The sequence below is a fragment of the Saimiri boliviensis genome, chromosome 6 (assembly GCF_048565385.1).
Source record: "Saimiri boliviensis isolate mSaiBol1 chromosome 6, mSaiBol1.pri, whole genome shotgun sequence".
In the NCBI taxonomy this organism is placed as follows: Eukaryota; Metazoa; Chordata; class Mammalia; order Primates; family Cebidae; genus Saimiri; species Saimiri boliviensis.
The window spans coordinates 117,965,892-118,037,980 of NC_133454.1; the positions used below are offsets into that span (position 1 = coordinate 117,965,892).

The window sequence follows — 72,089 nt, forward strand, 5'->3', positions numbered from 1 at the left end:
AGGCCAGTGAGTACTACTCATATGAGTATTCATGAACAGGCCACGAGCTCACCTCTGCCAAGCTGTGTGTCTCCTAACCCATAGAACAGGAATCTCAGGGCACTGGTCACACCACTGTTCAGCCCATCACCTGAAACAGCAGAGAGAGCCTCATAGTAAACAAAGATCAGGTACACACATACCCATCTACTTGTGCCACAGCTGGCCCTTACCCATAAGCACCATCTACTGGTCTGTAGGCCAAACTGCACAGCCTGATATAAAACCTGCCTAGAGAAGTGCATAAATAGCCAAAGACCCTATCCAGCATACTCTGCAGTCACACCCCCTAGGGAGGGGAGGAACATCAAGAAAAAATATATAAAGAGACAAAAAAAATTCTATCTGCATGAAAATAATTACAAACATCAGAAGTGTCAGCCTTTCCAGATGAGAGGGAAGCAGTGTAAGAATTCTGAGCTGTGAAAAATCTGAATGTACACCACCACCAAAGGATCACACTAGCTCTCCAGCAATGGTCCCTTCCCAAAATGGAAAGTCAGTAATGAGAGACGAGGAATTCAAACAATAAGACCTCATCTTACACCAGGCAGAATGGCTATTTAAAAAGTCAATTTTGCGGGGCAATACTGGCCAACATAATGAAATACCGTCTCTTCTAAAAATACAAAAATTAGCTGGGCGAGGTGGCGTGCTGTGTAGTCCCAGCTATTCAGGAGGCTGAGGCAGAAGAATTGCTTGAACACGGGAGGCGGAGGTTGCGGTGAGCTGAGATTGTACCACTGCACTCCAGCCTGGGTGACAAGAGCAGACTCCATCTTAAAAAAATAAAAAGTCTATTTTGGTGAAAATGCAGAGAAAAAAGAATGCTTATATTCTGTTGGTGGGAACGTAAATTAGTACAACCTCTATGGAAAACAGTATGGAGATTTCTCAAAGAACTAAAAATAGAACTACTATTCGATCCAACAATCCCACTACTGGATATCTACCCAAACGGAAAGAAATCATTATATAGACAAATGGGACCTAATCAAACTCCACAGCTTCTGCACGGCAAAAGAAACAGTCAGTAGAGTGAATCGGCAACCAACAGAATGGGAAAAAATTTTTGCAGTCTACCCATCTGACAAGGGGCTGATATCCAGAATTTACAAAGAACTAAAGCAGATCTACAAGAAAAAAACAAACAAGCCCATTCAAAAATGGGCAAAGGATATGAACAGATACTTTACAAAAGAAGACATACAGGAGGCCAACAAACATATGAAAAAATGCTCATCATCACTGGTCATCAGAGAAATGCAAATCAAAACCACATTGAGATACCATCTCACACCAGTTAGAATGGCGATCATTAAAAAATCGGGAAACAACAGATGCTGGAGAGGATGTGGAGAAATAGGAACACTTTTACACTGTTGGTGGGAATGTAAATTAATTCAACCGTTGTGGAAGACAGTGTGGCGATTCCTCAAGGACCTAAAAATAGAAATCCCATTTGACCCAGCAATCCCATTACTGGGTATATATCCAAAGGATTATAAATCATTCTACTACAAGGACACGTGCACACGAATGTTCATTGCAGCACTGTTTACAATAGCAAAGACCTGGAACCAACCCAAATGCCCAACGATGATAGACTGGATAGGGAAAATGTGGTACATATACACCATGGAATATTATGCAGCCATCAAAAACGATGAGTTCACGTCCTTTATAGGGACATGGATGAACCTGGAAACCATCATTCTCAGCAAACTGACACAAGAGCAGAAAATCAAACACCGTATATTCTCGCTCATAGGCGGGTGTTGAACAATGAGAACACATGGACACAGGGAGGGGAGCACTACACACTGGGGTCTGTTGGGGGGAAATGGGGGAGGGGCGGGGGGTGGGGAGGTGGGAAGAGATAGCATGGGGAGAAATGACAGATACAGGTGAGGGGACGGAAGGCAGCAAAGCACGCTGCCATGTGTGTACCTATGCAACAATCTTGCATGTTCATCACATGTACCCCAAAACCTAAAATGCAATAAAAAAAAAAAGAAAAAAAAAAAAAAAAAAGAAATTAAAAAAATCAAGAAGGGAAAAAAAAAAAAAAAAGAAATCATTATATAAAAAATATACTTGAACTCTTATATTTATCACAGGACTATTGTCAATAGCAAAGATTTGGAATCAACCTAAGTGTCCAATCATGAATCAATGGATAAAGAAAATGTGGTACATATACACAATGGAAAAATATTCAGCCATAAAAAACAATGAAGTCATGTCTTTTGCAGAACATAGATGGAACTGGAGGCCATTATCCTATGTGAAACGAATTACACACAGAAAGGCAAATACCCCATGTTCTCACTTAAAAGTGGGAGATAATGTGTACAGTGGACAATAGGGTGTGCCAGAGCAGACACTGGAGATTTGGAAGGATAGGAGGCTGGAGAGGGGGTGAGGGATGGGAAACTAAACGATAAAATACTATTTGGGTGATGGTTACACTAATTGCTCAGACTTCACCACTACACAACCTATCCACGCAACAAAACTGCACTTGTACCAGTTGTATTTATACAAATAGAAAAGGAGTGAAAGATTATTTCTGAATCAAGTTACTTATTTAAGGGCCTTTAAGAAAAACAACTTTGCATTCAACAGTTGGGCTGCACTATGAGAAAATAATTATTCTTCAAGGACATAGTTTATAGACGGCTACAATGAAAGACATTTAAAGCCTATTCTATGTCTATATTGTGATGGAAGTCTTTGCAATCTGTGTCATAATAATTAACTGTGAGAATTTTACTGTAGTCAGTGATATGGTTTGGATCTGTGTCTCATCAAATCTCCTGTCAAGTTGTTATTCCCAATTTTGGAAGTGGGGCCTGGTGGGAGGTGGTTTGATCACAGAGAGTGGATTTCTCATGAATGGTTTAGCAATATCCCCTTGGTGCTGTTCTTGTGAAAGTGAGTTCTCATGAGATCTGGTTGTTTAAAAGTGTGCAGCACCCCACCCCTGCCTTGCTCTCACTTGCTCCTGCACCTGCCATATGAGATGCTTTGCTTTCCCTTTGCCTTCTGAGGGAGAAGCTTCTTGACTGGAAGTTGCCTTAGGCCTCCCCAGAGGCAGAAGCTGCAATGCTTCCTATACAGACTGCAGAACTGTGAGGCAAGTAAACCACTTTTCTTTATGTATTACTCGTCTCAGGTATTTCTACTAGTCCTATTTCTCCGGACTAATACAGTCACTCACACTCATATCATCTTTATGGTGCACTCAAGGGTCTATAATAAGATATTTACATAAGAGCTTTTCTAGGTCATGAATTGTTAGTACTGGAAGGGACCTCAGATATTGCCTGGTTTGTACCCTATTAGATACTTGGGTTTCTAATACAGTATCTAGACATTAGGTTACCTTTAAGGCCCAGGGAATCTCATTACCTGCTGGCTTGGTTACTCTATTTTTGAAAGACTCAATTCTCTGAGAGCTCTTTCTTGTAATTGTCTGAAACCTGCCTCTGTGCACCTTTTATGCATTCCTTCTGTTCTATAGCATAAGACCATTTCTACATGAAATGCTTCAGAGGCTAAAGAGCCATTGTCATCCACTTCAACATTTTCCTCCTGGTTTATTTAGCTGCTCCTCACCTGATCTGATTTTGATTCTTTTCACAATTTGAGAAGTGGAAATGCTCTGTTTGTAAATATCTTCCTTAAAAATGTGCTTTATGGAGAAGATTATAGAAATGCCTAACATTAAAAATATCTGGGCATTGCCTATCTTGTTGTGAGCAGTCTATTTGGTATAATCAAAATCAGATTCACATATGGGTTGTATTTATTTGGTGGTCTCTTCATGTTTTGGCTAGCATTTGGATCCTGATGCTGAAATTCCTAATTATTTTTGTCATTTTCAGAGTATCAGAACATTTATGATTATCTCTTTGACAATGGTCCATTGTTCTAGACTGCTCATGTTGAGATATTTTATAAAGATCTTTTTCCATTTGAGAAAAAAAATTATTGAATTCACTCACTCACATTTAATTTTCATATATTAAGTGCCAAGCACCACATACAATGGTGAACAAAATGGTGGTCTATATTTAACTGGTTATTATATCCTGTTCAGAGAGGCAGAATCTGGTATCTATCTATCTATCTATCTATCTATCTATATCTATCTGTATATCATCTAATCTCTAATTAAGCAATTCTGTTCTGTGAAGGAAAATAATGTGTTATAAGATTGTGCAATATGAGACTCTGGCATAGTCTGGTGGCAGGGGATTCTGAAAAGATTCCTTTCCTTTTTTAGATGGGGTCTTGCTATGTTGCCTAGGCTAGAATGCAGTGACTATTCACAGGTGTGATTATAGTGCACGAAAACCTCAAATCCTAGGCTTAATTGATTCTCTTGCCTAGGCATACTGAGTAGCTTGGACTGCATGCGCAGGCTTGAAAATATTTATTAAAGAAAGTAATATTTACACTTAGATCTGAAGAATGGAAATTAACTAGGAGAACAAGGGCAAGCAGAAGGGTGGGGTGCATTTTCTGAACAGGTGACATAGTAGATCTTATGGTTTCAAGAGACTAAAAATTACTATACCAATACATCATCAACTTACTGTTTCAAGTTGTTAAAAATATGCTGCATAGGACGGAGGCAAGATGAAAGCACTTCAGCATTACCAAAAGAAATTTCTCTCAGGCTGTCACCTATTCATGGAGCTACACTCATTTCAGTGTCTCTAGGTCACTTTCCACATCATACCTTCCTTTGCCTTCTTACCTCTCCAGCCAGCACAGCCTAACTTGGCAAGGATGTTATGAGATGATACAGGATGTTATATTATTGTGAGAAATAATATGAACATGCATTCTGGAAGTAGATAGAGCTTAGGGTAGACCAGCTCCCCAATTGTCGAATTAGCATTATTTTAAGAAGGGAATTAGTAAATTTGGCATGAAACATACCTGAGCTAGAATCTGTCTACTACTAATAGTATTTTCCTCTGCACAAAGATCATTCCATATTATTTGGGGTTTCTCGTGTTTAAAAGATATAAATAATAATGCGTAATGGAGCCGTGATTAAATTAAATGAGATAATATATTTAGAACACTTGATGCATGAAACCTATTAAATTGCATAATAAATGCAAATTCTTTCCTTCTTTCTTTGAATCTATGAAAGAGGTAATATTAGTAATATCTGACTTATATCAAAGGATTAAATAACTTGCCATATGTGAGTTTTTGTGGATTTTTAATTAATTAATTAATTTTTAAATTTTATTTAATTTTATTTTTAAATTTCTGGGGTACAATTACAGGACGTACAGGTTTGTCACATAGGTAAACATGTGCCATGGTGGTTTGCTGCACCTGTCAATCCATCACCTAGGTATTAAGCCCAGCATGCATCAGCTCTTTTGAGAAGAGAGTTTTTGTAAACTCTCAAGCTTTGTCTAAATTTGTATTATTTATTTCCTCAACATTTTCTTTCACTGAGATTTGTTATGACTATTCTACTCAGAACAAATGAGCTTACAAGTTGATTCAGAAAAAAGCACTGTAAGTGATAGACTGATCTTGCTCTGAAGTCCTGAAGTCTCAGCTTCTAAAGTCATTATTCACTTTTCCTACTCAGTTGTCAGCAGGTGCCTGGAATGTTGCAAATCAGAAGACAGAAAAAGACTTTCTCTTAGCTCCAGTGTGATAGGGAGAGGATTTTACTGAACCAGCATTTCAGTTAGATTCATAAAAGACAGGGCCTAGCAGGTAATATCTGACTGCTCCGACAGATAAAGAGGAAAGACCATGAGCTTAAGAGAGACTACCCAGTGAGACTGAGCCTTTATGTCACATCTCAAGCAAAGGCCATGGAAGAAGCATATTGCTTTATCATCTATGGCTTGACTCCAACTGAAACTGGGCCTCCAGTTGGCCTCTCCAGTCAATGGAGTGTTGGAGAATGTTTGTCAAAGTAAAGGCCAGTCTTAAATATTTTAGGAATATTTTTACTGCTCAAAATACTTTTCTGACAAATACAAAGTTCCCTAAACACGGTCCTCTGAGCCTCCTATTTCAAGTTTATTCCCATTTTGTCTGTTACAGCAAGGTTCAGCCCAAGTCCCAAATTCTTATTGCCCTGGAAAACTGAGACTATATTTATATTTTATATGTAAAAGCTCTGATATCTTGGCTTAGATAATGGAACAATGGAAGACATTTACTTTTCTTTTGTTACTTTTCTCTGTTACTTTAAAAATAACTTCCTTATCATGGTTTTCCAGAATTTGAAGAAAGCATACATATTTACTCAACATACCATAAAAATTTCATAGATTTTGAGCATGTACCTGCCCAGATATTATCTTGACATATTAAAATCCGCTAATTTAAAAAATCTTTGTTCTTATTATATTTCTCTTTTTCTCATTTTCCTTGGTATATTAGATCTTTACAATGGAACATGTGTTTGATATGTACTATTTGAAATGTGATTACGACCCTCCTAAGGTGATAATTACACAGTCTTAAGGCTTACCCTTTAGAGTTTGGTTCACCATGATTGATCGATGATTAAACACATTTATGTGTAATATGATGTGTCTATCACTGTTCTAAGTTTTGGGATGCAAAGAGGAATAAGATAGACAAGATTCCCACTTTCATGAAGCTTATATTATAGCTAGTGAAACAGATAATAAACAGGTTAAATAAGTAAATGAGATATCAGACAGTGATAAACTCCAAGGAGAAAATGTAAGTTAATGGGATAGAGAATGATTAGAGGAAGAGGTCCATCAAAAGCATCTTCCTTGAAGAAGCGACATTTGCGATGAAATCTGTAAAGTAAGATAAAAACAGCCCTGAAATTGTGGAGAAAATCAGTTCAAACAAAGGGGAAAGGGAATAGAACTTGTAAAGGACTTGAAGCTGGAAGAAAGTGAGCCTGTCTGAAACAACACAATACTAAAATTTGATTATGCATATTTGATTATGAAGATCTTGGAAATCCTGTTGTCAGATATCTTTATGAAGCAACTGAGATCCAGGGAAATTACTTGATTTGTGTGAAGTGCCCAAAAAAGTCTGGCAAAAATAGAACCAACTCTGTTCTTCTGATTTTATCAAATACTTTCCTCTGACTATGCAGCAATAAAATCCAGTGACTCTTTAGAACCTTAAAGAAAGTCAGTAGAGAATCAGAAGATCCTTAGGAGAACAAGTGTCCATTCTTTTAAATAATGTAACACTGCTCTCAATAACTTATTAGACTAAGGGTTTAATATTTTGCTAAAGATTAAAATTAATGAGAATGATCCCATTTCTTCGTAAATATACAAAGAAAATGAAATCAGTGTGTTGAAGAAATATCTGCAAGCCCATGTTCATTGCAGCTCTGTCCACAATAGCCAAGATATGGAATCAATCGAAAAAAAAAAGGTGGTTGGCTGGATGCAGTGGCTCACGCTAATAATCCCAGCACTTTGGGAGGCCGAGGCAGGTGGATCATGAGGTCAAGAGATCAAGACCATCCTGGTCAACATGGTGAAACCCCGTCTCTACTAAAGATACAAAAATTAGCTGGGCATGGTGGCGCATGCCTGTAGTCCCAGCTACTCGGGAGGCTGAGGCAGGAGAATTACTTGAACCCAGGAGGTGGAGGTTGCAGTGAGACGAGATTGCGCCATTGCACTCCGGCCTGAGTAAAAAGAGTGAAACTCTGTCTCCGGTTACCAGTGGCTGGGAGCTGGGGAGGAATGGAGAAAAGGGAGATTTCGATCAAAGGGGATAAAGTTTCAGTTACACTGTAAGAATAAGATTTATTCATCTATTGTAGTATATGGTGACCTTAGTTAATAATAATATACCATGTATTTCCAAATTGCTTAAATAATAGATTTTAAACATTCTCACCACAAAAAATAGTAAGTTGGTGAGATGATGGATACATTAACTACCTTGATTTAATCTTTCTACTGTATACAATAGTCTTCCCTTATACATGTTTTGCTATCTGAGGTTTTGGTTACCCACAAGCAACTGAAGTCTAAAAATATTAAATAGAAAGTTCCAGAAATAAACAACTGAAAAGTTTTAAATTTGCATTTTGTTCTGAGTAACATGATGAATTTCTCCCAACCAGGGTGTCAATCATCCCTTTGTCCAGCACATTCACGCTGTACATGCTACCCACTTGTTATTCACTTGTTAGTTGTCTTGGGTATAAGATCAACTGTTGCTGTATCCCAGTGCTTGTGTTCAAGTAACCCTTATTTTACTTAATAATAGCCCCCAAAGCACAAGAGTTGCAATGCTAGAATATTGTCATAATTCTTCTGTTTTGTTGTTTATTATTGTTGTTAATTTCTCATTGTGCCTAATTTATAAATTAAACTTTATCATAGGTATCTATATATATTCAAAAGAAACATAGTATATATGGGATTCTGTCTATCCATGGTTTTGTGAATTACTGGGGGTCTTGGAATATAGGGGACTACTGTATACATATCTCAAAAGGCCACATTGTACCCTGTAAATATATGCAACTATTTGTCAATAAAAAATTAAAAAATAAGAATGAGAATTTTTTGAAACTAAATATATATTGTATTTAACTCAGTTGATGGCTGTATGTTTCAAAGCAATATTTCACATGATGAGTTTCTATTTCCTTTTTTTTTGAGATGGAGTCTTGCTCTGTTGCCCAGGCTGGAGTGCAGTGGCACAATCTCGGCTCACTGCAACTTCTGCCTCTTGGGTTCAAGCAATTCTCCTGCTTCAGCCCCCTGAATAGCTGGGACTACAGGTGCATGCCACTGTACCTGGCTAATTTTTGTATTTTTAGTGGAGAATGGGGTTTCACCACGATGACCAGGCTGGTCTTGAACTCCTGATCTCAGGTGATCCTCCTGCTGTGACCTCCCAATAGGATTACAGACATAAGCACCACACCCAGCTGATGAGTTTCTATTTCTATAGTTAACTATTGTTGTAAGCCTTTCCTTAGAGTTTGGTATAGAAGAAACATAATACCATTGAGATCTAAACTTATATCAAATCCTTTGTTACTTTCTGGGCTGTGATGGTTAGTTGTATGTGCTATCTTTGCTAGGCCACGGTAGCCAGATATTTGGTCAAACACTAGTCTAGACATTCCTGTGAGGTTATTTTTCAGGTGACAATAATATTTAAATCAGTAGATTTGGGTAAAGCAAATTACCCTCCATAATGAAGACTGGCTTCATCCAGTCAGTTGAAGGTCCCAAGAGAAAAAAGAAAAAGCTTCCCAGAAAGAAGGAATTTTGCTTCCAGACAGCCTTTGAACACAAACTATAATATCAATTCTTCCCATGCTGTCAGCCTGCAGATATATCCTGAAGATTTTAGACTGGCGAATCTCACAAAGTCATAAGCCAATTCCCTAGAATAAACTTCCTTCTTTCTCTCTCCCTACCATTGGCACTGCTTCTCTGTAGAACTGATTAACACAGTTTGTACCGAGAGTAGTTCTGGAGGAACAGAATCTTAGGGATAAGATTTCTGAGTTGATTAAGGGGTTTATAAAATTAGTTCTCCAATCTGACTGGATAGCAGAGAGAGCACTAAAGGTCAATGGTGTAATGTGGCAATAGGGATATGTAAAATATCACTATTGGATACATCCAGTCAGATATTTATAAGAGGCAAAGTTCTGGGTGAATGAGCATATAATACTTTCACATTCCTTTGTCAAACTAATGCATATTGTGAAATTGACTGTCTGCTTCTATTACATTATTGCACTAGACCAAGTGGAAAAGAAGAGTTCAGGAGTTCAAATTCTAAGATCAAGCACTGCATAAATGATGTGAAAAACTTGTATGTCTGTCCTAAAAAAGACCCATATCTCCTGTAGTGGTAGAACTGAGGTGTCTGATAATCAAATACAGAATCTCATGCTGTGAATTGGTGATTTACAATGTATATCGAATTCCCATCCTTGCAAGATGTGTACTGTTAAAGTGAGGGCATAAATTGCGAAGAAGTGGGCTCTAGAAAATTGGAACAGGGACATATGAGATGATTCTGATGAAGCTGAGAACACAGAACACCTGAATTCTGGTGAGTCTTTTGCCAGTAAAGCAGCCACTTCACCTTTGACTGAGATTAACTCTTTCTCTAGTGGCATCCCCTGAGGCAGATGCCTTACAGGACAACAAAACCCACTCCAACAACTCCTCTTGCTTTCATTTATTTACTTTAGAGAGGGTCTCACTCTGTTGCCCAGGCTGTAGTGCAGTGGTGTAATGCCAGCTTAGTGAAGCCTTGACCTCCTAGGCTCAAGTGATCTTCCCACTTTAACCTCCCAAATAGCTGGGAATACAGGCATGTGGCACCATTCCTGGCTAACATACATACATAGGCATGTGGCACCATGACCAGCTAACATATAACATGTATGTATATATATACATAATATTTTTTATAGAGATAGGCTTTCACCATGTTGCCCAAGCTAGTCTCAAACTACTCCTGGGTTCAGGTGACCCACCCACTTCGGCCTCCCAAAATGCTGGGATTACAGGCATGAGCCACCACACCTGACCCCTTTGTGTTTTCACCTTGACAGTCACATGAGCCAATTTCTTAAAATAAATATTTTCTTTTGTATATTGTTTTAGAGGAAATGTAAACGTACAAATTTGGAGTTAAGTGAATGATAGCAGTCTACACTTTGGGGAATTTTAAGGTTTTAGGAGACTTTTTTTAAAAAATGAGAATAATCTGTAGCAACTAAGTGCATCAGGCACAGAGAATTGATGAAAGGCCAAATTGTGAGACAATAAAGGTAAATCTAGCATTTGCATGGAAGTTTTACCATTATCACATGCCCAGGTGCCCCTTTCACTATCTCTGAGCCTTCAGGACTCAGATGTCCCTTTGGTACTGATCAATTTTTTCAGGGCACCTTTGACATCCTTGTTCCTAAGGGTGTAAATCAAAGGGTTGAGTAATGGTGTGATAAAGGTGTAAACAAGGGCAAATTGGCGGTCCTCATCTACAGAAGAGCTGGACTGGGGACGCAAGTATACCAAGGCACAGTAGCCATACTGCAGCAGGACCACGGTGAGGTGGGAGAAGCAGGTGGAAAAGGCCCGGTGGCGGCCCTCGGCAGAACGGATGCGCAGGATGGCGCAGGTGATGAACACGTAGGAGACGCAGATGAGCAGAAAGGGGACTGTCAGCACGGGAATGCTCACGACATAGAGGACAGCCTCGTGCACACAGATGTCAGCGCAGGCCAGGCGCAGGATGGGGGGCACATCGCAGAGGAAGTGGTTGATTTCCCAGCGGTGGCCGCAGAAGGGCAGGGTGAAGATTAAGGCGGTGAGCTGCAAGGAGAGGAGGAGGGCCAGGCCCACGGCCCCGCCCAGCATCTGCACGCACAGCTGGCAGGTCATGGTGAGGGTGTAGTGCAGCGGGTGGCAGATGGCCACATAGCGGTCATAGGCCATGATCGCCAAGAGGAAATAGTCAGTACCACCAAGCGTGAGAAAGAACATTTGGGCCCCACATCCAGCCAATGGAATGGGCTTCTGGGCCCCCAAAATGTTGGAAAGCATCAAGGGCACAACAACCGTGGTGTAGCAGATCTCTACAAAGGACAGGTTAGATAGGAAGAAATACATGGGGGTGCAGAGGGCGCTGTGTGTGCACACCACGCAGATGACGGCTGTGTTGCCACAAAGGATCATTAAGTAGAGAAGGAGGAAGAGAAGGAAGAGAAGAAACTGTAATTCAGGGACTGTGGTGAACACACGGAACACAAACTCCGTGGAGCCGGACTGGTTGAAGACAGGTTTCCATGCAAGCATGTCTTGTGCAAAAGGATAGGAAGCACAGAGCCCTCCTTGGCTGAGTTGCTTTATTGCCTGAGTAAAATAAAGAGGAAGGACTGTGTAGGACTTTGTTTCTGAGATGAGAATTACCTGTCATTGAGATTTTTTTTTTTTTGGTAAGACAGGGTTTCACTTTGACACCCGGGCTGGAGTGCAGTGCTGTGATCACAGTTTACTGCAGCCTCTACCTCCCAGGCTCAGGTGATTCTCTCATCTCAGCCTCCTGAATAGCTAGAACTACAGACACACTCCACTATTCCAGTTAATGTTTGTATTTTTTTGTAGTGATAGAGTCTCTCTTTCTTGCTCAGGCTGGTCTCAAACTCCTGGGCTCAAGCTATCCTCTAGCATAAGCCGCCCAGGGTGTAGGGATTACAGATATGAGTCACTGCACCCAACCTGTTACTCTAATTGTAATTAAATACATGGAATGATTTTCTTCATAAATCTTCATCCGTATTTTCTTGAAGAGAAAGAAACAGATTTCTAAAGTGCTTCAAGCATTACACTTTAAAATATAAGTTTAAGAGTAAAACTGTGGTTACTAGGGAAGTGAGGGAGAGGAGGTAGGGGAGATAAGTCAAAAGGTACAAACTTGCAGGAGTGTAGGATAAGTCCAGCATCTAATGCATAGCATGAGGATTATGGTTAATAATTGTAGTATGCACTGCAAATCTGCTAAGAGAGTAGATTTTAGTTGTTCCTACTGCAAAAAATGCTAACTATGTGAGATGATGGATATGTTAATTTGCGGGAATATACTAAATAATTCACCATGTATATGTATATCAAAACGTCATGTTTTATACCATAAATATACACAATAAAATGTAAATGTAACAAACATAAATTTATGGGATAGGTCTCTGTTTCTGCTAAAGTTTCATAGTTATATAATGGAAAATATCTATAGATACAATATTATATGATTCAATCATTCTTATTAATCCCAGTGTTTTGGTGTTATAGAGGACTGGGAACACAACTTTATTGCAATTTTATTCTGACATATTTTACGTATTTCTTTTTATTTATTGACGTATTTTCTGTAAGACTTCAACTGTCAATTCAAAGTTTGGAATTCAAATAGATTGACACGTAAAGGCATTTAGATGCTTGACAGGCAGTCACAAGAGTGAAGCTAGCTGAGATAAGGAAAGATGATGAGGAAACTAAAAATTCCATAGCAGAAAAAAAAAATCTCTGCTTTCTAAAATGTAATTACTTTCAGGCAAAGTTTTTATCTAAAATATTTGTTTTGTGACATAACCCAGGAGATGATAGATTACTATCCAAAATGTTTTAAGAAGAATACAGCATTCTGGTCAAGGAATCCTAAGCTCGATTGAGTTGTTGGAACTTTTTAGGTTTGCCAATGCTCTGGAATTCTGTCCTTTATATCTATGCTGAAAACAACTAAAAAAATTTAGTTGTTTAAAAAAATCAAAATTAAAATTAAATATTGGGTATTTGTGATACAAAAGAAAAGTATGGAATTAAAGTATAGTAAAACAGAGTTATATCTGAGTAATTATTTCAAATAAATATTGTTTTATAAAAAACCAAAAATTTCAAGTAAAGTTTTTGAAAAATGCATTATAAGAAAACAGTTTTTAATAGTAATCTGGATCTAATATATCAACTGATTTTGAAAAGTATGAAAAATGGGTAGGGAAGAAGGTAGGTAATATTGTGCTAATTTCCAAACTGTCTAAGAAATTATTCAGTATAAATTACAATATTGCTTAGATGTGGATACTTGTAGAAAAATTTATTCTACTTATATTATTTAACTTTTAGTATTAATTCCTTTAATAGTAAGCACAAATAGTATGTACTTTTTCAAATATATATATGTATGTATGTATCTATCTATCTTTCCCCCAAATAAGAAAAAAAAGAAAGAATGAAACTATTATTCAAAAGAAAAAAAGCAAAAATAGATAAGAAATTATATAGAACAAAAATATTTTTAAGAAAGTTTTCAGGAGAATAAAACATATCAATTATTAAAATAAATATTGATAGGCATATATCTCCTATAAAAAGATGTTCAGATTGATTTAAGAAGCAAAAGAATGTTATTAAGAGGCAAGAAATAACACCATGGAAAAGCTATTACCTCTTTTATTCAATATATTTTCAGAAAGTTCTACAAAATGAAATATGCCATGTCCTTCAACCAATAAATATGATAGATACCTAATTGTCCTTATGAAAACCTCAAGACAACTAAGAATTTGTTAGAAATAATATGGAAATTTCTTAATGATCAATAATTAAACAATTTCCATTTAGTCACTTTGTTCTCTTTCCCTCTATGGAACATGCTGTCTGTTGGGTATCATCAGGATACCCACTTCTAAACAAGAAAATTTCACTCCAGTGCATTTGAACACTTCTGTTCCCACCATTTGAGATTTTTGCTTGTGAAGTCAACTGTGTTTGTTTCCAACTGTCAATAAGCCAGTAGGAGTGATGGCTCATGCCTGTAATCCCAGCAATTTGGGAGGCAAAGGCAAGCAGATCACTGGAGGTCAGGAGTTTGACACTGGCCTGGCCAACATGGTGAAACCCTGTCTCTACTAAAAATACAAAAATTAGCCAGACGTGGTAGCACCCACCTGTAATCCCAGCTACTTGGGAGGCTGAGGCAGGAGAATCTCTTGAAACTGGGAGGCAGAGTTTGCAGTGAGTCAAGATTGCTCCATTGCACTCCAGGTTGGGCAAGGAAAGCAAAACTCTGGTTCAATACATACTTATGCCAAGTACTCTTAATATTGGAGAAGTTAATAATGCATGAAATGTTGTATACATGATTGAACTATGAATATGAGAGGATTCTTTCAATGGATATCAATGCGAACATTTTGAAATTATTTAATAAAAATTGGTTGCAAACAAATAACTTACTGATGAATTAGCTAAGATGGGCAGAGCTACTATATATGTTTGAGGGAAAAAATCATAAAAATCTTGGATAATGTAGCATGCATTTTATTTCATAAGAGTCTTTAAAGACACTGATATTGCAAATTGCAGACAGTGATTTGGGAATACAGAACTGGAAAAAACCACCTTAAACTTCATATGGAACCAAAAGAGAGCCTACATAGCCAAGTCAATTCTAAGCAAAAAGAACAAAGCTGGAGGCATCACACTACCTTACTTCAAACTATACTATAAGGCTACAGTAATCAAAACAGCATGATACTAGTATCAAAACAGAGATATAGACCAATGGAACAGAACAGAGGCTTCAGAGGCAACGCTACACATCTACAACCAACTGATCTTTGACAAACCTGACAAAAACAAGCAATGGGGAAAGAATTCCCTGTTTAATAAATGGTGTTGGGAAAACTGACTAGCCATGTGCAGAAAGCAGAAACTGGACCCCTTCCTGACACCTTACACTAAAATTAACTCCAGGTGTATTAAATACTTAAACATAAGACCTAACACCATAAAAACCCTAGAAGAAAACCTAGGCAAAACCGTTCAGGACATAGGCATAGGCAAGGACCTCATGACCAAAACACCAAAAGCATTGGCAACAAATGCCAAAATAGACAAATGGGACCTAATTAAACTCCAGAGCTTCTGCACAGCAAAAGAAACAATCATTAGAGTGAATCGGCAACCAACAGAATGGGAAAATTTTTTTTCAATCTACCCATCTGACAAAGGACTAATATCCAGAATCTGCAAAGAACTAAAACAGATTTATAAGAAAAAAACAAAGAAGCCCATTCAAAAGTGGGCGAGGGATATGAACAGACACTTTACAAAAGAAGACATATATGAGGCCAACAAACATATGAAAAAATGTTCATCATCACTGGTCATTAGAGAAATGCAAATCAAAACTACATTGAGATACCATCTCACACCAGTTAGAATGGTGATCATAAAAAATCTGGAGACAACAGATGCTGGAGAGGATGTGGAGAAATAGGAACACTTTTACACTGTTGGTGGGAGTGTAAATTAGTTCAACCACTGTGGAAGACAGTGTGGCACTTCCTGAGGGACCTAGAAATAGAAATACCATTTGACCCAGCAATCTCATTACTGGGTATATATCCAAAGGATTATAAATTGTTCTATTATAAGGACACATGCACACGAATGTTCATTGCAGCACTGTTTACAATAGCAAAGACCTGGAACCAACCCAAATGCCCATCAATGATAGACTGGACAGGGAAAATGTGGCATATATACACCATGGAATACTATGCCACCATAAAAAATGATGAGTCTGTGTCCTTTGTGGGGACATGGATGAACCTGGAAACCATCATTCTCAGCAAACTGACACAAGAACAGAAAATCAAACACCACATGTTCTCACTCATAGGTGGGTGTTGAACAATGAGAACACATGGACACAAAGAGGGGAGCATCACACACTGGAGTCTGTTGGGGGGAACTAGGGGAGGGATGGTGGGGGATGGGGAGTTGGGGAGGGATAACGTGGGGAGAAATGCCAGATATAGGTGACGGGGAGGAAGGCAACAAACCTCATTGCCATATATGTACCCATGCAACAATCTTACATGTTCTTCACATGTACCCTGAAACCTAAAATGTAATAATATATATATGTATATATATTATTACATATATATGTTATTACATATATATGTATGTATGTGTATATATATATAAAGTTTTAAAATGAGGGAGCATAAAACAGATAAAAGAAAAATTGAAGTCTAGGAGAATACAGTAAAAAGTGTAATAAAATTACAAAAAAAGAAAGAAAACTAATTTGCAATAATTATCTCACACAAAACACATACACAAAAGGCTTGGTCACTCATCAGAAGGTTAGGGGTAAAAGTGTTCACTTTTATTTTTTAAGTTAAATGAAAATTTTTATAATGTACACATTTAAAAAATTAATTTCCTTGTAACTGCTTTTTCAATTAATTGATCAAGCCCTGGCTACTTTGGTTAAAAGGGCTTTCACTCTATGTAAAACACAACAGTTTTTCCCCATATTGGCAATAACTAGTTAGAAAATTATAATAGCAAAAGTCACACAAATACAAAATATCAATAAATGTAACATGTAATAACTAATAGAAATTTAAGCCAATTGTTAAAGCTTTTTTTTGATGGTAAACCTCAATATTTTAAGAATATTATGTGTCTTCAAAATAACACACAATTTTGCCGAAAATCTGATAACAATTTCAAGATAATTTGTGCATGTGCATGCACATGTACTTTATAAAGTGATTTTAAAGTTTATCTGGAAGAATAATCAAATGGGAATAAACAGATGTTAAATAAGAATATTTAGATGTATGCTCATTTAGATGTTAAATGAGACTAAGATCTAAAGAAAGATGTTTAAAAAAGAACAAAAGTGAAACTTGTACTAAAAAACTGTTGCATAAATTATAATATTTCATAAATACATAATGTATTATAATGGCATCAGAAATAAAAAGTAAGTGCAGGAGTAGAGAGACAGTTCCATAAAACAAAAATACTCATGAATATATGAGTCTTAAATACACATAGTCAAGATTGCATAACAGAATGGTTAAGAGCTCTTTGCCATCAGACTACTTGTGTTTAAAGTAATCTTGGACACTTTACACAAAATCTTTATACTTCAATTTTCTCATCTATAATATGGAAATGATAAATGTACTTACCAATAGAGTTTCTGTGATGTTATGATGAAAACAAAAGGCACTTTAAAAAAGCCAGTGCCTATAAACATCCACTAAATGTCAATACTTACTGTTTTTCAAATATCCTCAGCTATGGAATAATGGGCTAATATTTGTTTTGACATTATTTTTCTGTTACTATAAACGGAAATTTATTTTGGATAATCAAAATGTATATTCTCAAAAACTGAAATTATAAAGGTAATAGAAGACTGTATAGTTAAGGACCAAATTAAAACCTCGTTCCAGCAAGCTTAATTATTAGAAGGTAGAATCCACCTTGAAATCTTTGGTTCTTGGATTTTGCACTTTTAACATATATCAATTGCTTTACAATTTAGTCAAGATGTTGCAGAGCTATGCATAGAAAAGACTAGTTGAACAATTCTGTTGTAGTGTCTGACAAAAATGCACAAACTCTGTATGGGTCTAAACTTGTAGGGGAGGGAGGCAGTCTTCTATGAACCGAGAGTTGAGAGGCCTCCAAAAAGATCTGCCTCAGTGCTACTCTAAAGACACTGGCACTGTGAGGGAATTTCTTGTTAAGCATTCCCACAAGAAAACTTACAGGCTTTCAAATCTTCCCACCTGCGTTTTAATCCTGAGTCTGCCACACACCAGGTCTCTGGCCTTGGGAAATTTACTTAGTAAATAAAGCTTACAAGGCAATTTTCTTAGCTATCTTGCAGAGTTAGTGTGAATATTAGTAAAAAATATATATATGGAAAGTGCCCTGTGCTGTGCCTAGCTTTTTTCCCCTGAAACGTTTTTTATTGCAAAATACATATAGCATAAAATTTACCATCTGAATCATTTTAAGTGCAGTTCAGCAGTGTTAAGTACATTTATATTCTTGTGCAACCATCACCTTACCACCATCTGTCTCCAGAACACTTTTCATCTTGCAAAACTGAATCTCTAAACTTGTAAACAATGACTCCCATTTCTCCCTATCCCCGGCTCTGGCAATCACTGTTCTACTCTCTGTCTCTGTAATTTTGACTATGCTTGAGTCCTCAGATAAGTGAAATAATACAGTTTTTGTCTTTTTGTGGCTGGCTTATTTCACTTAGCATGTTTAGCTTTCAATAGGGGCTTACCCCTTCATAGCCCCCTACTCTCTCCAATCACTTGAATACTATCTTATCTCCTTGAAATCATGGAAAATCCCTCAATGTGACAATCTTTTTATTCTTTCATTTTCTTAATTTCTGCAGCTGGCAGCTCAGAACTTACCTCAAAAATCAGTTATCTAGAAAGCATCCCTCATTCTCATCTTCCCCTCACCTTCAGGATAAGGTATTCCTCCTACGAACTACTGTAGAACTCTGCATTTATCTCAGTTACAAGACCGTTAGCCCTGCTTCAGGCTAATTGCCAACAAGTGAGCAAGTAGATAAGCAAGGAAGTTAGCCAGCCTTTATTGAGCATCTGTAATATGCTGAAATCATATTCTCAGCTCTGTGGGGCCACATGAAACAACATTATATTAAAAATAGTCCTTGCCCTCAATCATATAAAGGAGATCTGACATTTAATCAAATCTGGGAAAAATTCTTCTAAATTAAGGTTTTCTAAATTATCTTTTTAGAAAAACAGATATAAAATACTCCTGACAAATAGAAAGATAGATAGATCAACAGACAGATAAATGGAAAGATAGATCTATAGATACATAGATTAGCAAATAAAAGCATAGGTAGATCCAAAGATGCATATATACATAGTCAAGCACATTTGAGAAACACTAAAAATTCTCTTTGTTATCCACAATGAATATTAGCATTAAAAGCCTTTGAGAATTATGTATTACACTTGAGTAATATGTATAAATTTAACTCTTTAAAAAAACTTATTTTTGTATGAAATGATGTTTTCTTTTTCACACAGTTCAACTAGCTTTTCATAAAAGGCTCTTTAGATGCTGTGGAAAGCATTTCAAATATAATAATAAGTTACATTATGATATTTAGGCAGTATGTAAGCTATCTTTACGTGTTAATTCAGTTACACTTCAGAGCAACACTATGGGTCAGTTGTTTCTTGCAAATAAAGAGCTGATGTCCTAAGAGATTAAGTAACTAGTCCAAGATCAAACAGCTGGTCAGTGGTGGAGGTGAGATTCAGCTGAAACATATTGGATCTAGAAAATTAAGATCTGAGTTTGGGCTCTGTTGGGTAGGTCACAATCAAAGCTTCATTTTCCTCACCTGGGAAGTGTGGATACCCAACCCATTATGTTATTTGAGTTATTCAACTATTCTTCAATCGACCCAAGTGTTCCCTACAGCTGAAGGCAGGGATTGGCAAACTTTTGTTATAAAGGGCCAGATTGTAAATATTTTAGGCATCATGGGCCAAATCAGGTGGCTTAACATAATGTGTCTTCCTCCCTTCCTCCCTTTCCTCTCTTCCTCCCTTTCTCCCTCTTTCTTTTCTTAAAAACGTAAAACATATTCTTTGTTAAATGGCAGTAAAAAGGAGGCTGAATTTTAATTTTAGGTCTAACCTGCCTACCCTTGCTATAAAATATTATGCACTATAAGTTGACATCAGTTAGGAAAAAGAATAGTCAATTATTTGGTAAAAAGTAAAGTATCTGAAGATGGTTTCTTCTTTGCAATTCATCAGCCATCAAAGCAAATTTATACAGGCAAACTTTTTTTTCAGAAAGCTAAAAGTTTCTGCCATAGATGATTAAGGGAACTCATTCAGAATGAGTTAATGCTTTTCTGCCCTATGTATGATGTTCTCAGAGGATAAAATGCAGTAAGAATACATGGGCTCTTGATGTGTAAAATCTTCTAGATATATTTTAACAAGTGAACAGAAAGTTGAAACATCTACATAGGAACGAGAAAGACAGCCAGGTGTGGTGGCTTATGCCTGTAATCCCAGCACTTTGGGAGGCTGAGGCAGGTGGATCACCTGAGATCAGGAGTTTGAGACTGGCCTGGCCAACATGGTGAAACCCTGTCTCTACTAAAAATGCAAAATTTATCTGGGCATGGTGGCAGGCACCTGAAATCCAAGATACTCAGGAGGCTGAGGCAGGAGAATTGCTTGAACCCAGGAAGAGGAGGCTGCAGTGAGCCAAGACTACACCACTGCACTCTAGCCTGGGTGACATCAAGATCAAAAAAAGTAGTAATAATAAAAAGGGAAAGAGTAGGCTGGTGTCCAGGAAAAGAGGGAGGTTTTTTAGAAAGCTTTGCTTGGAATATAGTAAGAGAAAGAAGGATATCGAGAAAGTAGGAATACCATGGAATTATCCTAAACCAGTCTCCTGAATGGGAACACCAGGCTCCTTTTCTGCATTCTCCTTTTTACTCAGAGGCGATTTTCTGATTTAGCCTGATTTATCCACATAATTTCGTGCCCTATAAGATGTCTCTTTTAACAAATGAGTCTCCAAAGAGAAGAAATTTCCCTAGTGGCTTTCCTTAAGCCAAATCTAACTAAAAACATATTTCAGAAAAATTTCCTGGGTTAATAAACTGGAACAAACTTAGTGGGCAACTTTTCATGTGAAAATCACAGACAACCACCATCTGGAGTCCACAGGGAGATCCCCTCTCTGCTATGTAGTTTTGTATTAGGAGTCCTTGTTTTTACGGATACTGCATTTATAATGTAATATTACATTCCTATATATATTTATAATTTAAGGTCCCATGAAGTGTGTGGCTTGGCTTAATTATCACTCATTTGAGTGCATTTGCTTGCTGCCTTTGCCATGAGCAAGCACATTATTTCTGAATACATCCAAACTAAGTAGTCATGGTACTTTCAGCTTCTAACATTCAGATTATAAGTATGTTTCTATTATCTGTGGGGAACCTAGTTCCTGTCTCCTGTCACTATTGGGAAAATTAATTCCTCATTCTCTACTGGGATTGAAATCCTTATTCTCATTGACAATATTTTTTGAAATAGAGTCTCACCTTGTCACCCAGGCTGGAGTGCAAGCAATCTTGGCACTATCTCGGCTCACTGCAACTTTTACCTCCTGGATTCAAGCAATTCTCCTGCCTCAACCTCCCAAGTAGCTGGGATTACAGGCACACATCACCATGGCTGGCTAATTTTTTGTATCTTTAGTAGAGATGGGGGGTTCACTATGTTGGCCAGGCTGGTCTCAAACTCCTGACCTCATGATCCACCAGCCTCAGCCTCCCAAAGTACTGGGTGGGATTACAGGCATGAGCCACTGCACCCAGCCTTGACTACTTCTGTTTTTCAATATTTCATAGTCTTCTAATTTTAGTCATTAGTAATCACTGTGGCTTTAATTCTATTTCTGGTCTTCAGAAATTTTAATATTATTTTTGACTCTGGTGCTTACATAAAGTTTAATTATTTTCCATTATTGAAATGTATTTAGAGTAGAATTAGAAGGTTTCATGTATATTCATTTTATTTTCTCTATAAAAGAAACTGATGCTAGAATTTGTCCTAATAAAAATACTGCAAAATTAAGCATTTTCCCCCAAAACACTGAGAAATCTACCATATGCTAAAGCCTCCTCTTTTCTAAGAATATGTTTTCTCCATTTACTTTCCAATGAGGATCTCAACTCAAACTCTGTTACTTAAAAGTTGCATAAGGATAGTGTAATCCGGGAAATGTTTATTGCTTGTCTGATAAAAGATATGCATAGAAATTGAGAATAAGTTTCAGAACTTTTAGAGCCACTTGGCATTGCCACACCACTGATCCAGCAATCTTCCCTCTCATGTTGTTAAATATAGACCAGTTCTGGTGTGGCCACAACTCTGTGAGATGCATCTCATTTAGCATAAATGGGTTGGAGATTCTTCAATATTGTAAACATGTTCAATATTTTAAACATTGTAAAATTTGAGCTAGATTATAAACTAGATTTGAAAGCCAAAATTCAAACTTTCCAGAATAAAACATAAATTTACCATTTATTTTAAAGCCTAATTTAGATGTGACAAGAATAAATCATTGGATATTTTTGTCAAAAATAGTTATATATTTTCTGAACTCTATGTAGTAGTAAACAAATGGTCATATGGTTTGGCTATGTGTCCCCACCCAAAACTCATCTTGTAGCTCCCATAATTTCCATGTGTTGTGGGAGGGACTCGGTGGGAGAGGTTCGAATCATGGGGGTGGTATTTCCCATGCTGTTCTTGTAATATTGAATGGGTCTCACAAGATCTGATGGTTTTAACAGTGGGAATTTCTCTGCAGAAGTAGAGAACCCTCTTTGCTTGCTACCATTCACATACAATGTTACTTGCTCCTTGCTTCCTGCCATGATTGTGAGGCCTCCACAACCATGTAGAACTGAAGTTCAACAAACCTCTTTCCTTCATAAATTGTCCAGTCTCAGGTGCATCTTTATCAGTAGCATGAAAATGGGCTAATACAGTAAATTGGTACCAGTAGAGTACTGGGCACTGCTGAAAAGATATCTGAAAATGTGGAAGTAACTTTGGAACTGGGTAACAGGCAGAGGTTGGAATAGTTTGGAAGGCTCAGAAGAAGATAGGAAAATGTGGAACAGTTTGGAACTCCCTAGAGATTTGTTGAATGGCTTTCACCAAAATGCCGATAATGATATGGACAGTGAAATCCAGGGTTAGGTGGTCTCAGACGTAGATGAAAAACGTGTTGGGAACTGGAGCAAAGGTGACTCGTTATGTTTTAGCAGAGACTGCCCTAGTGATTTGTGGAACTTTGAACTTGAGAGAGATGATTTAGGGTATCTGGTGGAAGAAATTTTTAAGCAGCAAAGATTTCAAGATGTGATTTGGGTGTTGTTAAAGGAATACAGTTTTATAAGGGAAACAGAGCATAAAAGTTAAGAAAATTTGTAGCCTGACAATGTAATAGAAAAGAAAATCCCATTTTCTAAGGAGAAATTCAAGCTGGCTGCAGAAATTTGCATAAGAAATGAGAAGCCCAATGTTAATCCCCAAGACAAGGGGGACAATATCTCCAGGGAATGTCAGAGGTCTTCACTGCAGCCCTTTCCATTACAGGCCCAGAGGCTTAGGAGGAAAAAGTGGTTTCTTGAGCTGGGCCCAAGGTCCTGATGCTGTGTGCAGCCTAGTGACTTGGTGCCCTGCATCCCAGTCGCTCCTGCTGTGGCTGAAAAGTGCCAGGGTAGAGCTTAGACTGTAGCTGCAGAGTCCAAGCCTCAAGCCTTGGCAGCTTCCATGTGGTTTTGAGCCTGCCAGTGCACAGAAGTCAAGAATTGAGGTTTGGGAACCTCTGCCTAGATTTCAGAGGATGTATGAAATAAAACAGTTTCATTCTGACTTTCTAAAGATATGAATTAGACAGCCATATCTAACATCTTTGGACCTATGCTAGTACTTCCATGAAAAGAATAAATAAAGATATTTTTAAAATATTAGGTAAGTTGGAAGGGTAAAAATAAAAGCTAAAAGCTTAAAAGAAGAGTTTCAGCTAATTATATGGTATGTAATTTCTGTGTGTTTAGAGTAGTGGAAGAAGATGTTTTTCCCTTACTTTCTTTTCATTTGCTTAATGGGTCACTTAGTGATGAAATTTAATTTGGCCTTTATAGAAAATATTGATATATTACATAGCAGATTACCTTTATTGGGTTTCAAGTGTTCTAACTTTCCAACCAATAAAGTTTAACCCAATCAATAAGTTCAGGAATGTTTGCCTTTATAATGATGCTGATGCATACACTCATGATTGAATATGAAATTAGAATAAACTTTACTTGATGGAGTCATCAACTTTATGGAAATGGATTTTGTATTACAAAAAGAATGAAATCCTCTTGTGATATAACATTATGATATTCTCCTGTACCTACATGTAGTCAATATCTTTGCTATACTGTGCTTCCTCTGCTTTTACCCTTTACTCATGTAATGAATAACACTGTCTTGAGAAAGCCACTAATAAAATGTGCATATGTTAGTAAATCTGACTCCTAGAACATTAGGAAGGACCAAAGAGTTAAAGAGGCTATATGGTGTGTGCATGCGTTTGGGGACAGATGTCCCAAGAATATCATGAATCTCATTATTTGAAGTTTTTAAAATTGTCATTAGCATTTTAGTGCTGCTGGTGAGAAGGGCATGAAAGTCTTCCATATTTAACACATTTCCTTGACAACTCAGAGAAGAATGAGAGGAATCTGCTACTGAGGTCACAACATTAAACGTTGGTTTGCTGATCAGATTAAACAAAGCCAGACAGAGGAATCTGTCCTTATTGTGGTTTATCTGCAAGGTCCTTGGCTCCAGGAAAATGTCTCTAGGTGGAGGTTGAATATTAGCACAGGTTAAGAACTCAAAGAAATAGAGAAAAAAAAGTGAGGCAGTTCTGGAATGGAAGAGGAACAAAGAGACAGGATGGTTTGGTTCTCTCTATTGCTTTTGCTAAAAAAATAATAAAAATATGTTGCATTTAGAATGGCGATCATTAAAAAATCTGGAGACAACAGATGCTGGAGAGGGTGTGGAGAAATAGGAGCACTTTTACACTGTTGGTGGGAGTGTAAATTATTTCAACCATTGTGGAAGACAGTGTGGTGATTCCTCAATGACCTAAAAATAGAAATCCCATTTGACCCAGCAATCCCATTACTGGGTATATATCCAAAGGATTATAAATCATTCTACTCTAAGAACACATGCACACGAATGTTCATTGCAGCACTGTTTACAATAGCAAAGACCTGGAACCAACCCAAATGCCCATCGATGATAGACTGGATAGGGAAAATGTGGTACATGTACACCATGGAATATTATGTAGCCACCAAAAACGATGAGTTCATGTCCTTTGTAGGGACATGGATGAACCTGGAAACCATCATTCCCAGCAAACTGCCACAAGAGCAGAAAATCAAACACCACATGTTCTCACTCATAGGCGGGTGTTGAACAATGAGAACACATGGACACAGGGAGGGGAGCACTACACACTGCGGTCCATTGGGGGGAAATGGGGGAGGGATGGGAATGGGGAGGTGGGAAGAGATAGCATGGGGAGAAATGACAGATACAGATGAGGGGAAGGAAGGCAGCAAATCACACTGCCGTGAGTGTACCTATGCAACAATCTTGCATGTTCTTCACATGTACCCCAAAACCTAAAATGCAATAAAAAATGTTGCATTTATTTATTTATAGTAGGTTAAACATTCTACTTAGTGACTAAAATGTACTATCTCATTAAATATCACCCCAGTCCTATGAAGTAGGTACTATTGCTATGTACATTTCGCTGACTGGGTAACTGAAACAGAGAAAGATTTCCACAATTTGAACATATTTGAATACATTGTCTCATTTGGGGGACTTTGATCTTAACCATTGCATTAATACAATTTAAGAAGACTTCAAAGTGAAAAATTCATCATTCAATTTTCTTATGATTATAAGGCAGCTAGTGATCTTTTTTTAAAGATATTTGCCTTTCTAATGAAAATCTTTAGAGAAAAACTTTTCTTTTCCTACAGTCTGACCTTGCAAGTGAGTGCCTTCGATGGAAGACAGCATTATCCCTTCTGCTTATCTTCCTGTCAGGCCAATGGAGAGAGAAGAGGGCAGACCATTTTCTCCTTCTTTATCTTCACCAGTTAAGGTTTTCCTATGAGAATTGGGCACCCTGATGATTTTTTTGTCTTGATTGGTTTGACTCAAGCTGCACATTTTCCCTGATTTTCATGATAATCCAAGAGCCTGCAGGTTCCAGGTGGACTGTATCCTGAGATAAACATGCTGGGTTTAATTAGTAGAAAGAGACATGGTTTATACTTCAATGAGATAAGGGAAAATAAAATACTGTATGGCGATCTGAGAGGTGTCCTTCCTCTGGCCACATAGAGCGAGTAGCTCTTGAATCCTGTGATTAGCCATTAGGGATCCAGTTTGCTGCTGACTCGTTCTGTTACATCTCAATTCCACTTTTTCTCACTCACTCATCCATTTACTCATCCACATTATCATCTACTCGTACATTCCCTCATTCATTTATATAATAATTTAATAATTTAATTCATTTTCTTTTTTTAATAAATGGGCACTTGATGATTTCTATAGTATTAAAAAAAGAAGCTTGGTGGAGAATGAGAGGGCCGATATATGAGTTGATGCCAGTCCTCAGGAGTGCACAACTTCCTTTAGTTGCCAGTTCTATAGATCATTTTTTAACTTATGGAAAACTCCTTCTTGGCTGTGATTTTGACTATGCCTGATGGAACCCCTCTTGGTGACCAATGATGTTATTTCATTTCCCTGTATCTCACCTGAAAAGATATCCCGTCACTATTGATCTTGAGTTCAGTGTCCTGTTAGATGTCAGAGTCGCCGTTAATAGTTTGGGGAATAACTTGAGTTCATTTTTCTCCTCTCAATATTTCCATTCACAGATCTAATCCAGACACAAATTTCTAGTCTTATAAATTCATTTTTCATTTTTATTGAAAATTTACAGAAGCATATATGACAGGAAATGTTGCTGTCCAAGTGTTAGACATGGTCAAACTTCTGTCTAGAATTCAAATAAGAAAGAGATACTGATATGTTTTTGGATTAATTATTGCCCTCTGAACTCTGTTTTTGATCTTTGAAATTCAGGAACTAAATACATTTAGATTATACGGTATTCCCAATTATCCAAATTCACCACTGGAACTCTTGCAATTTTTAAGCTCAGGATCCAGATAGATGTGAATAGTGAAAGATACTACTATGGAGTTCTGGATTTCACCACAGATGTACTAAGTGAGATTATCTTGGATTAGATCCTAGGATTCTGCCTTTTGATAATCTCTCAGGGTGATTCTCAGATGCACTAATTTCTAAGAACGATGACTCCTTGCTGTGTGCAAGAATCATGGAGTTGTTTGGAATTAAAGAAATTGAGAATATCATTCTGGTATTATATACCTATGAGGTTTACCTGCAAAACACTTTAATAGTGTGTTGTAGTGTGGAATTCTATAATACCTAGGATTATAGTCTTAATCTTAAAATAGAAGTGACATTTTATTTCTGCTAAAAGACACCCAAAATTTTCTCCAACCTAATTATATTCCCAAAATATGGATAGAAGAGATCTCACGTGCGAAGGAAGTGCTCAGAGAAATGAAAGATGAGAGATAATTAAAATAAAAAATTATTAGACACTAGAGAGCCAATGAAATTTCAACATGGTTTACAAACTATTTATAATTTAATAGGATAAGCCTAATGAAGACTCTGCTTTTCCAGTAATCACCTTGAATGCACTCTTGACTTCTTTGTTCCTCAGGCTGTAGACTAGAGGGTTCAGCATGGGGATGACCATGGTGTAGAACACAGATGAGATTTTGTCTGTGTCCATGGAATGACCAGAACTTGGCTGTAAGTACATAAAGGTGGTTGTCCCATAGAAGATGGAAACAGTAGTGAGGTGATAAGCACAGGTGGAGAAGGCCTTCTTTTGTCCCTCAGCTGAATGCATCCTCAGGATAGCAATAAAAATAAAAATATAAGATTTCAAGATAATCAAGAGAGTGAAAAAGATATTAAATGCTGCCAATATGAAGAGCACAATCTCATTTGTGTGAATATCAGAGCAAGAAAGAGCCAAGAGTGGTGGAATGTCACAGAAAAAGTGATTAACCACATTGGAATCACAGAAGGAGAGATGGAAAGTAAAGGCAACATGGATGGAGGACTGAAAGAGTCCACAGATGTAGGAGCCAGTGACTAGCAGGACACACATAGAACTTGTCATGATTGTGGTGTAATGTAGGAGTTTACACACTGCAGCATGACGGTCAAAAGCCATTGAGGCCAGGAGGAAACCTTCAATAGTGGCAAAGGCTGCAAAGAAGAACATCTGGGTGACACATGCATTGTAGGATATGATCTTACTTCCTGTGAGAAACTTCACCATTACCTTGGGAGTGACAGCAGATGTATAGACACAGTCCACCAGAGAGAGGTTGCCGAGGAAAAAGTACATGGGGGTGTGGAGCCGGGAGTCCAACAGAATCAACATGATCATCCCAAAGTTCCCAACCAGAGTGATGAGATAAATGAGAGTAAAGATGATAAATAAAAAGATCTGAAGCTCTAGAACATCTGTTAAGCCCACGAGAATGAATTCTGTCACCTCTGAAGCATTTTCCATCAGAGCCATTTGGGAATTATCATGAGAGATACCTATGAGATGAAAATACACAGCATTATGCTAATTGAACACTATCATGGGAACTGAAGTGTGGTCAAGTCTCTTGCTCACATGTCAGCTTCCTGTCCAGTGCAGGAGTCTGTATGCAAGGTGCTGGACCGAATTCTGGGTAGGGGTGGTTTGAGCAAGGCCATTAATTCAGAAATGATGTGAGTACTGGAAAGTCTCTGCTGACCAGGACTGCGACAGTGGTCTGTGTTATATCTCTGGGGCACATTTCAGCTTTTCTAGTGTATGGTACACTCTATTACACTAAATCACACAGCACTCTTTTTCACAACTTGCTGTATCTTTGAAGCCCTCTTGTCTACATAAAAATCTTAATTAACAGAAAATGAAATACAGAAAATATTTGGTCATTCTTTGGTATATGATGCTGACAAGACCTGTCACATACACTTCCTATCTCTGATTGACTCCTCACTAATCTGTTCTTAGAAGCTGAAAACATGCAAAGATTCAGGGCCTTTCTCTAAGGACACCCACACTTTTCTGCCTAATTTATGTGGGCCCTTAATTTGGTGCTTCATTGGCTGTGAAAGGAAACTGCAAGTTCTGTGATGCACATTCGTACTGATATGTTGGTGTCCCTCAATAACTGAAAAACCAAAGGAGCAGTTTTCAAGAGGTTGAAGCAAAGCTCTAGGTGTTTTCATCTCACAATCTTTATTTTTCTTAAGGGCTGATGTTTTCATCTCCCACCTTCACCCATGTCTTTTCATTATTTATGAAGAGGGAGAATAGGGGAAGATAGAAAAGTCACTTCTGTTCCTTCTGGAGATTCTGTGCCCTCAATCAAGTCACAGACCTCCTGCTGTATTACACAGTGTATCTGGTGATGCTTACCTCCAGTGGTGGCTCGGGTGACAGCTTATTGTGTTGCCATGGTTATAGTATTGAGAGGCCCATTCAATTCAAGAGACCTTCTGAATCTGCAGTCTTGAGTCATAGTCACTTCTTTTGGTTTAATAATCTTTCATATTCAAGGCAGGTGATGATATAGCCCTTGTCTTTGATATTAGCCAAGGTGAAAATCACTCTCTATCTGTCCTGAAGGCTATTCTGCACTTATGTGACAATGAATTTGAAAGTTATTTGAAAATTATAAAAGGTACTAACAATTTTCATTAGGCAATCTGAGCCATTACTTTTTATAGCTCGGTGCATCTCTTCTGGGTTACTGCAGTACAACCAGCCAACAATACTGAGTTTCCAAACTTGAATGTTTCTAAAATAAATAACCTAATATTTGATATCCCCAAATATATGTTGAAGGCGTTATAACTCCCGAAATTCAGAAAAGGAGGTAAAGCCTTTGCACTGCTATGTTTATAGCACATTCTACATAAAAGCAAATTAGGAAGTGTGGACTCCCTTTTGAGTAAAAACATCATCCCAACCATTTATAGCAGACATCGGATTGTAACGAGTGTGGAAATTTGGGTGCTGTAGAGCACCTTAGTAGAGTGGAAAGAGCAGTGGACAAGGAGTCAGAAGACAGCTAGCTAGCAGGGTGCCTGTGGTAGACTCTAATTGCTCAAGCCTTTGTTTTCCTTTTGTGCATTTGTAAAGAAAATGATTAGACTTCCAGCACCCATTGAAATTCTAAATTGGCTGTGATTGTGTTTTGTTGATACTTACTTTTGCCCTAGGAACAGACAAATTGAGGATACAAAGAAGAGGGTGTGGAAAACCTTCAAGTCCAGACCATTGACTGGAAGTCCACATCTAGAATAGCATCAGGCTGGAGAAACTCTTTCCTCACCTGTGGAGCTCTATGTTGTGGGATAGAATCTGAGCTGTGCTCTGGCAAATATCAAGGCAGCAACATTGAACAATCTCACGAGAAATATTTAGATCCTGCCAGTGGATATCTCAGGAGACTCCGGATCCCAGGTTGGTCCTCCCCGTCTGACCATGACTGAAGATGGCAGAGGATAATTTGCATTTGAATCACATCTTGATTCAACATCTTATAAAATTTGTTTAGTCCTTATCTGCAAGTTCCTGGTACTGAAATATCATGAAAAAGTATAGGTGCATGGGATGGCTCCTCTTAACTCAAAACTGATCATCTACCCCCTAGTACTTGGAAAATCATTTATATTTTTATGCTTTTTTGAATTATTTATGAATTCAAAAGCACTCTTATGGCCTGAGAGTGCTTATGAAGACATGGTAAAATGGGATCTTAGGGAAGAGACTCCAATCATCAAATCAGCAGTGCCATAGCCATGTTAGGCAACAAAAATAAAAGGCTCATTAAAATCTCTAGCTAAGACAATGCCAGGATCTCATCAAACTTCCTCATATTTAGCTTTTTCTCAAATATCTTGTGATCTCCCCAAGAATTTTTTTCTTCTTCTTTTTTTAAATTTTTTAAAAACAAAATACTCATTTGTCTTACAGCTAGAGTAGTCTGGGAATCTTTTTCCTTACTTTTCAAACTAAAGTGATGAATCCATTCTTTCTTCTGCATAGTTGCCTCTGATCTCAAATTCCAGGGCAGAATTATCTCTCTTTTATCAATGCAGTCAAGTGTAGTTATTATAAATGTGAGTTGTGTGGTCACGTGGCTTGAGTTCAATCCTAGCCCTGTTACCTTTTACATTGTGACCTTGGCTAAGTTATTTAATCTCTCCAGACTTCAGTATGTCACCTATGTAAAGGAGATGATAATAGCTGTGTATCTCTCATAAGGTATTTTAGTAAACATGTAGAGAGAGACTGTCCCTTTCCTAGACAACCTGTGATGCACATATATTAGCAGAAGTAATAAATTAATCTTTGTAGTTTTAAATTATTGGAGTTTTGAGTTTATTTGTCATAGCTATGTAACTTAGTCTCCCTAGCATATGATATATAATAAGCTATGCACATTTTGTTGTCTATGTATTTTATATTTTTGAACAGATGACATGCTCTTGGGAACCACTCTGGTCAGTATGTAAACAGGGCTAAGCACACTAGTTGGGGTCCTTCAAGGATCACCTCTACACAGCTAAAAAACACTCAGAGAGACATAAAAACCTAACATTTTGTTATATTAACAGGGGATCACATAGTTCACCAAAAACTGTGGGTTGAGCTTGGCTGTCAGGAAAACAGAGGAGAGGACTCATGGGTGAGCACTTTTACTGGGGTAGTCATAGGTGGTGCAGTCATAGCATGAGGGAAGTATTTTTGTTGGTTAATTTAAATGTAACTCGGTCAAAACAAGGAAAGGAGAGCATAAAATGGATAGGTCATCACATGACATATTGTCTGGCTACATATGTTGAGAGGTGAGTGCTTGGTAGCAGACAATGACTAGATAAAAGTTTAAAACAAGCAGAGAGAATGCAGCTACTTTAGAGCCACTGAGGCAGCAAAGAATAGCTTTATATTACATTTCATTACTAGAAATGTATTTTATTCCTTTGATTGTGTCATGTTTTTCCGATTCTTTTTCTTGTAGCTTTGCTTTCGTGTCTGTGTTTTAATGAAAAGCCCCCATTTCCAGTCTTTACAAATTGGCTTTGACAGCAGGCTGAAAGACTAGAAGGTTGAATATATACTCCACTTTATCCTCCCTCCAGGAGAAAATTTTTAGACTGAGGCAATCTCAGTTGGCAATCTCAGTTGGTGCTGAGCTGTGACAACTTGAGAAAAGAGCTGATATGGTAAAGTGAAATTGCTCTTTTTACATGTTTCAATGTGACTGTTCTTAGTTTTGTGCTTGTCTGGGGGTACTGCAACTATTTAACTAGATTCTGCACTTCTCATAAAGTTATTTTGATCCACACATTACACATTACTGCTAAAATGGTGTTTCCGTGGAAGACAAACCTGAGCCTTTCTATTCTGCCATCTTGCTGGCATCTCTTTATCCTGACTCTTAAATTCTTCTTTGTATTTTCTATCTCTTTGCTCTCTGAACTGTATTTTGAATATTTAAAAATTATTCTATAAGATACTTCTCAATTTAACTTTATCTAGTTTAATATTTATCCCTTTATAAAAAATTTTATAAAACTGTTGTTCATGCATATTTTTTGTTAGCTTGTTTTATTTTCAAATTTCACATTGCTGTCTATTTTTGTTTCATTTGCTTCCAACTCCTAAATAAAATTAATCCATGCAGAATGTTCTAAAATGCACAATCTTAACCATCTTTCCAAAATTCTGTGTCACAGTAATTTTCTATGTATTAGTTTCCTTATCCATACAATTAAAAATAATATTTTCTCCCTACATAATAGATGAATGAAATAAAAGAGATCATATTGAGTACTTAGTGCAATGTGTGCTTCAGACTAAGTACTCATTATCCTCCTAGATAGCTTTGCACATATGCAAAGCTTTAGAACTTGTGATCACTTTATAATAAATATGTTCTATCATGTGCTCAGAATTAAAATATAAAGTGTTCCCAGCTCTAACACAAAAGGCATAGCTTGAATCTCTTTGACCTAATTCACTTAATGAGAACTGAGTCCTGACTTTATAACAGTTTCTGTTACGGGGGTAGACCCAGTAAACTCTGTAAGTAAATACCCAAATAGTAATAAATGATATAATTAAAATGTCTGTAATGTGTTATGAAATCACCATGAAATGTTCAGAATGTGCCAGAGCACCCTACATGAATTTTCTTTCTTCTATGAGTTGCCACACTGAGATAAAACATATATAATGTTCATCTGATTATTTTTGAAAAATAATTTCTGTATTCCACTGATATCCCAAGAAGCCAATGCACTGCCCACTGTCTTATATATACTTCTAGGTGTAAAGCAACACAAAATGGCCCTTTTTCATCTAGAAGTTCAGATATTCAGGCATGTGGATATAACTGTACTACAAAACACAAGGTCAATTATAATCCTAGCTCTGTTCATAAAGAGCTGAGTATAGATTTGCCATGGTTGCAGCTTCTTAATTCACATGAAAATGGCAGTATTTTGATAGCATAAAAGATATTAATATTTTTAATTCAGGCAATCTGAGCCATTACTTTTCATGGTATAGTTAATCTCTTATTGGTTACTGTTCCAGAATTTCTATTATGGTAATGTTTTATAATTCTCTTTATTAAATTTTTAAAATTTTTTGACACATTGTTTTCTTGGTTTCACTTAGTTCTTTCTTCAAGACTTTCTTTAGCTCTGTGAGCATATTTAAGATATTTGTCTTAATAATTCCAAAAAGTACAGGACACCAGTTAAAAATAAAACATCTAAATGAGCATAAAGATATATTCATGGATTGGCAAACTTCAAGATGATTCTTTTCCAGACTTTATGTGATCTCGACCAAACTCGTGAGCTTTTTTGTGTGTAAATACAAGCTGATTATAACTTTATGCATAACAGCAAATATAGCAGAATAGACAAAATAATTATAAAAGAACAAAGCTGCAGCATGTACACGACCTGGTTTCATGTCTTACCATTATAATAGCAGTCAGGACAGCATGGGATTGGGGAAAAGGTAGATACATAAACCAATGGAATTGATTACAGGATACAGAAATTGATCACAGGATACAGAAATTGATCCACTGGTAGATAATAAATTGAATTTTATGAAAGATGGAAAGACACACCAATGGAGAAAATATGCTATGTTTTGAGTATTTGTTCCTCCAGAACCCAGGTTGAAATTTAATCGCCATTTTGATGGTAATGGATGGTGTTATCTTTCAGAGATATTTAAGTCATGAAGGCTCTACCTATCAATAGACTAGTGCCATTATCACTGGAATGGGTTCACTATTGCAAAGGTGAGATTGCCCCCTCTTGCTGTCTCTTGCCCTCTCTTTGTTTTTCCATCATAAAATGATACAGCAAGAAGGACCTCACCAAGTGCTAGCCTCTTGGATCATGGAGTTCCCAGCCTCAAAAACAGTGAACCAATAAATTTCTGTTCATTATAAATTAATTATCCAGTCTATGCTATTTGGTTATAGCAGGCAGCACAAATGAACAAAGACGAAATACATTCTCTCAACAAACTGTGCCACACAATTTTTTGTCCATATGCAAAAAAATGAAACTAAATGTAAAGTGTAAACTGAAACTGTATGTTCCTATAAACCTCTTTGAAATTGTTTATAAAAATCTTTATTGAGAATAACAATTACTTAACCTTTAAGCAGATGATGATGAAGTAATTTAATTATATACAAATGTATGACATAATCTCATTGAAGGTAGGCGAGAAAAAAAGTTGATCTAAGTAATATTGGAAAACAGTGTGTTGACCAAAAACTGTGTAAAAGCAAAGGAATTATACAAAAATATGGTTCTGTTTTTGCTAAAATTGCTTCTCATTATGATGAATAATTATGGAACTGCTTTACTTGTATATTGGAGTCAAAATATAAGTCTATAAATAGGGATTGTCAAGAGCTAAGTTTCTAACTGTCAGAAAGGGAAGTCATAGATAAGAAAGGAGGAAGATTTAATGAACTGGATTGGAGTCAGAAATATTGATATGAAATCATGTTTAGCTTAATATCAATAGGATAGAGATACAAACACACATACACTTTCTAGATATAGAAATAAGTATAGTTATGTGCACATATTAATATGTATGCATTCTATATATACTAGCTCTATCTCTAAGAGGACCTAGAAGAAGTTAAACTCCAAAAGCTGCAGACACACCCTGCAGTGTGTTGTTGATTGAGCCAATAAACAAATGAAGGGAAGAGACAAATTTTGCTGCAGAAGAACTAGATGTAGCTTAGTTTCACAACACCCGGAGTGTGAGCTGGACTTAATGATTTCTTTCTAGAGTACAGAAAAGTTTTCAAAAGAAATCTACAATGGAGAAACTTAGTAAATTTTATCCAGCACATATGATTATGTTAACATTAGTGATTAAGCCATGTTGATAGAATATACTCTTAATGTGATGTTATGAGAATCGAATTTACCTCAGAGGTATTTCTCCCCCAAACCCATTACCCCAGTTAAATTATTAACAAAAATACTTCAGAAAATTTCAAATGGTAAGCATTCTCTGAAATTCCTGGCTAGTACTCCTTAAAATTGTCAAGACCATCAAAAGTGGAGAAAGACTGAGAACCTGTCACAGAGTATTAGAGATTAAAGAGGCATGACAAGTAAATGCAAGTAGATTAAAAGCGTATTAATGGAAAATTAATGAAATCTGAATAAAGTCTGAAATTTAAAATATAACATTATGGTAATCTTGGTTTCTTAGTTTTGACAAATTCCATAATATGAGATTATAACATAGGAAGAAACAGAGAAGGGTTATTTGATTCTCATGACTGCTGTGACAAATTGTCACAAATTTAGAAACTAAATGACACACATTTACTTCACACCTCTGAACTTCAGAAGTTCAGAAACAGTCTCACTGGGCCAAAATTAATTGTTGGCAGAGATATGTTCCCACAGGAGGCTGTAAGGTACAATCCATTTATTGCCTCTTCCATAAGACAGAAGTAAATATCTGTGTCGTACTATACTGCACCATGAACTCCAGCATCTTAGCACATCCAGGTGCAATCTTACAAACACTGAGATGTTCAAGCATCTGATTGTACAGAGGCAAAAAAGAAGATATAGGTGCACACTCCTATGCGTAGTTTTTATATAGTATAGCTCTCCCTGAGAATCAAAAGGCAAAGCATAAAAAATTGTGCATTATATTAACATTTTGAATTTGTTATCTTTTTCACTGATAGGAATTGTCATGTTTATATTTTATCAGGACGTTTAAAAAACATTTCAGTTAATTGTGCGATTTTTATGTATGAAGTAGTTTTACAAATATAATCATACATTATACTTTTATATGATCTGATTTAATTTCTATTTATGATTTACTAAATAGTGTTTATTTGATGTGTGACTTGCCACTTAATGACATATTATTTCAAACTAAAAATTATGAGATGATTCATTTAGTGACGAGATTCCCAGGAAACGATTGGATATAAAAGTGGGGCATGTAAGCACTGAGAATGTAGATTTAAAAATTTCAGCAAGGCAGAAAATAAGCTGTGCTTGTTGAAATGTGCTACATGCCTCTGAAGAAGGCTTACATTATGACTCAAATATTCAATACATTGATATGATTGGACTCAAAGCTTGACTATTTTAATCATTCACTTAACAAATAATTATTGTGAATACAATGAAATGGTATCTATTTATATACTGAGAAGGATCATGCAAACAAAACAAAAGTCACTTCTCTTAAGAAGTTTAAGTTCTAATTGGGGATGATAAATAAAAAGTGATCAAACAAACATGTAGTAGGGAATGTTGATAAGGACTATGAAGAATAATGCAAGTTGACAGAACAGTACACATTGTGAAGGTGAAGCGACTTATATAAAGATGATCAGGGAAGGCTTCCATGATTTGTTAACATTTGTTTGAGCAAAGATCTATGAGGAGGAAGAAAAATTTCCACACAGAGAGAACAGCAAGTGCAAATGTCCTGAGGCAGGGGTGTGCTTGGAGATGTGAATAAATATCAAGGAAATTAAAGTGAATGAATAGAGAAAAATGCTGGAGAAATGACAAGAGATAATGTAACTCAACTAAATTAAAAATGAATAAGCAATATTATTTCAAAGCCCTTTCAGAGAGAAAATATGTAGAAAATTGTTATCTCAGGCCATAAATAATGTGAATGTTAGTAGTCACGTATGGATACATTTAAAATGTATTCATTTTTCCTTCATTTTTTTATGCTCTGGCTATTTTATTCTTCTGAAACTGTAACATACTATATATGATTTCTTTGAGCAGTGTTTTGTAATTCTCCCTGTAGAGATCTTTCACCTCTTTGTTAAATATATTACTAGATATCTTTTGTTTTTGCTTTGTAAATGGGATGTGTTCTTGATTTGACTCTGAGTTTGAACATTATTCATGTATAGAAATACTACTGATTTGTGTAGATTGATTTTGTATACGGAAACTACTGAAATCATTAATCAGTTGTAGGACCCTTTGGTGGAATCTTTAGGGCTCTATAGCTATAGAATCATATAAACTTTGAAAAAAGATAGTTAACTGACTTCTTGTCCTATATAAATGTCTTTCATTTATTTCTCTTGCCTGATTGTTCTGGCTAGAACTTCCAATACTATGTTTAATAAGATTGGTCACAGTCAGTATCCTTTTCTTGTTCTAGTTATCAAGTGAAATGCTTCCAGGTTTTGCTTGTTCAGTGTAATGTTGCCTCTGGGTATGTCATAAATAACTGTTATTATTTTGAGGTATGTTCATTCAATGCCTACTTTGTTGAGAATTTTTATCATGAATCGATGTTGGATTTTATAAAAAGCTTTTTGCTGCTATCTATTGAATTAATCATATGTGTTTTGCTTTTAATTCTGTTTTTGTGGTAAATCACATTTATTGACTTGCATATATTGAACCAATCTTGCATTCCAGGGGGTAAAGCCTACTTGACTATGGTGAATTGATTTCTTGATATGCTGTTGGATTCAATTTGATAGTATTTTGTTGAGGATTTTTGTCTATGTTCCTCAGGGAAAAATCCATGCTCACAGATTAGAAAAATCAATGTTGTCAAAATGGTCATATTGCTCAAAGCAATCTACAGATTCAATGCTATTCCTATCAAACTACCAGCATCACTTTTCACAGAACTAGAAAAAAACTATTCTTAAATTAATTGGAACCAAAAAGGAGCTCAAATAGCCAAAGCAATCATAAACAAAAACAAAGCAATCGTAAACAAAAGCAACAAAGCCAGAGGCATTTTATTTCCCAAGTTTATACTATAAGGCTACAGTAACCAAAACAGCATGATATAGAAACAGACACACAGACCAATGGAACACAATAGAAAATCCAGAAATAAAGCCACTTACCTACAGTCATCTTATCTTCAACAAAATCAACAAAAATAAGCAAAGAAGAAAGAACTCCATATTCAATAAATGGAGCTGGGAGGCCTGGCTAACCATATGCAGAAGAATGAAACTAGACCCCTAATTTTACTATATGCAAAATTTACCTCAAAATGAATTAAAGACTTAAATGTAAGACATCAAACTACAAGAATTTTGGAAAAAAAACCTAGGAAACATTATTCTGTGCATTGGCCTTGGAAAAGGACTTATGACTAAGTCCTCAAAAACAACCAAAATTTGGCTAGTTGGTCCTAATTAAACTTGAGAGACTTTATACTGCAAAGAGACTATCAAACTAAAGAGCTTCTGCATAACAACATAAACTATCAATAGAGTAAACAGGCAATCTACAGAGTGAAGGGAAATATTTGCAAATTATGCATCTGGCAAAGGTTGAATATTCAGGATGCATAAGAAACTTAAACAAGTAAACAAGTAAAAATAAATAATACCATTTAAAAATGAGAAAAAGACACTTTTCAAAAGAAGACATACAAGCTACCAACAAACATATGAAAAAATGCTTAACATCACTAATCATCAGAGAAACGCAAATCAAAACCACAATGAGATACCTTCTCATGTCAGGCAGAACGGCTACTATAAAGAAATCAAAAAAGAACAGATGTTGGTAAGGTTGTAGAGCAAAGGGGACATTTATACGTTGTTGGTGAGAATGTAAATTCCCCTCATTTTATTTTCAGATTACCTATTGCTATTAGATAGAAATACCAATGATTCTTGTATGTTGCTATTATATCTTGACATTTTGCTGAATTGATTTATTAGTTCTGATAATTTTTAGGGGATTATTTATTTATTTATTTGTGGAGATGGAGTCTAAATTTGTTGCCCAGGCTGGAGTGCAATGGCATGATCTCAGTTCACTGCAAACTCTGCCTCCCAGGTTCAAGCAATTATCCTGCCTCAGCTTCCTGAGTTACTGGGATTACAGGTGTCAGCCACTATGTCCAGTGAATTTTTGGTATTTTTTATATATAGAGAGAAATTTTCGTCATGTTGGCTTGACTGGTTTTGAACTCCCTACCTCAAGTGATCCATCTACTTCAGCCTCCCAAAGTGCTGGGATTACAGGCATGAGCCACCATGCCCAGCCATGATTTTATATTTTAAATAGCAAACAGAGATTGTTTTATTTCTTCCTTTCAGTTCAAATGTCTTTGGTAGTCATAGGCAAAGGTTAAAAAAAGAATTCATCTCTGCCCTTTAATTCGAATCTATTATTATTCGAATAGTTATTTACTATTTATAAATTGTCATATGAACAAACTGAAATTATAAATGCTTGAAACATTAGTTTATTAAGAAACAGTAATGACTTATAGTTGGCTAAAATATAACAATAGATAACACATATTTCATTAAACTTCATGAGAAATTATCATTATTTTTTCTAACTTATGGATACTTAGAACTGTTTCTCAAGTAAAGACAGAAAAAATATTAGATGAAATTTTACATTCTATACACCATATAGCATTTCGACATTTGGAATCATGCGTAACATAGATCTAAGAGTGATAAAATAACTTTATGATAATTTTACATCATTAAAAGACTGAATCCAGAGAACATTTTGCCTTCTCAACAACCTTCTTGAATGCATTCTTCACCTCTTTGTTCCTCAGGGTATAGACTATAGGATTCAGCATGGGGATGATCATAGTGTAGAGCACAGATGCAATTTTGTCCGTGTCCATGGAATGACTGGAACTTGGCTGTATGTACATGATGATGACAGTTATATAAAATAAGAAAATGGCAATAAGGTGAGACCCACAGGTGGAAAAAGTCTTCTGATATCCTTTACCTGTGTGCATTTTAAGAATGGTGATCAATATGAACAGATAGGAAATCAAGATAACAAAAAGTGCAAAAATGACATTAAAACCTGATATAAGAACAAGAATCAGCTCACTAATGTGTTTATCAGAGCAGGTCAGAGTAATGACTGCTGGTATGTCACAGAAAAAGTGATGAATCACATTGGACATGCAGAAAGAGAGGCGAAGTGTGCCACCAATTTGGATAGAAGCATTCAGAAAACTGATGATGTAACAGCCTATAGCAAGACAAGCACACACACGTGTTGTCATGGTGGTGGTATAATGTAGGGGGTTACACACTGCTGCGTAGCGGTCATAGGCCATTGAGGACAAGAGGTAATTTTCCACAGTGGCAAAGACTGCAAAAAAGAACATCTGAGCAGCACAGGCATTGTAGGAGATGGTTTTGTCTTCTATAAGCAACCCAGTTAAAACCTTTGGAGTGACAGCTGAGGAGTAACCAATGTCCACCAGAGACAGGTTACTGAGAAAGAAGTACATGGGAGTGTGAAGATGAGAGTCCAGCAGGATTAATATGAACATCCCTAGGTTGCCAGTCAGAATGATGAGGTAGATGAAGGTGAACATGATAAAGAGGGGAACCTGTAGTTCTGGGGTGTTGGTTAGACCAAGCAGGATGAATTCACTCACCTCTGTATTATTCTCCATGGATTTTATTTTAGAACCACAAGATACTCTGCAGCAAAGAGAGGTTAAAAAAAAAAAAGAAAAAGAAAAAAAAAAGAAAAACCCTGTGATGAACAAAACAGAGTTGCACAAAACTGAAATGTATGTGTTATTTTATTACAGAAATAATTTGTTTTCTATATTTCCTAGATCAAAAATATGTACATGAAAACACAATTTAGTGGATAACCTATCTACACAGTAATAGAATTTTGAAGAAAGAGAGTCTTCATGGATTATCTTCCCAACTTCTTAGTTTTGTGTCTGAGTAAATGGAGTCATAAGAAGCGGATAATGAGTTGTCCAACGTCAGATGCCTGAAATTAATCTGTCTCCTAAATAGTATGTTTTTGAATCTAACATCTCAAGCTCACTTATAGTTGTCCCATGCCAGATGCCTTATATATATACATATCCTCATAGAATGCTCTCATTAATCCTATTATTTGATTAGTTATTATACCAATTTATATATGAAGTATCTTGGTTAAAAAAAGAGTTTGAAGATTACACAAGCACCAGTAGATAGAACCAAGCTTTAGACAAAATTAGGGTAGTTCCTGACCTAAATGCTTTTAATGAATTTGAATTATTTTAAATGTTACTGAATTTATATTTAATCATTCTCTCTATTATACCAACCTTAACATATGAAGTTGCATAGTAGAACAATGCACAAATAAATGCATAGTAAGTGAAGTGGAATAAATGCAGCATTAATGTCATGTACAACTGACAAAGCCAATTCTGCAGAGAAGATATAGCATTGGGTATACAATCTAGGGCTCTAGAAAGAGGTAGATTTGTATTAACTCATAAGACCTAACATTTACTACTTGGGAGACACTGGCCTTAATCTAACTTCCTTGAGTTTCATTTTATCCATTAGTAAAATAAAGATGGTATTAGGACTTATGTCAAGAGATTATTTTGAGAGCTAAATGAGATAACGCTCAGCATAACATGGGCATTCAGTACAGTCCTGATGAGTGCTAGCTATGATATTATTATTAGGACGGAATGATGATGTTGGTGTAGGAAAGGTAAAGATGATACACAGGTCTCAAGGTGTGGGTGGGTTTTGAAGTGTGGCAACTTTACTCTGATCTGTGTTTTCTTACACAGTATGTCCAGTCTTTCATTTCCTTCAACATATCTTACTCTATCCATTCTTTCCCAGATGAATGGCCATGTCAGCCATCCTGCATGAAAACCCAGGGATCTTCAAGTCCTGTTTTCTTTAATTTCTCTCTTTTTAAAAAATTATACTTTAAGTTCTGGGGCATGTGCAGAATGTGCAGGTTTGTTACATAGGTATACACGGGCCATGGTTGTTCATATTTTACCGTGTGTTAAAAAAAATCCCCTTTTACCTTAGACATTTCCTTCCTATCACTACTCTCAACACTCAGCTGGATATCAGATATTGAAGGTTGGAGGTTCGTAGTCTGGGGGGCTGTCTCTAGGCTGCAGATCTGTTTATGCACACATCTTTTTATTTGAATTTGAATCTGTTGGAAGGACATTCATTTCCTGATAACCACTATTGTCTATCATCTTCCTCCTGCCCCCAGTACATATCAATTGATACTTCTAGACTTCAAATTATTTGTTTGCCAAAAAACTACCCACGTAATTATATGAGCGATAATTTTTGTGTGTGTGTTTTTTTTTTTAAATACTATGTTCAGTGATGACTAACAGGTTCTCACTGAACCTACCTGGATAATCTAGGATAATCCTACCATTTCAAAACCTTAATTTAATCACTGTGCAGTTAAAAAAAATCATGTAAGGCCACATGTTCATGGGTTTCAGGAGTTAAGATATGACCACATTTGGGGAACATTATTAAGGCTGCCATACTGAGTGTGAATATTAATATATTCTAGGTAAATTATTGCTAGAATCAGAGATGGTTGAGATATACTCACAGATCATCACATAGCCAACTTCTTAATTGTATATATGAATCAACAGAGGATCAGGGAAAGTATTATATTCTCAAATTCACATATCTGGAATACGTTCATTTTCTAAATCAGATCTTCTAAAACTACTAGCAGCTTAACCTTTGTACTTATGAACCAGTTTGTTTCATGAATGATAGATAGATGATAGATTAACAGACATAGATATCACAGGATGGAGGAAGAGAGTATTTATACACACTTATAGAACCCCATTTGCTGTTAAATATTGGGAGATTAGAGGAGTTTTTCATCTTCCTCATATTCTGCATGTTTCTGTGCCTTTAATCACTGCAATGTCAGATTTTCTAGATTAGCGAGTATTGAAAAAGTGAGACTGTAAAGAAATGATAGTAAAAATGGAATAGGGATCTTGGTAATGTCATAATTTTTCCGAGGTCTATGGAAGTGTTGTTGCATCCTGTTTGAGGGAGCTATTCCTTCAATGACGAACCAATGCATAATAAACCAGATAAATTTACCACCCATTCAATCCCAGCATCATTTATCCTAAGGTTTTGTTATCATCTTAGGGAAAGCAGCATGGCATTTCATAAATATCACTATATTGTCTGCTGGTTAAATTTTTTCTTTCTTCCTTTCTTTTTTTTTCTTTTTTCTTTTTCTTTTTGTTTCTTACAATGAATGCTAGATCCATTTCTGTGTTTTAGAAAAAATGTTCAAACAAGTAGATCTGAGCTCAAAAACTTATACAAGATGTAGCTGCCACACTGCTTTTGCATCAATTACATATTTCACTAAAAGTATATATTGAATATAAAAGCTTACCTTGCTCTTTGAAAAGAAGAAAAAGGCTGTTCTCAGTTGTGAGTCTGAAATCAGAAACTTATCCTTAGAAGAATGCCTAAATAACATTGAGAAATTCTCTGTCATGTACTTTTCAAAAATGTTCAAGTTTTTTGAGGAATAAAGAAGTGGAGAAAGAATCATTAATGTGGAGTGCTAGCTCAAACATTTAACGTTTTTTAATGTTGTATCATTTTGCTGTGGTATAAAAGTCTGGGTTCAGTTCTTACATGTACCGTGTATTTTTCTGTGAACTTGAAAAACTTATTTGCCTTCTGCCAAGCTCAGTTTTCTTATTTGTAGAATATAAATGAGAAAATGGTTTCTTCCACGACTTTACACAATTGTATCTTTATAGAGAAATGGACAGTGGATCTATACAGACCTTAGTAAGTTGTTATCCCTTCAGCATGAACCAATACAGTTTTTATCTTGGGAAGTATTTTTTCTGCTTTTCATTGCAGAATCACTGCAAATTCTCAGTTTTGGTAAAAACCAGAGTGTGCACTAAATGTGATAGCATTCATTCGGATAAATACGGATTAAAGTGTCTCTCGTTAGAGTCTTCTCCATTTTAAATAATGTAATGTGCAGCCATACTGTGATTTCAGAGCCTAATGAGCCAGGAGAAAAGTGCACAAGCATGGAACTATCTAGGGAACAGGGTCCCTGTGAGGGCAATAGCTTTCCTTTATCTCACTTGTCTAGGGATGAAGCAATTAAACAGCATCCGGTGATGCAGTTTGTTATGTTGGGTCACATACATGTTTATTTGCCGTAATTGCTGTCATGCCTTTTTTCTCCCCAAATTTTATTAAGTTGTTATTACATACATGAGCAGTGTGTTATTTATATTTACTGTATTATTGATATGTATAATACATTCCAAATATTTATCTTGTTTTTTAAACCTTTTTAATTTCATTTTTCTACTTTGAATTTTGTGACTTGTTACATCTAACTGATAGGCAACTGAATTTGTAGATTGATAAACATAATTCCTGTTTTTCTTTCTTATGTTTACAATCAACTGACAAATATAACATAGGTGTCAGAGAAATGAAGATTAGAATATTCCTTAATATTTTTATTCAATTCAAAAATTTGATTCAGATATATAGGCTGATGAGCTTCTTTTCTATCTCAAATTACTATTTCTTAGCAAACATTGTTAGTTTGCTAAGACATTGTTAGTCCATTCCCTCTTCACCTGAGTTGTCCATGGGCAATCCAATGCTTATTGTGAAATAAAGAAAGAGGAATTTGCATTTTGCAGACTTAGGGCTTAGAATTTGCTATAAAAGTATGTTCATTCCATGTGTGAAACATTTAATTTCTCTGGTGTCAGCAATCAGTACATGAGAGATAGAAGTAGAGTGATAAGTACCCAATTCCTCTTTTTCAAGTGGTATAACTTTGAGACAGACTTGATAGTTTTCTAGTGGTTCCTAGTAGATTAAGGACGAGGTTTTTGTTTTTTTTGTTTGTTTGTTTGTTTTTTTCAGGCATAACCTATTCACTAAAGAAATCCTTTATTGGCCTCCTTTCCTTCTCTGACTCACTTTCCAATCATTTCATCAGTGCTTTCTGCTGTTAACTTGCAAATAAACTACTTGAATTAAAATCAGTTTCTTTAGGCTTGCTTCTGGGGTACCTAATCTAATAAGCATCCCAAGATGATAGGTTTTTCCTTTGCACATGCAAATCCTCTGCCATTATCCTTACTGTGTAAAGAAAGCTGGACCAAAGGACAGAAGGCACCTCTGCTGCAGAGAAGCAGGACCAAAAGAGGAACAGAAGGACAGACTGTGCTGTATGCCTTCTTCCAACTCCCAATTTGGACTTACTTTTTTTTTCTAATCAAAGGCCAAGTGTCAGGCTGATCATCATTACTTCATATATTTCTGTCCCTGGCATCTAAAAAGTTTGTTCTTGGCCTTGTTTTTTCACTTCCACAAGAATGTAATTCAATATTAGAATTTTAAAATTGTATTCTAACACAAATTGGTAGAGTTCTTTAATCCCAAGACTTAACTTTCTTCAATTTAGCAAAATTTTATCCATTTTTTTGTTTGAACATTTATTTTTTTTTCTTGTTCTTGCTATCCTTTGCATATGGAGTTTACATAATAATTTGAGTTCCTCAGTGTATCCTTCCTGTTTTGTCTTGCATAATTTACATTTCTTTGTTCTCTAAGTTGTATTTTGAATATTTTAAAGTTCTAACATATATGTTCATTCTAAACTCAATTTTGTCTAGTTTAATATTTATGTTAACCATCAGAGGATTTTATAAAACTGTTCTTAATATATATTTAATTTTTGTGATTGTGTTGGCTTGCTTTTTATATCTTCTCTTTCATGTTGCTGACTAGTAACCATTTTTTATTAACAGTATGTGTTAATGGTTTGTTTTATTGCAATGTTCCTTGTAATATTTATTTCATTGTAATATGTTTTCTTTTATTGCTGCCTAATGATTGTATTTCTGGAGTGCATGTGTTATTTTGATAAATGCATACAGTGTGTAAGGACAAAATCAAGGTAATTAGGACATCTTACCTCGCAAATTTATTTTTGTAAAAAAATATTTTTAATTTTTATGGATACATAATAGCTGTGCAAATTTATGGGGTACATATGATATTTTGATATAAACACCATACAATGTGTATCTTTTGGGCTGAGACAATAAGGTTTTAGGGGAAAACACACATTGGGGCCTGTCAGGGTGTGGGGTCTGGGGAGGGAGAGCATTAGGAAAGGTGTCTAATGCATGCTGGACTTAATACCTAGGTGATTGGTTCACAGGTGCAGGAAACTCCCAGGGCACATGTTTACCTATGTAACAACCGTGCACATCCTGCACATGTACTCCAGAACTTAAAAATAGAAATAAACATACAATGTGTAATGGTCAAATCTGGGTAATTGGGATATCACTTACCTGAAACATTTATCACTTTTTTGTGTTGTGAACATTCCAAACCTTCTCTTCTAGCTATTTTGAAACATGGAATTCATTATTGTTAACTCTAGTCACTCTATTGTGCTGTTGAACACTAGAACTTATTCTTTTCTATTTAACTGTATTTTTGTATCCATTAGCCAACCTCTTTTTATCTTCCACTCCCCGCTACTCTTAGCCTCTGAAAACCACCAGGTAGAGAGCTATTCTCTACCTCAAAGAGATATTTGCTTCCACGTATGAGTAAGAACATGTGATATTTGTATTTCTGGGCCTGGCATATTTTAATTAACATAATGTCCTCTGGTTCCACTCGTGTTGCTGCCAATGACATAATTTAATAATTATTATTTTATTATTATTTTTTTAAAGATGGAGTCTCTCTTTGTTACCCAGGCTGGCGGGCAGTGGTGTGATCTCAGCTCACTGCAACCTCCACCCCCAGGTTCAGGTGATTCTCCTGCTTCAGCATTCCAAGTAGCCGATACTACAGGCTCCCACAATCATGCCTGTCTAGGTTTTGTATTTTTAGTAAAGATGGAGTTTCACCATGTTGGCCAGGTTGTTCTTGAACTCCTGACTTCAGGTGATCCATCTGCCTGGGCCTCCCAAAGTGCTAGGATTACAGGCATGAGCCACCACACCCAGCCTAGAATTAATTATTTTGTGACTGAATAATATTCCTTGTGTATATGTACCATTTTAAAAATTCATTTTTTTTGTTAATGGTCACAGGTTGATTTCATGTCTTGGCTACTGTGAATAGTGCTCCAGTAAACATTGGAGTGCAGATATCTATTCGATATATTGATTCCCTTTCTTCTGAATACATATCCAGCAGTGGAATTGCTAGATCATGTTATAGTTCTGTTTTCAGTTTTTCGAGGAACTTCCATACTTTTCAGACATCTGGTAAAATATTACATATGAGCATGTATGTGAAGTTATTTTCAGAAGCAATCAGCCTTTGAATTGGTAGATTGAGTGAAGATCACCCTCAGCAATGCAGGCTGGCATCATCCAATCTGTTGAGGACCTAAATATAACCAAAAGACAGAGTAAGGATGAATTTGAGTTTTTTCTCCTTGTTTCAGCTGGGCCACCCATCATCTGCCTTGGGATATGGGCACAACCGATCCTCAGACCTTCAGAGTTGCACTGGGACTTACACCACTGGTGCCTCTGGTTCTCAGGCCTTTGGGTTTGAAGTGAACGTGCACTACCAGCATTCCTAGGCCTCTCTAGCTTGCCAAGGGCAGATCTTAGGACTGCTTGGCCTCCATAATCACATGAGCCAGTCCCTCAATAATAAATCTCTTTCTATGTATCTGTATTTATTCCACGTGTTCAGTTTCTCTCTGAAGAACCCTAATCTACTATTCTTTCAAAAGTTTTGGGTGAAGTTAATTAATTTTATACATCACTGTTATAATTTGTGTAATTGGAGGGCTAACCTTTTTCTTTATTTAAAGTAATTGAATTGACTAAATTTGGTCATGAAAAATACTTAATTCAATGTATGTATCACAATAGATACTAGTTAATGTTTACTACTGCTATTATTACTATTGCTCCTACTACTAGTGTAATTCTTGCTGCTATTATTGTAGTAGAGAGTGGCAACACAGATGATCCCCAGTGTGTGATGGTTCAGTTTGTAATTTTTGACTTTATGATGGGTTTATCAGGGTGTACACCATCATAAGTAGAGGAGCATCTGTACACTGGTAAAACCATAAACAGGAAATAATATTGTGATATTAATTGATAAAATATATGACATAATCAAAAATTTATTTAAGGACTGAACATGGAAATGGAAGAGAGAGGAGACACACACACACACACACACACACACACACAGACACACACACAGACACACACATACACACACACACAAAGAGAGAGAGAGAAAGACAGAGGAATAAAGAGAAAAAATTCAACCTAAAAGAAAAATTAATGAAAAACATGTCAGATTATAAGTATAATGTGACCATTTAGAAGACTCCTAGAGGATCATTAACACCAAGGATATTGGGATATTGCAAGGATAGTTTTTTCCAGTAACTTAACTGGATTGTACAAAGGGGTATATTTCATTAGCAACCGAATGCCAATCAAGTGTGGCTTTGATTACATTAAATGTAATCAGGTGGCTTTAAATGTGGCTTTGAGAATATTACCACTATTCCTTGAATCCCAGTTTCATGTTCTGTGAAAATTTAGTTTATATAATGCCCAGTGTACTTATTTCACAGAGCTGCAATGTATTAGATTACATTGGATGCTACACAGAATCCTACCAACTTGATGCCTGACACAAGTAATGCATTCAGCATTAGTTTTCTTCCTATTCTCATTTTCCTCCTAGCTGGCTTTGCACATGTAGCGAGTTAGAACAAATGATCGTTTTCTAATAAATACGTTCTATCACATGTGCCAGAATTGAAAATAAAGTTGGCACAACTCTAACACACAAGGTATAACTTGAATCACCTTTGTTACCATCATTATTAAGTACATAATGTTTCCTTTCCTATTACGGGGGAAAATACAGTGAGCTCTACAAACCACCACTCAAAAAATAATAAATGCTATAATAAAAATAAAGTATTAAAATCACCATGAAAGTGCTCAGAATGTGCCAGAGTATCTAAGTAACTATGAAATTTCTTCCTCTAAGTTGCCAAATTGGACCCTAATGTATGTACATATGCATGTGATTCTAGCTATTTTTGAAAATAGTTAATTTCTACATTCTGCTCATACTTCAATAGTGATCAATAAATTTTCCAAATTCATTTGTTTATACTCACATATAAAGTGACCCAAAATATTCTTTTTGTCCAGTACTTCAGAATGTAGGGATGTGAATAATAGTTTAACATAAGACCAAATATAAAGCTGGTTTTGTTAATAGCCAGATGGTTATAAACCTGTCAAGCTCTGATCTTGATTCACAAGGAGAAAAAATCTTTAATCTTCCTCATGGGTTGTTATTTTTCTCTGATGAAATAACAAATATAAAAGGTTTTATAAGTGTAAAAAATACTTATACTTAAAAGTCAAGAAACTTAAGCCATTACTTTCCATAGTCTATCTTACCTCTTTTTGGTTTCTTCTCCAGAATTTCTATCTAATTGCTTTCTATAATTTCTGTTTCTTTATTGATATGCCACTATTGCTTGACATATCTTTATCCTAGCTTCCTTTAGTTTCTTGTTCAAGATTTCATTTAGCTCTTTGAGCATATTTAAGATATACGTCTTAAAAGTGCTGAAAATACAGAATACTGATGAATGAAATTTTAATAATCTAAATTAGTGTAGAGAAATACTATATTAATGAATTAAGAGACTTTACATTGACTGTTCTGAAGACTTCTTGCAATCACAATTAAAATCCAAGCAGACTTAAAAAAATAAATATGAACACACTCATTATAGATTCATATGGAAGGGCAAAGCTAGTAGATACAAATAATAATAAAGTTGAAGCGTTACCTGATTTCATGGCTTGTAATAACCAACATAAGTGTGGTATTGAAAAAAGAGACACATAAATCAATGGACAGACTATTGAATCTAGATACTGATCCATGGTATATAATCATATTTGAATACAACCCATGCAAATCCTCACATATACTTTAAATAATCTCTAGATTACTTGTAATACCTAACACAATGTAAATGCTATGTGGAGTTATTATACTGAATTTTTAAATTTGTACTTTTTTGTTGCATTGCTATTATTATTTTTAGAAATATTTACCTATCCATGGTTGGTTAAATCTGATCCGCAGATGCATAGCAGAGATAGAGAGAGATGATTGTACTTTTATTTAAATTAAGTCACATTTGTTCTCAAATTAGGACTCTAAAACATTTATTCGACTAAATAAACAATATTATACATAAACTGAAATTCAGATAACTCAATTAATTACCTGAATTATTTGTATCAAAGTTAGCTATACTGAATTTACATCTGGCAAATTTCCCACTCCTGTGTATATGTTCCCACATGAATAAATATGTTCATGGGCCTATTTATGCACCTGTTTTACACGTATGCTTTTCCTAGTATTTGGTAGCAGACATGCATGAAGAATGAGTGAATAAATCAAATATATAAAGTTTTGACAAGTAAAACCTAAGATATCTTGTTATTCACCTTAGCTTTCTCATTTAGGTATTATATTTTTGGGCATAACATTTCTTTTTTTCCTAGAGAACAGACTTTGGAAGAAGAAATGATATTATTTCAAAAACTTCACGTGAACCTTAAAATGTAATTCAGGACAGAGGGATGAAACTAGGTATTATGCATCCTGCAATGTTAAACTCACAATAATAAAGGCAATTTTGCCTTCTCAACAACTTTCTTGAATGCACTCTTCACTTCCTTGTTCCTCAGGCTATAGACCAGGGGGTTCAGCATGGGGATGACCATCGTATAGAACACAGACACCATTTTGTCTGTGTCCATGGAGTGACTGGAGCTGGGCTGTAAGTACACAAAGATAATAGTCCCATAGAAGATGGTGACTGCAGTGAGGTGGGAGGCACAGGTGGACAAAGCCTTCTGGTATCCTGCAGCTGAGTGCATCTTTAGGATGGTGACAAATATGAATAGATAAGAGATCAAGATAATTAGGATGGCAGAAAAGATATTGAAGCTGGCTACATAAACAAGAACTAGTTCATTCACATGTCTATCAGAGCAAGACAGAGCCATGACTGGTGGAACATCACAGAAAAAGTGATGGACTTCATTTGACATACAGAAAGAGAGACTGAATGTTTCCCCAATGTGTATGGAGGCATTCAAGAAACCACAGACATAACAAATTATGACCAGACACGCACACACACTTGTTGTCATTGTCATGGTGTAGTGCAGGGGTTTGCACACTGCAGCATAGCGGTCATAGGCCATTGAGGCCAAGAGGAAATTTTCCACAGTGGCAAAGGCTGCAAAAAAGAACATTTGAGCAGCACATGCATTGTAGGAGATGACCTTGCCTCCTATGAGGAGCCCAGCTATGACCGTGGGAGTGACAGCTGAAGAGTAACAAAAGTCCACTAGAGACAGGTGACTGAGGAAAAAGTACATGGGAGTGTGGAGATGAAAGTCCCAAAGAATCAAAATGATCACCCCCAGGTTTCCAACCACATTGACAAAGTATACAAGGGTGAACATGATAAGGAGGGGGACTTGGAGCTCTGGAGCTCTGGTTAGTCCGAGGAGGATGAACTCTGTCACTTCTGTACGGTTCTTCATCAATGTTATTTGAGAATCAGAAGATGCCTGTAGAAGTGAGAAACAAAGGAAAAGAATGTTAAACAGATTGTGGAGTAGATATTGCAATGAAATGAAAATGTCAAAAACCACATGCATTATTTCATTATTGTACTAACACACATTTTAAGACTCTACATTTCTAAACATAAACTTAACCACAAAGTTTAGTGCATTAAATAGCTATAGAGTTATAAATGACTGAATTGAAAAGATCTGCATGGATTATCTCTCACCAGTTTTCACCTTTCTAACATTATAACCAATATTTGGAAAATTATATAAAATTTTCAACATGTGTGGAATAATATATATATATATATATATATATATATATATATATATATATATATATGAAAGGTGAGTACATGTGTGTGTATACACGCATGCAAGCAGAGTGGACCAATTCAGTTTTTCTTATTCTAGTAAAAACTTTTGCTTCTATATTGTCCACCTGACAGAATTACTCTAGATACTTTGCATGTATATTCATTGATTCTTTTCAACAATAAGTTTGATTAGTTGTTACTTTCTTTTAGATCTAGAGGCACAAATTGTTGAGTAATTTATTCATGTTAACATAAAAATTAATGGCAAGCCAAGCTTTGGACACAAGCAGAGTGGTTCAAAAGCACAACATTCATAATTTTCTATACATCAAATTGTTTTAACTCAATCAAACAGTTACTTATTGCTTCCATTGATACAAACTCAGTGTTCGGGGTTTCACAGTGAATGAGAGATATTTGCACAGCAGATGTATTGTGATGACTGGGACTGTAGGGGCATGTATAATCAGTAAAGGTAATTCTGAAGGGAAGACACAGAACTGTATATAGAGCTTGGTCTGTGGTAAGAGGTGCCTATCAGCCCTACTATTTGCTATCTAGGAATCATTGATCATTACCTCACTCCTCTGAACCTCATTTTCTCTATCTGCATAATGAAGATACTAATTATATCTAACTGAAGGTAGTAATGTTAGATTTAAACGTGAAATGGATAAAACAAAGCATAAATGTGGTATAGTTAGCCAGCCTTATGAGTGCCAGCTACACTATTATTAGGATGAAAAAGTGAGTGGTAGCATTCAGAGCTTTAGGTGTGGATGAGTTTTGAAGTCCTTCATCATTTTGCTTATTCTCTCACACAGTAGAGCCACTGAGATTTTCTGTGCCTTTCAGTGACTCTTCTTTGCGGCATCCATACAATTGACTACCCTAGCCATCCCATGTAGTTGTTTTGCTTAGTATCTTTTTTGAAATCCACATTTTAGCTTGCATTCAGTCTCCTTTTCTTATACTCATGCCTCCTTTCAGTAGTGTCATCCCATCTTTGAATCACAGAAATTGAGGATTGAAAGCTCAGTTTTTGTGTTGCTTTAGCCTGCAGATCTGTTTTTGTGACAAACTTCATGTTGTAAAACATTTTACTTTAATCAGTTCTTGTGTAGAAACCATTTTAACTATTTTAACTTTAAGTCTTTGGAAGGATACCCATTCAATGCTAACTATTAGTCCCTTCCATCTTCCTCCTTCACCTTTAGCAACTTCACTCTACAAGCCAACCCCTTGAAGCCTTTATGTTTATGTACTTTAATACACATGACCGCTTTTCTCATATACCATGTTCTACAACCAGTGATAAGTGGGTATGTTTGATATGCATGTATGTGTAGTATGAAGTAGGTAGTAGTATTATTTTTATTTTGCCATTAATGTAAATGACAATTTATGAAGTTTTGTGATGCTGTACAATTATACAGCTAGTATGAGGAAGATTCAAAATTTAAACCCACTTTGGACCTAATCATCAGCCAGTGTTTTCAGTGATACCACTGTCCATGTGTATAGATATGTACTACAAGTAATAAGAATACAATTATGGAGAAAATATTAAAAAGTAGTTTGAAACTTATTTCCCTTTGGTATTTTAGTATTTTTTTCTTTTTTGAGACAGTCTTACCCTCTTACCCAGACTGAAGTGCAGTGGCACAATGTCTGATCACTGCAACCTCCACCTCTGGGTTCAAGAGATTCTCGTGTCTCAGCCTCCTAAGTTGCTGGGACTGCAGCCTCTTAAGTCACTGGGACTACACCACCACCCCCCTCTAATTTTTGTGTTTTAGTAGAGACAGAGTTTCACCATGTTGGCCAGGCTGGTCTCAAACTTCTGACCTAAAGTGATCCACCCGTCTCAGCCTCCCAAAGTGCAAGGATTACAGGTGTGAGCCACTGTGCCTGGCCAGTACCTTTAGTATTTTAAAGAAGGGTCATTTTACTCTTCTGTTTTTTTTTTCTTTACCTCCAAGAAGATGTTAACATATGGTGTATAAGATTAATGTATAAGATGAAATTACCACTGAATTAATCAGAACATCACCTGTACTGGTTTTCTGTATTTTTAGGAGATACAATGATATTTTATAAGTATCATCCAATTCACTACTAATTAAAGATTTGAGGTTTATAATCCAGCTTCTCCTCAGTTTTTTAGAAAAATGTTTTCAACATTTATTTCTGTGTTCAAAACATCATAGTAGGCACAGCTATCCCACTACTTTTGTATAAATTACAGTTTTCACTAAAGGTGTACATTGAATTGAAGCTTACCTTGCTCCTCAAAAACAGTGAAAGTCAGTCTTGAAGAGTGTGTTTGATATAAGAAATGTTTCTATGCACAAATTCTGTTAGAGAAGCTCTTTCTCAGGGGTGGTCAATGGTTTCAAGGTCTCTAAGGCAGAGAAAGATGTAGAAAAAACACTAATTCATGTTCATATCATGAATCTATCATGCATTTTTCTGTGCCCTTCAATGACACATTTACCTCCTCCTTAAGTGTAAAATAAACATAACAAAATTACCTCTCTCATACAGTTCACAGAATTGTGCTTATAAATAGCAAATGATAGAATGCCTATATAACAACTCACTAAAGGATTCTCATTTTCAAGTCATTTGATATAAATTTTATCTTGGGATGTTCCCTTGGCTATGGCTGCAGGCTTATAGAAAAACTTAAAATCAGGAGAAGCCCTATGTGAAACAACAAATATTAATATTCAGTTGAATAAGTTATGATCAAAGGGACTAGGATCAAAGCATGTCCCTCTAAAATAAAGTCACCTGGAGTCATGATAGATTTCAGAAGCTAATGAATAGGAACTAGCAGTGAATTATAAACATATGGTCCTCTCAAGGGATGTCTCCCATGAGAACATCTGCAGCACCTCTTCTCACTTTCCCAGAGAAGAAACAACTAAATTGCCTTTGGGGATCAAATTGGATATTTTTAGTGTGTACATGTGTTTTTGTGTTACTTATTGTCTCATATTTCTTGTATCTTTTAAATCAACATATAAGTGCCAAACAATAATATGCCCACATTATAGTGTATATTTCTAAGACTTTTGTTAAATATATAGTCATGTAACCACTGTCATAGTCACCTAATTTCCCAAGCGTTTTTTCGATCAATGCCTTCTCCTATCACTGCTTCTGACAACCACTAAACTGCTTTTGTGCATATAATTTTGTCTTTGCAAGACTATCTTTTACTAGAATCTTAGAATATGTAGACTTTTTAATGTCATTTGCCACTTAGCATTAGTTCAGTTGAGATCCATCCATTTGTTACCAGAGTCTGTTGTGAATTTTTTTTAATTGCCTAATAGTATTTCATAACGTGAACACTATATTTTTTTTTTAAATTCTGGGATGAAGACTATTTGCTTCATTCCTAGTGCTTGCTGACTATGAATCAAACTGATCTAAGTGTTGGCTAACATTTTTGTGTGAACATAGGTTTTTATTTCATTTTGCTAAATACCTGGAAGTTAGAGTGTTTGTTCACATGGTAAATATCCTTAATTGAATAGAAAACTCTCAAATTGTTTATGAAGGTGATTCTATCATTTTTATTCTGAAAAACATTTCAATTTTTTCATATATTTGCCATCACTTGGTATTTTAAATGTTTAGGCTTTTTTTTTTCCATTTCAATTTAATTTAGTTACAGTGTTTGCTCTTTCTCAAAGATGTTTCAAGAGTTTTCTAAGAAAAATATTTTTTAAAAAAAACAAACCCTTTTTCCTTATTGCCACATTTATGGCCTGTGAACATCTTTTTATCCCCTAAATAAAATAGATTCATTCTTCTCCCTACCCAGACTATGAATGAGTCCTCATTCCATAGCAGACATCATGCTTTTCTTATCACAGACGTGTGTAGTGATTACAAACGTGTTCTGTGTACTAAGGTGATTTTGCTTCAAATTGGATAAGCAATTTCACCTTACTAAAATTTCTCATCTGTAAGAAAGGAGATAATATCATCTCATTATTTTTAAGATTGCTAAGATTATCAGATCACATATTACAAAGCAAAGAACAATTTCTAGCACATAACAACTGTTCTTTAGATTATTAATATTAATATTTTATTATTTATAAATATTGATACAGCATAGATCACAAAAATAGTGGTCCTCAAACATTCTATCTACTTTCTTACAAATGCCTACCTCATTACAGCTAGACCAAGATATGTATTAGTTGCAGGCAATTGACTGTAGAAGATTAGATATGTGTCACTTCTAGGTGGACTGAAGCATACATGTGAACTTCCAGTTGTTTCTCTCCTGCCATGGTGAGTAAGGTGGCTTTGTAGTCCAGTAGGTACATTAAAGATGGTAAAGCTGTCATCAGGCTATGTTTTGAATGACCTCAAAGAGAGAGGCTTCTATTTGAACAGGCAACTTGTGTGGTAGACATATACTAATGGTAGCATAAGTGAGATACAAATTTGTAGGGGATGAATGATGGTCCTTAAACATGTCAAATTTCATTCCTTGAAACATAAATAGAACTATGTATGACAATGGCTTTGCAGTTATGATTACATTAAAGGCAATGAGATGGGGTATGTATCTTGATTATTTGGTGGGCCTTAAATGTTATAACCAATGTACTTACAAGAGAGAAGTAGAAAAAAAAATTGCAAATTAGGATATTCCAACACTCTGCCCTCCATAAAAATGCTGAAAAAGAAAGAAAAAAAAAAAGAAAGAGGAAAGGAAAGAAAAGAAAGGTAGCTATATGAGATGATAGATATGTTAATTTGTTTGGCAGTAGCAATAATTTCACCAAAATTATATTGTTGTGATTTAAACAACATAATTTAATACATAAGATATATATGATAAAATAAAGTTATACCCCTACCTCACACCTAATACAAAATCAATTCAAAACAATCAATGACCTAAATATGAGAGCTAAAAATGTAAAACCACTATAAAATAAAGTAAATTCTCTAGATTTTGGATTTGGCAACTTGATGTATGACATCAAAAACACAAGAAATAAAACAAAAATAAATAGGTATGTCAACATGATGACTAACTAAAGGTGTCTTCTGGCATTTGTTCCCCTACAAAAAAGGGAACAAAACAATAAATAAACCACTAAAAATTGATTACAGCTTCCGAGGATAATATGAAGTATAGCAAGGGACTGGCAACATTCTTGGTGAGCAGAGAAGCCCAGGATAGCAACATAAAGAAATGAGGGACTTTGTCTTTGCTACCCCATCAGGATCAGCTAAAAGGCAAAAAAGGACTTCCCATAAGTTTCCATTGCCACTGCCAGCAGCTGTAGTTCATACCACAGAAGAATCCCACAGTCTTCACAAGCTCTAAACCCAGTTTGGAGGTAACTGCTTGGAATGTACATGGCTCCATTACTCCACAGAAGGAGAAAACATCCACTCTTTACTCCCCCTCCTCACTTGTGACCCAATCTGCTGTGGCATGGCACAGGTTTTCATCCAGAGTCATTGCTGTAGTGAGCCCTGCTAAAGGGGTCAGTAGCACTGTGCCTCTCCAGCCTTGGGGCTCCACTCTCATTTCACCAAGCCTACACTAGGGGCTGAAAAGCTATGATTCTAGGTACTCAGAAACTGAATCTAAGAATGGCTGTGACATCAGTCCTGCACAGTGAAGAAGCCAACCCCTGGCTGACCACACCAAACAGCTCAGTAAACCTGTCCCCACCAAGATGCCACCAGTGTCACTAGTTGTAGAAAGAATTCAGTGACCTTCCCATGGTTGACTAGCCCCTGAGTCAGTGGAATGACTGTACAGCAAATCAATAAACACGTTATATTACATCAACAGAATAAAGAGCAAAAACCATGTGATAATTGGAACAAATGCAGAAAAAGCATTTGATTAAATTTAACATCCTTTCATGACAAAACTGTCTCCAAATTAGGTATGAAGAAATGTACCCCAACACAATAAAAGCCATATATGGCAAACCCACAGCTAACATCATACTGAATGGAGAAAGGCTAAAAGCTTTTCCTCTAAGAACTGAAAGTCAAGAATGCCCATTTTAACCACTCCAATTAAATATATTACTGGAAGTTCTGGACAGAGCTGTTAGGCAAGAGAAAGAAGTAAAGGGCATCTAAATTGGAAAGAAGGGTGTCCCTGTTTGCAGTCACATAATCCTATATAGAGAAAAACCTAAAGACTCCACCAAAAAACCCTAGAACTAATAAATGAATTTGATGAAGTTGCTGGATAAAAAAAATCAACATATAGCAGTGTTTTCTATACACTAATAAGAAACTAGTGGAAAAAGAAATGAAGAAAGTAATTTTATTTATAATAACAACAAAAAAGCCTACAAAATAAATTTCACCATGGAGGTAAAAAAATCTCTACAAGATTCATTCATGTCCCTACAAAGGACATGAACTCATCCTTTTCTATGGCTGCATAGTATTCCATGATATATATGTGCCACATTTTCTTTGTCCAGTCTATCATTGATGGGCATTTGGGTTGGTTCCAGGTCTTTGCTATTGTAAACAGTGCTGCAATGAACATACATGTGCATGTATCTTTAAATGGAATGATTTATAATCCTTTGGGTATACACTCAGTAATGGGATTGCTGGGCCAAATGGAATTTCTATTTCTAGATCCTTGAGGGATCACCACACTGTCTTCCACAATGGTTGAACTAATTTACACTCCCACCAACAGTGTAAATGTATTCCTATTTCTCCACATCCTCTCCAGCATCTGTTATCTCCTGATTTTTTAATGATCACCATTCTAACTGGCATAAGATGGTATCTCAATGTGGTTTTAACTTGCATTTCTCTAATGACTGGTGATGACGAGCAGTTTTTCATGTTTGTTGGCCTCATATATGTCTTCTTTTGAAAAGTGTATGGAAACCAGAATTCACAGCAAACTGACACAAGAACAGAAAACCAAACACCACGTGTTCTCACTCATAGGCAGGTATTGAACAATGAGAACACATGGGCACAGGGAGGAGAACATCACATACTGGGTTCTGCTGGGAGGTCAGGGGCTAGCGGAGGGACAGTGGAGGGGGTGGGGAGGTGAGGAAGGGATAACATTGGGAGAAATCCCTAATGTAGATGATGGGGGGAATGGAGGCAGCAAACCACCATGGCATGTGTGTACCTATGCAACAATTCTGCAAGATCTGCACATGCATCCCAGAGCTTAAAATATAATTTTAAAAATCTGTTCTGTTCCATTGGTCTGTATCTCTGTTTTGGTACCAGTACCATGCTGTTTTGATTACTGTAGCCTTGTAGTATAGTTTGAAGTCCGGTAGTGTGATGCCTCCTGCTTTGTTCTTTTTGCTTAGAATTGACTTGGCTATGCAGGCTCTCTTTTGGTTCCATATGAAGTTTAAGGTGTTTTTTTTTCCAGTTCTGTGAACAAGGTCATTGGTAGCTTGATGGGAATAGCGTTGAATTTGTAAATTACTTTGGGCAGTATGGCCATTTTCATGATGTTGATTCTTCCTAACCATGGACATGGAATGTTTCTCCATCTGTTTGTGTCCTCTCTTATTTCATCGAGCAGTGGCTTGTAGTTCTCCTTGAAGAGGTCCTTTATGTTCCTTGTTAGTTGTATTCCTAGGTATTTTATTCTCTTTGTAGCAATTATGAATGGCAGTTCGTTCTTGATTTGGCTCTCTTTAAGTCTGTTACTGGTGTATAGGAATGCTTGTGATTTTTGCAAGTTGATTTTGTTTCCTGAGACTTTGCTGAAGTTGTTTATCAGTTTCAGGAGATTTTGGGCTGAGACAATGTATATCTTCTAGATATACAATCATGTCATTTGCAAATAGAGACAATTTGATTTCCTCCTTTCCAATTTGAATACCCTTTATTTCTTTCTCTTGCCTGATTACTCTGGCTAGAGCTTCCAGTACTATATTGAATAGGAGTGGTGAGAGAGGGCATCCTTGTTTAGTGCCAGATTTCAAAGGGAATGCTTCCAGTTTTTGCCCATTCAGTATGATATTGGCTGTTGGTTTGTCGTAAATAGCTTTTATTATTTTGAGATATGTTCCGTCAATACCTAGTTTATTGAGGGTTTTTAGCAGAAAGGGTTGTTGCCTCAGAGGAAATACAACATATCTACAACAATCCGATCTTCGACAAACCTGACAAAAACAAGCAATGGAGAAAGGATTTCCTCTTTAATAAATGGTGTTGGGAAAACTCTCTAGCCATGTGCAGAAAGCAGAAACAGGACCCCTTCCTGACACCTTACACCAAAATTAACTCCAGATGGATTAAAGACTTAAACATCAGACCTAATACCATAAAAACCCTAGAAGAAAATTTAGGCAAAACCATTCAGGACATAGGTGTAGGCAAGGACTTCATGACCAAAATGCCAAAAGCAATGGCAACAAAAGCCAAAATAGACAAATGGGACCTAATCAAACTCTACGGCTTCTGCACAGCAAAAGAAACAGTCAGTAGAGTGAATCGGCAACCAACAGAATGGGAAAAAATTTTTGCAGTCTACCCATCTGACAAGGGGCTGATATCCAGAATTTACAAAGAACTAAAGCAGATCTACAAGAAAAAAAGAAACAAGCCCATTCAAAAATGGGTGAAGGATATGAACAGACACTTTACAAAAGATGACATGCAGAAGGCCAACAAACAGATGAAAAAATACTCATCATCTCTGGTCATTAGAGAAATGCAAATCAAAACCACATTGAGATACCATCTCACACCAGTTAGAATGGCGATCATTAAAAAATCTGGAGACAACAGATGCTGGAGAAGATGTGGAGAAATAGGAACACTTTTACACTGTTGGTAGGAGTGTAAATTAATTCAACCATCGTGGAAGACAGTGTGGCGATTCCTCAATGACCTAAAAACAGAAATCCCATTTGACCCAGCAATCCCTTTACTGGGTATATATCCAAAGGATTATAAATCATTCTACTATAAGGATACATGCACACGAATGTTCATTGCAGCACTGTTTACAATAGCAAAGACCTGGAACCAACCCAAATGACCATCGATGATAGACTGGATAGGGAAAATGTGGTACATACACACCATGGAATATTACTCAGCCATCAAAAACGATGAGTTCGTGTCCTTTGTAGGGACATGGATGAACCTGGAAACCATCATTCTCAGAAAACTGACACAAGAACAGAAAATCAAACACTGCATGTTCTCACTCATAGGCGGGTGTTGAACAATGAGAACATATGGACACAGGGAGGGGAGCACTACACACTGGGGTCCGTTGGGGGGAAATGGGGGAGGGACGGTGGGTGGGGAGGTGGGAAGAGATAACATGGGGAGAAATGACAGATACAGGTGAGGGGAAGGAAGGCAGCAAACCACACTGCCATGTGTGTACCTATGCAACAATCTTGCATGTTCTTCACATGTACCCCAAAACCTAAAATGCAATAAAAAGAAAAAAATAATAAAAAAAAATCTTCAAGAAAAACTATAAAACACTGATGAAAAAATTGAAAAGGACACAAATAAATGGAAAGATAATCCATGTTCAATGATTGTAAAATTTAGTATTGTTAAAATCACCACACAACCCAAAGCACTGTACATATTTAATGCATTGCCTATCAAAATTTTAATGTTTTTTTTTTTCACAGAAACAAACAAACAAACAAATCCAAAATCCTATATGGAACCACAAAATACCCTAAACAGTGAAAGCAGTCCTAAACAAAAAGCACAAATCTAGAGACATCACAGTATGTGACACCAAAATATACTACAAAGCTATCATAAACAAAATGGTATGGTACTACTGGCATAAAAGTAGATACACACACTAAGGTAACAGAATAAACAACACATAAATAAATTCAGAATTTTATAGCCAACTAATGGTCAACAAAGACACCAAGAACACTTACTGGGAGAAAGTATAGTATCCTTAATAAATGGTGCTGGGATAACTAGATATCCTTATGTAAAAGTTAATATTAGACATCTATCTTTCATCACATATGAAAATCATCTCAAAATTGATAACATACTTAAGTGTGAGACTGAAAACTCTGAAACTACTAGGAGAAAACTTGGAAGAAATGCTTCAGGATACTGATCTTGGCAAAGATCATATAGAGAAGACCTCTAAAGCATGGGTAACAAAAACAAAATTAGACAAACAGGATTATAGTAAACTAGATATTTCTATACAGTAGAAGAAACAATCAACAGAGTAAAAAGACACTGAAGAATTCGTGAAAGTATTTGCAAACTATTCATTCAATGATAGAGTAATACCTGGAATATACAAAGACTCAACTCAATAGCCAAAAAACAAATAATCCAATATAAAAGATGGACAAAAAATCTGAATAGACATTTATTAAAAAGAGACATACAAATGGTCAACATATATATTTTAAAATGTTCAGCATCACTAATCATCAGAAAAATGCAAATCAAAACCACAATGAGATATCATCTTGCCCTAGTTAGGATATCAGAAAGATAAAATATAAAAATGATAAGAATATGAAGAAAGGGGAACTCTTACACACTGATTATGGGAATGTAAATTAGTATAGCCATTATAAAAAGTAATGTGAAGGTTCTTGAAAATAAACTCTAAAAATACCACTGTGATATGATCCAGCAATTTCACTATTGGGTATATATCCAAAAGAAAGGAGATCAGTATGTCAAAAAATATCTGTACCCCCATGTTTATTATAATGTTATTTCTAATGGTCAAGATTTAATATCAACTCAAGTGTCTATCAACAGAAGAGTGAATTTAAAATGTGATGCATATGCACAATGGAATATTATGCAGCTGTAAAATAACAAAATTCTGTCATTTGCCTCAACAAATGGATGAGTCTGAAGGATGGCAAGTGAAATATGCCAGGTACAGAAAGATAAGTATTATGTGTTCTCATTCATATATGGAATCAAAAATGGTTTATCTCATAGAATTAGATAATAAATTAGTGGTTCCCAGAGGCTGGGAAATCTAGAGAGGAAGGAAGATAAGGAAAGGTTGGTTAATAGACACAAAATTACAGCTAGGTAGGAGAAAAAAGTTCTAGTGTTCTATAGCACTCTGGCTTGGCTACAGTTAACAAAGATTTATTGTATATTTTCAAAGAGCTAAAAGAAATGATATTTTAATGTTCCCAACACAAAGAAATGATAAATGTTTCAGATGTTGCATTTGCTAATTACTTTGATATGATCATTGTACATTGCATAAATGTATCAAAATACACTGTATCCAAAAAAAATGTATTATTGTTGTGTTTCACCTAAAATACTAATAATAGAAAGTGACACATCAAGTCTCAAAAATAAATAAAAATTAAAGATTAAAATCATGAAAATCATACTATTAAAAATATGTCAAGGGAATAAAGTAGTATGTTCTTTCTACAGTCAATAGAGTAAATATTCACAAGTGAGGCTCTATCACATACACTGTGCAACCTTAGGCAAGTGTCTTAGCTTTTTTGTGTCTCAAATTTCTTATCCATAAAATGGGTATTTAAAAATTGTATCTTGTGTGATTGTCAAGAGAATCAAAAGATTCACTAGGGTCTTTGATAAGGTGAGATATTGCAGTTATGTTTTTAAAAATAGATAAATTTTATTTTAAAACTTGGGCATCCAAGTACATTATCAAAAAGTGAAAAGGAAATCTACAGACTTAGAACAATTATTTGCAAATTATATAAATACATGAAAAAAATTCTCAGTATAATTATTTATCAGGAGAAATTTAAATAAAAAGTGTAAGGAGATACTATTTTATAATCCATTAGGATGGCTATTGTAAAAGAAATGAAAACTAACAAATGTTGGCATGGATGTAGAGAAATTGGACCCCTTATAAATTGCTGGTGGAAGTGTCAAATTGTAGAGCTTATAGAAAAAATAATTTGTTAGTCTTCAAAAGTTAAACTCAAATTGCCAGGAATAAGCCCTCCTACTTTTTGTTATATACTTAAAGAACAAATGCAGGTCTTCAAATGATACTTTTACACAAATTTTCATAGCATTATTATTAACAATATTAACAATTGCTCAAAGATGAAAACACCCCCATGTTCATCATCTGGGAATGGAAGAGCAAAATGCAGTACATACGTACAATGAAATATTACTCAGCCATAAAAATAAAATATTAATACATGTTACAATATGAATGAGCCTTGAAAACATTCTGCAAAGTAAAATAAGTCAAACATAAAAGGTCACATATTATGAGATTACATTTATATGATCTATACAGAATGAGTAAATCCATACAGACTGATATCAGATCATTGGTCCTCAGGGCCAGGGGACTGAGGGAATGAAGGACTAATGCTTAATGGATATGAAATCTTTGTGAGTGAAAAAGTCTTTTTAAATTAGATATATGTGATGGTCTTACAACTTTATGAATGTACTAAATACCACTGAATTATATATTTTAAATAGTCAATTTTATATTATAGGCATTTCATATAAATTAAAAAGGTAGAGTCAGGGAAAAAATGCAATTTTGGAGAAAAGAATTTGACTGTGAAGAGAGAGATTAGACTGATATAGACAAAATCAAGGAATGTCGGCAGCCCCCTGAAAGTGAAATATGCACGGAACTGATTCTTTCCTAGAGTCTCTGGATACTGATACCTTGGTTTCATTCTAGTGAAACTGATTTTGGACATTTAACCTTTAGAACTGTAAGAAAATAAAACGTGTTTTAATTTCCTAAGAATGTGGTAATTTGTCACAACCAAAGGGAACTAATACAAAATCTTTGTTGTGTTAAACCATTGAGTTTTCACTTTAATGTGTTACTGCAGTAAAATCTAGCATCTTTTATCACCTGGATCTGTTTTCTACAAACAGATGATGAGTTTATCCTGTTAGTTCTCCTTATTATTTATTTACTGATTCACTAGAACCTTTTAATGAGCTCCGTTTCTGTTCCAGTCATGAACAATTGTTAGTGAACAAATCAGAAATTGTTCCTGTATGTTTCAAGCTTTTATTCTTGTGGAAAAACAAATTTAAGTAAACACACACAAAAGTAAATAGATAACTTTGTATTGTGATCAATATTATGAAGAAACAGATAATAGAGATAAAATTGTTTAGGCCTATTTAATATGTAAATTTGTTCCTTCACTGAATTGCCATTTTATTAGACACTCTTGAGTCCTTCTATGTAATAAACATTAGACTAATATCGACAGTTATGACCTAAGTGAGATAACATCTTTTATTACAAAGAGTTCACAATTCAGTAGCACAGCTAAACTTATAAAAATGAATATATATATATATATATATATAATTAATAAGTGTTTCAATAGTTCTATGGAGAAGGATGACAAATTAGGTGGTGAAATGACCTAAGAATAAGAAAAGAATCAGAGAGAAATAATTACTAACATATTTTGAGCATCAATTCTGTTTCAGGCACTGTACTGTGTTCCAGCTCATTCAGGACAATTCAAAATAATTCTATGACTAGGTAGTATTTTCACAAGTAGAATCTCAGAACATTTAATTAACTTGACACTTGTCACAAAGCTTTGCTGGAATGGAATTCATATGTAGCTTTATTCTGTGTTTCAAACCTGTGTTACTTTTATTTTTGCTTGCCATTTTAGTAATGATTTAGAGAATTGATAAGAATTCAAAATAGACAATTGTGGAATTAAATTGTGATGGAGAAATTTGACAGTTTTTCCATTGTGTGCTACCCCACCCAATTTCTGGATTGCATTATGAAAGTCTCTCTATATTAGTTAGGATAAATAATGCTAGCTGCCATACAAGCAAACTCTGAAATTGCAGTGGCATGTTCATAGTCGATTTTCTTGCTTACAGGTTTTTCAATTAATTGTTCTATAGGAATTCACATAGAGATTTAATGACCCAGGTCTTTTCACTTAGTGATTCCATTATCCCCTATAGTCTGAATTTTGTCTCTCCAAATGGTGACAAAGAGAGCATACAGAGGACTACATGGGGAGTATCATGGGCCAGAGTTGAAGTGACATATACGACTTCTAAAACTGTACTGTCGAAAATACAATCACATAGCCACAATGTACAGCATAAAGGCCAAGAAACAGCCTAGCTATGAGTACAGTAAAACTAAAACAGTTTAGGAAACAATTACCAGTCTTTTCCATTGTAATGCTCATGATCATCCAATATCCACTTTGTTTTCCTACCACAGAAAGAACATATTATCTGCCTCCATCAAGAAGACCACCTAAATCCCAGTCAATCACCATACAAGCTGAAGCTCAGGTTAAATGGTTAAATGGTCACCTGCATATAATCAGGATGTGGCTCCATGTGGTAAGAATTGACATCATGAAAGACTCTCATCCTGGAAATGAGATAGACCCTGATTTTTTCTCTCTTAAGGAAAACTCCATTTTCCATTGTTTTCCTTCTCTGCTGGTATAATCTCTTCAGGTTTCTTTTCTTATATATTATTCTTCATTACCATTTCTGAAGTGTGTTGAAGACAAAATTCTGTCTAGCACAAAATAAACAAAGGCAGTTTATTAATAAACTTGCAGTAAGGAAACCATCTTCTATTATTTTACTTCAGCAGGATTTCAGGGTGTTAGAAGGGAGAGTAAGTTTATTGAGTAAAATTAAATAAATACTGAGCCAGCGAATAATTGGCAACCATTCTATTAAGATGTGACCTTTGGAAGGCTTAGAAAAAATAATCGGTCTTCGGATACATTTGTCAGTCCTTAGTTGGCTACAAGGTAAAAAGCAAATGGCTCAGAGAATTTTTTAAATTATTTTTTAAATTTTACTTTAAGTTTTGGGTTACATATGCAGAACATGCAGGTTCATTACAGAGGCATATGTGTACCATGGTGGTTTGCTGCACCTATCAACTTGTCACCTAGGTTTTAAGACTTGCATGCATTAGCTATTTGTCCTGATGGTTTAGAAAATTTCAAAGGAGGAAAGGTTGTTCAATGTTATGAGTGAATAATTTGTTTTAGAACTGCCAATTTCTTGGAAAAGTTAAAGCCATTATTGAGTAAATGTTAGGGAATATTCCCTTTGAAGTTTGTAGAATGCTTACAGCTTATAGCTACCCATGTGGAATTTTCAAAGTTATTTTAATACTCAATGCAATAATTTTAAATTTTAAATTCAAGCCTCCTGGCTTTGTTACAGTAAAATAACCAGATTAGGTGACTATTCATAGGGAATTGCCATTCAAGTTGAAGGTACAGATAAACAGGTGAAAAAATGATACCAGAGTTTAATGTAGATAATGATTATGAAGAATGAAGTAGGCCGAGGAAAGAAGATCCATGGGAGAGGAGAGGCTATTTTATAAAGTAGTTCAGGAAAGGCATGACTCTCTGGGTGGAGTAACATTTAAGCAACAATCTGAAATGAGTGTGGACATTTTCTGGGCAGAGGAAACAGCAAATAAAGAGCTCCTAATTCAGGAGCATGTCAGGAGACGTCCAATAATAGTAAGAAATAGTGTGAAGGTTGTGGGGTGAATGGGTATGAGAGTGCTAAGATACAATAAGACTCAACCAGACCAAGTAGAGTGGCACAACAATTTCAAAGCATTTACTGCCAAAAAAGAGAATAGCATTATTATTATTATTATTATTATTAATGGCAATGCTCTTTTAAAAAACCAAAATACGGCATTGGTAGTCATATGAGTAAGGTAAAAGATGACAATATTTTCTCTGCTTTTGTTCAAATTTGACTGTTTTCTTAGGTTGTCATGTGAATATGCTCTCTCTTAACAAATCACTGCACAATGCCTGAAACATTCATATTAAAATATTGTAATTATTTATATTTAGATAAAATATGTCAGCAAAAACTATACTCTATTAAAACCAGTATTACATTTTTCTCTATTTTGCATGCTTAGAGCTGTTTCTCAACTAAAGACATTAATATTATACAGAAAGTTAATGCATAAGGTGGGATCTAAGAGGGATAAAATGACTTTTTATGGATTTCACACTATTAAAAAACTGAACACAGAGACTATTTTGTCTCCTCAACAACATTCTTGAATTCAGTCTTGACCTCATTCTCAGGTTATAAACCACAGAGTTTAGCATGGGGATAATCATAATATAAAACACAGATACAATTTTTTTCTGTGTTCATAGAATGAATAGAACTTGGCTGCACATATGTGATGAGGACAGTCCCATAAAATTAGGAAACTGCAATGAGGTAAGAATCACAGGCAGATAAAACCTTGCATTTTTAAAGAGAGCATCTTTAAAATGTTGATAAATATGAATATGCAGGAAATCAAGATAACTAGGAGAGTAAAAAATACATTAAAGCTTGAAATAGGAACAAGGATCAACTCATTAATTTGTTTATCAGAGCAAGTCAGAGTCATAACTGCCAGAACACCACAGAAAAAGTGATGGACCTCATTGGACATACAAAAAGAGAGAGTGAACACATCTCCAATGTCAACAGCAGTAGTCTGTAAACCTAAGACATACATGTATGGCTAGAGAAGCACACACACTTGTCATGGTGGTGGTGTAATACAGGGGTTTACACATTTACTGAGTAGCAATTACAGGCCATTGAAGTCAAAAAGTAACTTTCCACAGTGGCAAAGACTGCAATAAAGAACATCTGAGCAGCACATGCATTGTAGGAGATGACCTTGTCAGCTATCAGCAATCCAGCCGTCACATTTGGAGTAACAGTTGCCGAGTAGCGGAAGTCCACGTGAGACAGGTTACTGAGGAAAAAGTACATGAGACTGCGGAGATGAGAGTCCAGCAGGATCAACAGCCTCATCTCCTGGTTCCCACTCAGAGTGAAGAGGTAGATGAAGGTGAACAAGAGAAAGAGGGGGATCTATAGTTCTGGGGCTTTGGTTAGTCCTAGTTGAATGAATTCAACTCTGTAGTATCCTCTGCAGGTGTGGTTTGAGACTCATGAGATGATCTGTAGGAAAAAGAGATGATGGAATAGAGTGATGAGCAACAAAGACTTACACAGAAATGGAAATGTGTGGCCTTATGTTGTAATAGCAATAATTTGTTCTCCATTATTTCACATATCTGAAACATAGAAATGGCAATGCAATTAGTGGATAACTTGTGTAAACAGCAATAGACTTTTGAAGAGAAATGATCTTCATGAATCACCTTCTCAACTTCTTAATTCTATATATGAGTAAATTGAGTTACAGAAGAGCTAATGAGTTGTCCAAGGTCATGTGCCTGAAATAAATCCACCACCCAAATCAGATCTTTTGAGTCTTCTAACAGCTTTACACTTCTGTAGTGCTAGGTGATTTATATGTATATTGTCATTTAATCCTCTCATCAACTCCATTAGATTGAGCAGTTATTACTGTATCTGGTAATTTGGGAACAAAGATAATGAGTAATTTATTCAAGGTTATACATTTATTGATTTAAAAATTTAAACTTTATACCCAGAGTGGTTTCCATCCAAATGCTATTAATAAAATTGGACTGATTTTAAATTTAATTTTATTTAGTTTACATTTACTTGTCTCCATCACACCAAGCTTAGTGCATGGAACTGCATAGTACAGGAATTCACAAATAAATACACAGTAGATGCAATAGGATAAATACAGCATTAGAGTCATGTATAACCCTATTCTTTCTTATGGAGTTGACATAATATTATGTTGGAATTTATCAATCTATATATTGACTGTCTCTCATATTGAGTTTTTTGTTTTCTATCTCTTTAGTCTCAAAGCTATATGTGTAATATTTTATTTTCCAACTTTTATTTTCTAGATATGAATTCAACTTTTACTCATCTAACATTTATCCCACCCACTAAAAAATTTTATAAAACATTTATGTATTTTTTTATCCTTATTATTTTTACTTGACATATACAAATTGTACATATTTATGGGGTACATTTGGTATAACAATAAAATCAGGGTAATTAGCAAATCCATCACCTCAGATATTCATCATTTCTATGCATTGGGAACATTAAAAATTCTCTCTTCTAGCTATTTGAACATATAAAATAATTTGTTGTTAACTATAAGCACCCTACAGTGCTACAGAACATTAGAACTTATATTTTACCTTCAGTGTTCTCTTTTTTTTTCAAATTTCTTGTGCATTAATAACCACTATTTTTCTTCTATTTATTTCCAGTACTTAAATGGAATTAGAACACATAGAAAATGACAGAAGAGCCATAATCTTCATCACTCTCCAAAAAATTATGTCAACTTAACTAACTTTTCTATGTGTCACTGTACTTATCTATATTATTGGCATAACATTTTCTCTATTTAAATATATTAATGTAATAAATTATGTCATTTTGAATACTTAGTGTAATATTTGTTTTATAGTGAAAATTAATATCTACTGCTACTAGCACTACTGAATATCTGTTTGTTAATACCATTATAGTAGACAGCAGCTTCATACTGATAAAGATAGGAAGTGACAAATAAAATTATACAAACAAAAAATATTATCTAATGATGACAAGGAAAATAGGCACAATAAAAATCCTAAGCTAAAAAGCAAATGTAGGAATGTAAGCGCAAGAGTAACAGGGCAAGAAATAGACTGCAAGAGAGAATGAGAAAGACAGGGAGAGTAAGGATTGAAATTTAAGAGCAGAAGCAGAAGTGTCAGAGTACGGATACAATAAAAGCATTTAAAAGACTTCCAGAAGATTATTTACACCAAGGTATTACAAGGGCACATTTGTCCAGTAACTTGCCCAGATTAGACAGATAAGTGTAACTGATTAGCATTTTAGATAGAAACTATTTTAGATGAGCATAGTCTTAGGAACATTATATCCACCAATTGGATCTGTTTCATGGTCTGTGAAAACCCAGTTCATATAATTTCCAGAGTACTTATTTTACAGAGCGGTAAAGATTAAATTTAAACATTTATGGCACCAGGATAACACAACGTGTGACATAAGAAACATATTCAGCTTGTTGGCCCCCTCTTATATTCCTCCTGGATGACTTTGCAGATATACCAAGTTTTAAAACTAATGATCAGCTTATAATAAACGTGTTCTATATATGTGCACAGAATTAGAAAATAAAGTTTTCCTAGCTCTGAAACATAAAACATACCCTGAAACACCTTGATCTAATTTACTCATTTAAGTATATTGAATTCAAATGGTGTTCCAGAAACTGTGATAGCTACTTTGCTTTTTCACAAAGTAAATAAATATTTACTTTTTATGTAGATAATAAATGCAAACTCCACAAACTGGTAATCATGTAGTGATAAATCATATAATAAAAAAATGTTATTTGATCACTATGAAAATGTTCAGAATGTGCCATAATATCCTAGTGACCATGAGCCACCTTCCATCCATGAATTGCTCCTTGAGGTCAAACACA

At 35.6% G+C, this 72,089-nt stretch overlaps 4 protein-coding genes across 4 annotated transcripts; all 4 read right to left on the bottom strand.

Annotated features, from left to right (window-relative positions):
* Window positions 1-10,934: 10,934 nt before the first annotated feature.
* LOC101048139 (olfactory receptor 10Q1-like) lies at window positions 10,935-11,888 on the bottom strand. The gene has a single exon (XM_003920450.1). It carries the CDS (start codon window positions 11,886-11,888, stop codon window positions 10,935-10,937), a length of 954 nt encoding a protein of 317 aa, XP_003920499.1.
* A 15,918-nt stretch (window positions 11,889-27,806) lies between these two features.
* LOC101048461 (olfactory receptor 5B12-like) lies at window positions 27,807-28,760 on the bottom strand. The gene has a single exon (XM_003920451.3). The coding sequence runs from the start codon at window positions 28,758-28,760 to the stop codon at window positions 27,807-27,809; it is 954 nt and encodes a 317-aa protein (XP_003920500.3).
* Window positions 28,761-40,297: 11,537 nt separating this feature from the next.
* Window positions 40,298-41,246, bottom strand: LOC101031400 (olfactory receptor 5B17). Its single transcript, XM_003920151.3, has one exon. The coding sequence runs from the start codon at window positions 41,241-41,243 to the stop codon at window positions 40,299-40,301; it is 945 nt and encodes a 314-aa protein (XP_003920200.1). The 5' UTR covers window positions 41,244-41,246; the 3' UTR covers window position 40,298.
* A 10,107-nt stretch (window positions 41,247-51,353) lies between these two features.
* LOC101048782 (olfactory receptor 5B3-like) lies at window positions 51,354-52,295 on the bottom strand. Its single transcript, XM_003920452.3, has one exon. It carries the CDS (start codon window positions 52,290-52,292, stop codon window positions 51,354-51,356), a length of 939 nt encoding a protein of 312 aa, XP_003920501.1. The 5' UTR covers window positions 52,293-52,295.
* Between the last annotated feature and the right edge of the window lie 19,794 nt (window positions 52,296-72,089).

What these genes read in the sequence shown, in the direction of transcription:
- LOC101048139 (XM_003920450.1), bottom strand. Translation starts at nt 11,888, where the DNA reads ATGCTTGCATGGAAACCTGTCTTCAACCAGTCCGGCTCCACGGAGTTT.
- LOC101048461 (XM_003920451.3), bottom strand. Translation starts at nt 28,760, where the DNA reads ATGGCTCTGATGGAAAATGCTTCAGAGGTGACAGAATTCATTCTCGTG.
- LOC101031400 (XM_003920151.3), bottom strand. Translation starts at nt 41,243, where the DNA reads ATGGAGAATAATACAGAGGTGAGTGAATTCATCCTGCTTGGTCTAACC.
- LOC101048782 (XM_003920452.3), bottom strand. Translation starts at nt 52,292, where the DNA reads ATGAAGAACCGTACAGAAGTGACAGAGTTCATCCTCCTCGGACTAACC.